A 64156-nucleotide genomic window follows, 5' to 3' on the forward strand; every position below is an offset into this window, starting at 1 on the left:
TAGGAAAATAAAAATATAATAATGTGGTGTGGTGGGACTAGATAAATAGTGTTAAGAACTAAAGATTCATGGTTGGAGCAAAATCTGCAAAAATTGCTTCAGAGTTGCTTAAACACATTTGGAAGTACATGTCCACGTGAATAGTGCTAAGAACTAATAACCTAGCAAGAGCATCTCCAATGCTGGTTCTTAGAGGTGAGTTCTTAAGTTAAGAACTAAGAACTATGTTCTTAAGCATTGGAGGTGGGTGACGTGGATTTCTTAGTTCTTAAAAATAAGAACTAGTTCTTATAAAAGCAACTTTTCTTTATGAGTTCTTAGCATAAAAAAAGATTTGTTCTCTCTCATCTAAATTGATTTATTACTTTATGAGTTTTGTTTTATTGTTTTATGAAAATAAAAAGTATAAATAATGTGGTGTGGTGGGACAAGATGAATAGCGGTAAGAATGAGAGCTAAGAACTCATGGTTGGAACAAAATCTGCAAAAATTGCTTGAGAGTTGCTTAAGCACATGTGATAATACAGGCTCGCTTGAATAGTGCTAAGAACTAAGAACCTAATATTGGAGATGCTCTAAGAACTCATAGTTGGAGCAAAATCTGCAAAAGTTGCTTAAGCACGTGTGGCAATACGGGCCATATGAATAGTACTAAGAACCTAGCATTGGAGATGCTCTTATATAGACAAAGAAGCTCAAATACAATAAGATGTATGGCATTGTGGTCTACATCATCTGAACTCTTAGTGGATGCTGAAACTCCGAAAGTCTCCAAGCTGCCCTATGGTGATCGAACAAATCTGCTACTGACTTTGACATGTTGACTATATCAGTGGGAGCTACCGCAATATCCTTCAAGATGATACCCGTGTGTAGCCACCGATGACTCCAGAATTCACCGTGCTCCCATCACCCAACCTCCAGCGAACATTCTGATTTAGCTCTTCCTACGTGTTCCTGATAACATGCCAAACATGAGACTCAGAGTGCTTCTTCTGTACAACAAGAATAGTAGTAGAGCCACGTAAGTATTTGTATCTCACCACTTGAGCCCAAAGGGAATTTGGATTCGAGACAAGCCCCCACCTTAGCTTCATAATAAGAGCACGGTTAAAATCATGCATTTGTCACAGCCCAAGCCCTCCTTCATGTTTTGGACAACAAACTTTAGCCCATACCATTGGGTGAGCTATACGGTTGCCCTCGGAAGAGCCCCAAATAAAGTCTCGCTGCATCCTCTCTAATTTATAACAAACCTCCTTGGGGAGAAGACTTGTTTGCATACAATAACTAGGGAGGGCCACTGCAACAGACTTAGCAAGAGTTACTTTCCCTGCAAAGTTCAAAACATTGGTACGCCAAGAGGATAATCGCTTTTGAGTCTTGTCCGATATGTATTGGTATGTACCGACATTAGCTCTCTGATGCATAAGAGGAACTCCCAAGTGCCGCCCAAGATCACTAGTCAATGAGAGGCCCGCTACTCCACAAAGATGATTAGCTACACTATGACCCACATTAGAGGAAACCATCATTCGAGTCTTAGCAATACTTACCTTCATCCCTGAAGCCGTGCAAAAGTAATCCAAACAAGCTACAATAGTCTCCATCTGGTCCACTAAAGCCTCACCAAACAGAAGCAAGTCATCAGCAAAGAAGATATGAGAAATCAGAGGCCCATCTAGATAGCTTGATAGGCTTCCAATCCCCACACCCAATAGCATCATTAATCCGGTGAGCCAACCTCTCCATGCATAACATAAAAAATAGGGAAAGAGTGGATCATCTTGCCTTAGGCCTCTTTGTGGCCGAAAAGACTCGGTTCGCTCCCTATTAAAGCACACTTGGAAACTATAAGAGGTGACACACTGCATGATCAAAGAACACAACTGATCTCCCAAGCCAATGAGATGAAGAGTCTTTAAGAGGAATGACCAACGCAGTCGATCATAGACTTTCTCAAGATCCACCTTGATGGCAAGCCAACCCTTCTCCCGCCTCATAGTTCGCATAGAGTGAAAGGCCTCCTGAACAATAATAATACTATCTGAGCTATTTCTACCCAGAACAAAACTTCAGTGGTTTGGAGCAACCAAATCACCCATTACACTCCTCAATATGTTTGTCATTACTCCTTCACCTCGCTATCACTACAGTCAGCATGCAAAAGCTCCAAGAAAGCCTCCGAAATAGGGTTGAAGAACGTATTACAAGCAAGAATACCTCCCACCCCATCCTCCAAATAGTTATCCCGATAAAAATTATAAGTCAAGCTCCTAAGAGCATCGTAATCAGTGATCAGGCTACCATCATCTCCCACCAACGCCTCAATGCGATTTCGTTTCCGACGAACCAAGGTGGCAGTATGGAAGAAGCTGGTGGTTCGGTCCCCAAATTGCAACCGCAAACATCTAGACTTCTGCATCCAAATAAGCTCTTCCTAGACTAGAATTGTGTTGTACTCCTTCCAAAGCCTCATCTGGAGGTGATCAAGCCCTCGATCAAACGTCATACTGAGTCGAAGATTAATATCCTCCAATCTCCTCATCAAACGCTGCTTCCTCTAAAGGATGTTCCCAAAGACCTCATGATTCCAGGCGGTAACATCATCTCTGAAACTACCCAATGAAACAAGTCAATCCTCTCCCTCCCTCAAGGATCGCTCAACAAGCAACGAGACAAGAATGGAAGCGCTGTATACTAGCCAAATTCAGTCCATTACCTCCAGCTTTATCCCCCGCTTCAAGATAAGCATTAAAGTCCCCCAAAACAATCCAAGGGTCATCAGAAGAAGGCCTAAGTAAAGGAAGATTATCCAACAATATAAACCTGAAAGTAGCTTTAGGGCTACCATAGACAAAGGTAACAAAAACCTCTTGTGAATCGCCAAGGACGCGCACCTTAGTATGCACAAATTGGCGATGAGATATCAAAATTTGAATATCCATGACCGTTGTATCCCAAAGGATCCAAATACCGCCAGAAAACCCCACAACCTCCTCCACATGGATGCCCTAGAACTCCAAATGTCTAATAATAGACGTAGCTCTAGCCCCACTAACACGAGGCTCCAGAATAACAAGACAATAAACAGAATGTCTGTGAACAAGGTCTCTAATCATTAGATGCACGCCTTTCGCCGCCGCCCCTCTAATATTCCAGCTAACTATATTCATCATAAACAATAGAAGAGAAGGTGGGCAAGGAACACACAACATTAAGTTGTTCTAGTGGAGGCACAGGGAGACAAACTATTATCTCTCTCCTTATGACAAACATCATTCGACTCATTAAGAGGAGCTCCTTTGGACATATTCGCCAGTCTCTAGTTACCATCATTCCCTAAAATTCCATGTACAACCACTGGGTGATAAAGGTAAGGGTGGGCACTTTTCGAGTTAGTGTCAGGCGCCTTGTCACGTGCTAGCCTTTTTGCCATATTCATGTTACGTGGACCACCCTTGATGTTAAGTGGGGTGCGGGTTTGATTACGATTATTGGTGGCCTCACGCTCAGATTGAATAGCAATACCTTGATTTAATACCTTGATTCACAATACTCTTTCCTCTGTGCACCCTATTCAATGCTTTGTCTGTCATTTGAATTTCTGGTCCACTATCATTAGCTAACTTTGAGGGAATATTCCCTACTGTTGCAGCATTAATAATCATCTCTCCTCCATTAATTACTCCCTCCAAGGCAGGGGATTACACGCCCACCCATATTCAATGTTGTGTCTGTCATTTGAATTTTTTTCCACTATCATTGACTGACTTTGAGGGAATATTCCTTCCTACTGCAGTATCAATAACCACCTCACCCCCATTAATTCCTCCATCCAATGTCAGAATTACACGCACACGCATAACTGCTTGGTCAACCCCCATAATTTGAACCGGATTCGCAACTTGATTGATATCATCCGGGGTCGTTTCAGATTCTGCATTAAATAATGCATTAAAGCCAGGTTGGCAGCTAAGGTTTGTCTCCTTCCATCCTGGGTACTCACTGCCGCCATAACTGCCCTCTTCTCTTGACGATGCCTCATCCTCGCGATCATCCACTCGCCAAAAGGCTGATCGCTCGTCACTGGTTCTTCTGGCTAGGCTCATCTCCCTGCGAGGCACCCCCTACCACTACCAGATTTGCTAGCAATGGACAACCCTCTACCTTGTGACTAAATCAACTACAATGGAAACAAATTTGGTTCAAGCCTTCATACTCCACCCCATAAGTTTGATCATTAAACAAGAACTTGGCCACTAAAGCCTTCCTCAGGTCCACTTCAACACATATGCGGGAAAACTGGCCTCTCTCAATTCCTTTTGGTGATAGGATATCCTCCTGTGCTCTTCTCAAAGTAAGATTATCAATTTTTACCATTCTACTAAGAAATCTCCCAATCCTCCAGAGGAAGTTCTTGCCATAGTACTAAATAGGAAAGTCAGGAATGCGCACCCACACAACTACCTTCCCTAACTCACCTTCTGCAGGCTTGAATTCTAGTTTCCACTGTTGGACAACAAGATAGTGACCCAGAATTATCCAAGGGCCACCATCAAACACATGGTTGTAGTTAGCAGCATTACCAAACTGTATCACAAAGTAGTCATGGTTCAGGTCGATGACCTCCATTTCCCCTATTGGATTCCATAGCCGAGCAAGCCTCCGTTTCAAGAAACCCAGTCCCACTTTCCCCCCTACAAGCTTAACGATGACAACCTTCCTCCACTGATCTCTAGCTTCCTTAATCTCCTGCTTCGTTACTTTGATGGCTAAACACAAAGGGTCCTCCTCCCTCACTACCGGTTCCTCATCATTGTCGCTCTCCATAGGGTCTTCCTCCTCCTCCATCTCAGAGCCCGAGTTGTCAATAAAGTCGTCATCTTCCTCATCATCATACCTACCATTAATGCCAGAAACAATGTCCTTATACGATAAAGGCTTCCTCTTAGGGGCCGCAGAACCTGAGGTTCCTTTCGCTTTAAACGTACTCCGGCGGAGGAGGTCGCTTTCCTCAGGCGAAGTGGCAACAACACCAGTAGCAAACATAAAAACCCTAGCAGAGCTCATGTTGTAGAAGAACTTGGATATACAAACTGTTATAGTACAATTGACCCTTCTCCTGCAAGCGCATTAAAATGGGAGCCCAAATTTTTGCTCGCATTCAAAAGCCGTTTGGAAATAAAAAGAAAAAAATTTGTGAAGGGAAAAAAAACTAATATTTAACATAGAAATGCATAAATTATTAACAACTATAAAGTGAATTGAAGTGTTCAATCAACAATTAAAAGAGAATAAAGTTTCTTTTTTGGATAAGCCAATGAAAATATTAAAAGGCACAAGGGGTGCCACCCATGGCAACAAAGCAAGAGAAAAAGTGAAAAACTACACAACCTAGAAAAAAGAAACATGTACAGATAGTAAGACAAAACAGAGGACACGAGAAGCAAATAGAAAACAGGGCACAAAGATCTCAATCTAAGCAATGACATAAGAGCAGCCCTTTCCAGCTGCGGTCTCTTCAAGCTCCCTCTCCAGCCCCCACGATGCCAACAATGACATAACCTTCAAGAGTCAAGGAACAACAGAATCAAACAACCCCTCTCCCCAACAAAGGTAATTAGCAAATTGCTTTTAAGCAGAGAATTGGTTGCACAAGCCACTCGTATGCAGAGCAATTGAACCCCTTGACTTTACCCGTGAGCCAGAGACGAGAGCGAACTTGGGCACTCTCCAGTATGGAACCCTCCCTACCGCCAATACCTCCATGAAAAATAGCACGGTTCCGATGCAACCAGATTGACCAGGCTACAACAAACCAAATCACCCTGAAAAAGTCATTTTGCTTTGTTGTAAGTGAGGGTAAGTAGTGTTGCTGTAGATGGGAATTAACCCCTAATGGCTGAACTGTGGTTATACTCAACTACTGATACCATTGTTTCCAGGTTTCTGCAGCAACTGGGCACTGAATAATTTTCGTTTGGAAATAAAAAGTAAAAAAATTGGTGAATGGGAAAAATAAAAAAAAACTAATATTTAACATATGAATGCATAAATTATTAACAACTATAAGGTGAATTGAAGTGTTTATATCAACAATTAAAGGAGAATAAATAATTGATAAATGAAGTAAATTGACCCTCAAAGTATGAGAATAAAATCTGTCTTATGAATAGTAGAATTTTGGTATACTCCTTTATATTGTTTCAAGATTAATTTAATTCTTTTTTTCTTTTTACAAATATAAGTATGTATTGTTGATAAAAAATATTTTAATCTATATATTAAAATATTATCTCAAAACCCTTAAAAATTTCTCCCAAACTTCATCACTGACCACATAAAATCAAGCGGTTACCTTTCTTTTCATCTATATACTTTATAAAAGAAAATCGTTATCCACAAAATTACAACACATTACACTCTAAGAATGACTTTCCTCACACCCATCTCTCTGGCTGACAAGTGTCACAGCCAGAGAGACTCTCGCACATTAATTGACAACATCAATCTCTCTCTAATTTGTCACCTATTAAATTAACACCTATTAAATGACGATACACAAAAAAACAGATTAATACACAAAAAACATTCAGACTTAGAATTAGCCAATCCAATCATAGCGTTACTATTCTTTTGGCAATCAGATATCTAAATTTTAAATACCTTGACTTTTTACGTCCATGATTGAACGTTTTTCTGCTTGACTTTCTCCAATCATAATTCCTCTTTTTTCAATCATAAATGCTTGATTTTTTCAAAACATAACTCCACGCGTTTTCTGCTTGACTTTTTTCAAACCATAAATCCACGTTTTTTCAATCATAATCCCACAATTCCATGCGTGCATTATCAATGCTTGACTTTTTAATTTTATAAGAAATTAACATTGGAGGCCATCTGCTAAAGAATCTTTTTAATTTTTTACGAATAATTGATGGATTGGCCCGTGACTTTGCAAAATATATGATGGAAATTATTTTCAAAAAGACTCGACTTTTCCAATATAACACGCTGATTTCCTATGAATAATTTGACCGCTCCTTTTATTACTGAAATACCATAGGGAATAAAATCAGAGTGTGAACCCTAATTTCAGACTATATATATATCCCCTTATGAAACATTTCTCATCCATCATTCCCACCATTTTCCATCATTCCTTGCATATTTCAAAGTAACCTTTTTACTGATGGCTTCAAGAATCGACGATCTGTCCAAGGTGGATGCCTCTAAAGAAACATGGACAATTGTTGCCAAAGTCAGTCATCTATGGCTTAGTCCGAGCTTATATGGCTCTAAGCTACCCTTTTCAATGGACATGATACTTATGGATGACAAGGTATACCATTTTTTTTTTTGATTTAAAATTTTTAATTAATTTTTCCAATGCATTCATAAATTGCTTAATTTCTTTATTTTTAAAATGACAGCCCTGCAAGATTCATGCTACTGTTAGGAAGACTTTGATATATGCATTATATTCTGAAATATTTATCACAAAAATTGTGTATTTATTTTCACCCTTATTATGATAGAGTTATTTGAATTAATCATATGTATGCCTAATTCCTAGATTTCTAGAGTCAAATAATTCTGCAGCACAAGTTATTAGTCCGCTTCAAGAATCTTCAAAAAAAATATCCCTTGAAGAAGATTTTCTGAAAAAGAGTGATGGGAAAACCATCGAGCAACTCAAAGATCTTGCTGAAGTATATTGTTCACTTCATAATTCCATAATATTAATTATGTCTGTCCTAATAACATATGTTACAGTTATTGTTTAATGCATTTTTTTTCAGAAAACATTTTGTGTTGTACTTGGTACTGTTAAGTATATTGCAGATGGTATGGTCTGGCATTTTCCTGCGTGCAAGTGTAGCAAGAAGGTGTATCCTGCCGATGACATGTATTTTTGTGAGCCATGTAATTGTCACGTTGTTTCTCCAATTCACAAGTTTAGAATTCAACTAAGGGTTATGGATTCAAAAGACACAGTTACCTTTGTGTTATTTGATCAGGAGGCGTCTGCACTGCTGAACAAGTCATGTTCAGATTTGCTTGAAACTTATGTATGAATTCAAGTTAAATGGCATAGCATTCAACTGCAATTGCATATATAGATAAAACCAACAAAAATAATATATCTGTTCAATATTTCAGGGTTCTGATCCTCTCACGATTTCCACGGAAATATTGAATTTGATTGACAAAACATATTTGTTCAAGATTGATGTTGCAAACACTTATCACTTGGATTTTAAATTATTTTACTTAGACACAAAATACACTTTTTTCACTCTAAATCATTTGTGAATTCATTCATAATAATTAATTGGGATTCTTTTATTTTTTTAAGAAATAAATATAATTTATAGAATCATCTCATAGATTAAGGATTCAATATTCAATTTAAGTTAATGCATTTCATTTTTAAAAAATTGTGATTTGAGTTGACAAAGTAAAATGAGTGCTAAATAATAGCAACTGGGGCCAAATTTTCAGTCAGATTTTAAAACGTTTTATCATGTTTTGATCACATAGTAAAAAACTTACACGGGGAAAAACAATTTACGTGAAAAATAATTCATGTAAAAACTAATAATTTTTGCTAACTCTACATTCTCATCCAATCCTTAATTTTTACCACTTTTGCTAACTCTCGGGAACAATTTTTCATCTAATTTAAGTATATTTTTCATAATTTTAAAAATATTTAGGATTAAATATATATGAAGTTTATGTCAAATTTTGCAAGTTGTGTGATACTGATTGTGATTTTATTTGGTGAAAGACTTATTTTTTTTCTTATCTTAATTCATTAATACATACCTAAATAATGAGATCAATATTCGTCGTGCAACGCACGTGGTAAAAACGCTAGTTTCTAATTGAAATAAAAATAAATTTTTGATGTGACGGAAATCAATTAAATTAAACTCATATATGTCCCCGTAGGATAGCTCAAGTGGTAGGAGCTGAAAAAAATATGAGTTTCTGGCAGAGTTGCTCACGATGATGGAGCTGGGTTTGATTCATAGCTGGGACCTTGGCTATAGAGAGATGATATGCGCTTCAGATTGTGCGAATGTAGTGGAAGTCCTCCACCTTCGAGATGATGTGGCATCCCTTTGGGCTAGAGACACAATTGCTCGTGTTAGAGCTATTTTGTAGCGTCGCTCTTGTTCATGTCCCAATTTTCTTTAACTAATAGGATAACACGTATAATCACCGCACGTGACCGACCGACACTTACACATAGACCAACTACTACTACCCCATCTCTTCTCTTCTCTGCGTTGTGTCGTTGTTTCCATTTCGGCAATGTCCGATTTCACAACCCTAAGCTCCGATCTCATAGCCTCAATCCTTTCACTTCTCCCAATCCCCACTCTCATCAGAGCCTCCACCGTCTGCAAACAATGGCACTCTCTCATCTCTTCCTCTTCCTTCTTCACCCTTCACTCCCTCCAACACCAACACCAACCTTGGTTCTTCATCCATGGCATCCACAACATCTCCTCCAAAAACAACCAATCCTTCGCCTTCGACCCTTCCTCTAACTCATGGCTCCTCCTCCCAACTCCAACCACCCCGCAACAGCAACACCAACCCAACACCTCCTTCATCGGCACCACCTCGTTTTTCTTCATCACCGCGCCGAATTTCCTCTACACCCCGATCCTCCGCCCCCACTGGCACGCCGCGCCGCCGCTTCACTACCCCAGAATCAACCCTCTTCTCGGTGTTTTCCATGATGATAAATCTCGATCTCTTCAAAACCCTAAGTTCATTGTTGTCGGTGGTGTTAGGTTTATTGGGAACCTGGTTGATATTGAGGACCGTTTGGATGTTGAGATTTATGATCCGCTTTTGGGTTATTGGGAACTGGGTCCTCCTCTTCCTCAAGATTTCAGATCTGGGAACTCGTCTTCTTCGTTATCCTCTGCTTTGTTCAAGGGAAGATTCTATGTTTTTGGGATTTACTCTTGCTTTGTTTCCTCATTCGATCTGCACCGTCGTGTTTGGAGTGAGGTTAGGATTCTGAGGCCACCTGGGGTTGTGTTCTCGTTCTTGATTGCGTCTAGGGAGACGCTGGTTCTGGCTGGGGTTTGCAATTCCAATTCGCCTCGTGGGTCTTCGTTTAAACTGTGGAGGGTTGATGAGAGGACTATGGAGTTCAGTGAGATTGGAGTGATGCCTCATGATTTGCTTTTGAGCTTGTTTGATGGTGATGAGGATGATAGGTTTGCTAGCTTGAAGTGTGTTGGGTTGGGTGATCTTGTGTATGTTTTCAATGAAGATTACCACAAGATGTACCCAGCTTGTGTCTGTGAGATTCATGCTGAGTCTGGGAAGTGTGAATGGAGGAGAGTGCCTCAATTGCCATCACTCATGAACAGGTTTCATAAGGTCATTAGCTTTTCTTCAACTGTTCCACTGCATAGTATTCTGGGTCAACGTGAACTTCAGTAACCCCACTGCCCATCATCATATCATATCCAACTAGGTACTCACTGTTTCTTTACTTCACCTTATTGGCTTCATGATTCTGGGAAATTCCTGTGACCTTTGGGTTTGATTTTGTGTTCTGTTATGTTCTGTTTCGCAAATGATTGTGTTTACCTGTTGATGATGAAATAATTTATAATCCCAATTATCTTATGCGGACTTTGTTTGATTGGCTTAATTAACTCAAAGTATTACACCAAATGCACGCTAACAGTTTGAGCTTTCAGCCCTTATTAAATTTAAGTGTTAGTCTAATGATTGCTTGATGTAAATGATTTTTTGAACAGTAGATATGTAGTTAATTGTTCCCTTATAAAATGAGTTGCACTTGATAGGGTAACAGTTATAAGCTTACTTACTGGCCAGATTTGTTGCAAGACTATGTAATACTTCCTCTTTGTTAGTTAACTTTACCAGTTCATATAAGTGATCCTTAGGTCTAAATTTCCTTGTCTGGTTTCTACTATAGTGCAAGGTTTTTAAAAGTAGTACTCTGTTTGGAAAGAGTATGGATTTTACTTTTCTGTTTTATGATAAATTATTTGGTTGATTATTTTGACTTGATTCATAATGGAGAAAACGTTTTCGTCTTCTGTGATGCTAGGAAGATATTTCATATTTATGTATTTCTGCGGCATTTAGTGTTCACCTCTATTGGGAATGGTGCAAGTCAAAGTTGGGAAAGAAAACATGTTTTAAGATCTTCTTTACTGTTTACTTGCTTGCTGTTTTCTACTATTTTACCACAATGTGGTGAGTTACCATTCTTAAGATGGAAAATTAGTTCTCTGAATTGCTTGAGACATTAGAGTAACTCACTGTCTGCATAATCCTTTATATGAAGACAAAAAGCAAATTAGTGATATTACAAATTAAACTACAATTCAAACCCCTATTTAACTTGATCTCTATTTTCTGACAAACTCTATTTTCCTCAACAAACTTAACTCTATCTTAACAAACTCTAACAAACTCTTTTGTCCATAACAAACAAAACTCTGTCTTAACAAACTCTATAATTAACAAACTCTATTTAATAAAATTATCTGACATCTAATATTTTGCATGGATAAAATGAGTAGTAAAGTTATCTGAGAGTACCATTTTGCTCCCAGCTGCACTAAGCTGCTTATTTGTCCCTTCACAGTCAACTTGATAAATAGTAAATTTTAGATTTTACATGATAATTTTTTTAAGCCTTTGATGATTTAATGAATGAATAGCGCCCAACCCCATGGTCTTGATATATTTTGATTCTTTAATTCCAAGATATAGGTCAGTTGAAGCCTGAAGGTTCAGATTGTCTGATTAGTTCTGGTGGTAAACTTACGCCGTTAAATTAACTAAATAATTATTATGAATGGAAATTCAGATCCACTATGTGCTAACGGCAAAGATCAAGTGTACAGATTTGTGGATGATTAGGGAAACAATTAAGCTATACATGCAAACCAACACAAATTTTAAATCATAAAGTATCCTTTTTTTTTTGGTACATATAAAGCATCCTTTAGAATGAACTTCCAATTAAATGAACATCTAAAAAAATAATATATGGGAAAAGTTTCCAGGAATTGCTCTGGTTGAGAGTGAGGTTTCTCTGTTTGTTAGTGAGTTGAGACAATTATCATTGCGTTGATATTGATATCAGTAGCTTTTGAGCCATTAACCTTTCAAGATCAAGTGGATCCACTGACCCCAGTTAAGATAAAACAGTTATAATATATAATGTCCTCTATTGATAGGAATCGAAATACAATATACATTTTCTAGTTTTTGAGATTGTTAGTTTCCGACTTGGTGGGAGTCTCTGACCAAATGATCTGGAGTTTAGAATTTAAGCACAAAGGTAGCTCAGCATGTATACTGTCCACGCAAGAGCCAATTGGACTGGTGACGATGCTTGCGGTGAGCTCTTGCCTGAGAGGGTACTAAGCTTTTTTTATGACATCTATGCATGGCACTTTTCTCAGCTTATGTGGAAACGTCTGTAACAGTAGCTCATTGTAACAACTGAGTCACACTTCATGATTTATTTTTTTTGTATTTTGAATTTTTGAATATTAAGTATGTTCGTAGCTTTTAATGTGCTTGAAGTTTATTTTAATTGAATTTTTCTTGAGTGGTTGAGGTTGAGATTTTAGCAACTTTTGTTTACAAGTTGATTACCATTATTGAGGTTTTCCATTATCTCTATTTTCTACTTTTAATTTTATCACTTATAATGACTTTCTGAATCTACCTCCAATTTCGGTCAACAATATGATGCTGTTGTTGATTTTTATCCAAGTAACGCCATGATTTTACAATTCAACAGAAAACAAAGGCAATTCTCATTTCTAAAGAAGAAAGGTTCAGTTAGAAGAACCATTTGCTCAAGACTGTAGCTTACAGATGCTGCTGCTCAGCTGCACCAAGGGCTTGTACATATTCACTTCAAATAAGAGCAGAAGCTTTTGTTAAGTATGTAACAGATAATCATAAATGTGTGTATATGATTGTTTAGGTGTCATATATAGCATGGATCAATCAATCCTTTGCCTTCTCTTCCTATATTTTCCTAGTGATATTACTGTATGATATTTGTCATTTCAAATGCAAATTAAAGTAATCAAACTATGTGAATCATTTAGTTTTATGACGCATTTCTGAGTACTGATATCGTGAAAGTTGTTCTCATATGGGTTGCAGTGCCCATTTTACAACAATGGGGATGTTTGGCAAATTGGTTGAGGATTGATTCCATTGTCTAAAATCAATTTACTTCTATTTATTTTCAGCCCATTTTAACATTCAAGCATTTAACTTTCAGTTTTTATGTACATCATTCTTTTAATTTACATGTAGTTTACAACCTTCGAGCATTTACTTTTAATCTACTTCTTGAGTAATGTAACAACTGATAATGATATGATGATATATGTAGTCTTTAACTTGAAGTTACTATGATTCCTACATGAGTAGTTATATGTTTTAAAGTCGTTAAGCCTTATCGGTAACGAGGTGATTATAAAAGGCGATAATTAGGTATATTATGAATTATGTTGAGGAATGTGATTGATGTAGATGAATTTCATTCATCTTTTTTTTTTGGGTCAAATTCATTCATCTTATGTAATGAGAGTAAATATCTATGAGCCACTTAATTGTGTAAGACTTTGAAATGCATGGTTATGTTGAACAAGTGTAAATAAGAGCTGTCTATTTCTAGAAAGTTTGCTTGGGTATCAATGAACATAATTTAGATGATTAAGAATGTCACATCAATGCCTTGAGCTCAACTTTTTTTAGGGAATATATATGAAAATTGCATTAGAAAATATTCGGTAAAATCTAAAAGAGTACATGATTGGATGCAAGGAGGTACCTTATTGAACAAAGACTCATTAGCATTTGAAAGAAAAAACTTATCCAAGTAATGAGCTACGTTATTAGCTTCCTTATAAATATGATTAAAGGTCATTGCAGCAAAGAAATGGACCATTTTTTTAACTTCCACTATGACTAGCCCCGGAAAATTGTTTATCATCTCTAAGCTTTCAAGTACTTGAACCACTCTTTCACAATCGGTCTCCAACGTCACTTGTCTTGCCCCAATTTCGACACCCAACATCAACCCTTCAAGAACACCCAAATACACCTTGGCTCGTTTCAAGCTTCAGACCACGAGCAACCACTACGTTGCTATCATTGTCTCTTATGACAGCCCCCACACTCACAAGTTGTGTTAGTAGTGGAAAAACCCTACAAAAATGTTTTAGATGCACACATACTTAACAATTTGTATAAATATAAATGTATCAAAGTACTTAACAATCTTAAATTAGTTTACAAATATATATTTAAAAATTTATATGCATAAGCTCAATATGTAGTGAAGCATGACAAGATATCGTACCTAACAAGTTGTATGTTCCAACACCCGCTAGTCATTTTAAGATGAGGTAAATATAAGTCTTCTATAAATTCTCTCTTTGAGTCCAACAACTTTCCCTACCTTGGACTGAGACATCATCCCTCACCCTAAAAATTTGTATAAAAAGAAGAAATTATATGCATACATGTAAATGTAAATGAAAATTCACAGTTTTATAAGCTATTAAAGAAAATTAAAATAACATAAATTATTTACTTAATAATATGATGGGGATATATTATAACCATGCCATATTATAGAAAAAAGATGTGTGGTTGTGGTATAGAAACAAAACAAGAAAAACTAAAAAATGGAAAAGACAATCTAAGGCGTATAAAAGAAGAGATTGTAGAGGCATGCAAATGCAAACCCAAAAACGGACCCTGAGGTTTTACAAACAAAAACACTTTATACCCTTCTCTTCTAGGGTTTTAAGTTTAGGGTTTCATTTCACTCTCACTCTCTCTCTCTCTCTGTCTCTCTGTATTCCCAAATTGCAGCCATGGATAGGTACCAGAAGGTCGAGAAACCCAAGCCGGAGTCCCCAATCAACGAGAACGAGATCCGAATCACCACCCAAGGCGCCATTCGCAACTACATCACCTACGCCACTTCTCTTCTTCAGGTCTCTCTTCCTTTCCCCTTTCTCTTCCTTCAATCAATCTGCATTCTCATCGATTCCTTGCATGCCGAGTTCTTCTATGTGTTTTCGCTTGTTGTTGATGATTGATTCGATCATTGGTTTATCGTTTTTGTGCCGATTGTGGTTGCGTTCTCTGTTACGAGCTGACATTGACTTGTTGCCTTTTGTTCGTTCTTTTCTGTTTACTGGTTTGGTTGTTGACTTTTAGTTCAGGGGGTTTGTTTATTTCAGTCATCTGTGATTGATAACACTCTGAATTTGCGTTTGTTCTCTTTGCCTATTGTAAAAATTTGGTTAAATAACAAAAATCTTAGCTCTACAGTTTACTGCTAATTATCATTTTGGCCGTTGCTATTAAGAACTTGGTGACAGGTACCATTTATTTAATGAGTGAAAGGGAGAAGTAATAAGTTGATAATGTATTTTCTGTTTTGTATATGGACTGTTAAGCTTATCTCCTTGGTTTCTGGATTAATCAAGTTGTTATATGTCTGTTACTGTGTGGTGGTATCTTTTATTTTTCCTTCCGGAAATGCAGTGTCTATTGAACATTTTGTTTGGTTAGTTTTGAGGTATCAATTTTGTTGGATCCTGTCCTTTATTCTGATAATCAAATGGTGTGGGCTGTAATTCCAAAACAGGGATGATACATGACGTCTACTACAATCATGTATTAGTAACAGAAAAGTTTTAAATTGACTTGTTGTCACTGTAAAAGCTATGCTGTGAATGTCTACTTGGACTTTGTAGATTGCCTTTAATTCTTGCTTACTATTGTAGCAATTGAAAAAGTATCATTAAGAGTTCTCCTTTGGAGCAAGGTGCTTATGGCATAGAGTAGCGCTTTTCTCTGTTAATCTTCTTCTTCATTTGTGGCAGGAGAAAACAATAGGAAAACTATAACAAGAAATCACTCATACACCAATCATGGGGTTGGGTAAATAAGTAAATATATACTTCATTCACCTAAATATGGAGCCCAGTTTGTGTTGTGGTTATATGATCTAGAGGGCTGCTTTTGAAATCTGGCTGACATTAGGAAAGCAGATACAGAATTGGAAAAATCTCAAACAAGGAAGGATATTGGTGTAATTACAAATTATGAAGCCATCTGATAGACGTGGCAGAGATTGAAAGAAATAATTGTCTTTAGAAATGTATTAACCGAGAAAAACTGAAAGCCTATAAAGTTTGAGCTTGACTCATTACACATACATATTGTTGAACTATTTGTAATCCTATAAAGTTTGAGCTTGGCTCATTTTACAATTGAGCTTGTAGTGAAGTTTGATTTTGTATGTTCAGTGAAATAGAGAAGCTTGATCAAGCATTTAATGAGTTGAACATGAATAGTTCACGAAAAGCTCAACTTATTTATGTCCACATGTTTGTCTATGTATGTTTTATCTTACCAATAATCTACTCATCTGCAAGAAACTAGTCATGGTATATGCGGGTTTATGCTGTCTCATTGTTGTATTTTGTAATTCATCCAGGAAAAGAATGCAAGAGAGATTGTCTTGAAGGCCATGGGGCAAGCAATCAGCAAGACAGTTGCCATTGCAGAGATTTTGAAGGTCATATTTCTCTACAGGATATTACTCTCATGCCCCTTGTATTTCTATAAAAATTTATGCAAATGCAAATGACAGTCCACATATGTTTCGGATAAAAGAATCGAACATTTAAAATAGCTCTGAAATAAATGGAAATATTGATAAAAATCAGTAAGCTCACAGGTCCATAATCTAGAATAAATACAAGATACTTCAAAATTCTTATTGATTTTTTTGTAATTGTTATCTCCCTAAACAGAAAAGGATTCCCCAGCTGCACCAAGATACTGCCATCAGTTCAGTTAGCATAACAGACGTGTGGGAGCCGATTGAAGAGGGTCTTGTACCGTAAGTTTTCACAAAATTTTAGCCTCTGCATTGATGTGTCTTTATGTATTTGAGTGGCTAATTAGTTCAAAATTAACATTCAATGCAGTGTGGAAATGACCCGACATGTGTCTATGATCTCAATCACCTTGTCAGCTAGTGAATTAAACAAGAGCTCTCCTGGGTGAGTTCTTTAAGAACTTATAGGATTTTATGTCCAATCCTTTTATTCAATTGAAATATTGCCTGTTAAAAGGGTCTGCTGGGAATAATTTTCCAAGATATATTTTGAATTATTTCCTGGATAGTTTGACTTGGTGTATTTATGATATTGCCTATATGACTTGTTTTGTAGGTATCAAGCTCCGTATGATGTGGAACAACCAAAGCAACTCTCCACTTATCAGCAGCAACCTATAAAACCAGCACGGGGCCCTTATAATGCTATAAATGAAGGTAATCCTGCTTATATGTCTACTATGATTTGATATTTAATCATTAAAATGTTATACTCTGATTTCTAACTTTTAGCATATCTAATATCATTTAGACTCATATGGTCGAGGCCGTGGTCGTGGTCGGGGGAGAGGGAGAGGAAGGAATTGGGGAAGGGGTGGTTACGGCTATCAGGGTGGTTATGGAAATTATCAAGGTGGATATGGGTATCATCAGGGTGGATATGGAAATTATCAAGGTATGAATTCTTAAAACTGAGTTATGGTACTTCGGTTATTTATCTTACTGCTCAGGTACTTTTCTTTTTAGTTTGTCTTTATAATGACACTTGGTTCCTGACAGATAATGGTGGATATTCAAATCGGGGCCGAGGTGGTGGGCGAGGCAGAGGTTGGGGATATCGTGGTATGCTCTCTTGATTGCATATTTTCTCCATTTTTCTTTGATGATGATGATGAATTTATTAGACTTTCTGTCTGTTGTTCCAAGGACTGATTTCCTTTAGGTTATGCTTGTCTTTTCTTTTTTTGCTATCTTAAACTTTTAATGAAGAAAATGACAGTAGGAAGTTTAGTTTTTGTTTTTCTCATTCTATGTCTGGTTTTTTTTTCTGCTGCTTCGTTATATTTTTCCTCCTGAAGTATGCAAGTTGTGGATGCTACTTGGTTTTGCTCTTTTCCTTTGTTCACACCTGCATTCCATTGAGTATGAAAAACAATTGTATATAGTTTCAGAAAAAGAAAAAGGATCATAAGTTGATCTTTCAAGTGTTGCGTTCTGCTACAGGTACTGGTTATGAAGGTGGCAGAGGTGGAAGAGGATCAGGTTATGAAGGTGGCAGAGGTGGAGGAGGTGGTGGTTATGAAGGAGGCAGAGGTGGAGGAGGTGGTGGTTATGAAGGAGGCAGAGGTGGAGGAGGAGGTGGTTATGAAGGAGCCAGAGGAGGCGGTTATGAAGGAGCCAGGGGTGGAGGTTATGAAGGAGCCAGAGGAGGCGGTTATGAAGGAGCCAGAGGAGGCGGTTATGAAGGAGCCAGGGGTGGTGGTTATGAAGGTGGAAGAGGTGGTGGTTATGAAGGTGGAAGAGGTGGTGGGTATGAAGGTGGAAGAGGCGGTGGTTATGAAGGAGGAAGAGGCGGTGGTTATGAAGGTGGAAGAGGCGGTGGTTATGGAGGAGGAAGAGGCGGTGGTTATGAAGGAGGAAGAGGCGGTGGTTATGAAGGAGGAAGAGGTGGTGGTTATGAAGGAGGAAGAGGTGGTGGTTATGAAAGAGGCAGAGGTGGAGGCAGGGGATATGGCCGTGCTAGGGGGGGACGAATGGGAGGACGTGCTAGGGGTGGTGGTGGCGACTAGGCATCAATAGATGTTTTTTGTCGTTCTTCCCAAATGCTTACAGTGCGGTTAATGTGATTAGAATACTGTGTTGATAGTGTGACGTGGCCCATGATCCAGCATTATTATGCAGTATTTTGTTTTTTTTCCAGAAATTGATATGGGCAAGGTTTTGTTCATCTTTAGATTTAGCTGGAAATCATCTTGGTTTTATGATTGCAGTAATTCATTTAAACTTTGATGGTTGTCAACACCATATTTTGATCTGTATCTGGTTTCCAATATGGTTTTCGTTTTGATCAAAGTAGCTTTTCTGTTAACTTGCTCGATTTAAATAAATTTGTGTATCAGTGTATGTATGTATATATGTACTTGGACACCTTCATGTGTGCCGGAAACTGTACTTTGTGAAATCGTAAGGATTAAGGTTCAAAATGCGGATCTTAGTTATTGATACAACCTATGAATGTACTGATGAGAAATAATGAACATTTTAAAAGTACTGATGAAAATATACTGTTTATTTTACCAATTACCAAAGGCTTTAGTAAAAGACTACATTGAAGAGATAAACTGGCTATACACGAGGTATACGTAAAAGACACCAGGCACTGTATTGACTATCAGTGCAACGGTTTAACTGATTCTATCAATAACATTTCCTTCCCAATATGCATTTCTTGCAAATTTCTTTATTGTATTTGAATTAAATATTTCAATATATGCATATGCACATTCGACGACAAAAAACAATGTGCATATTTTTTTTTTACAGATTCAGCTAATGTTTTAAAAATTTTTAAACTATAATCCTAAATTAAATTCTAAATCAGTATCTATCATTCTAAAACTTCCACATGAATTTTAATTGGCGAAAATGACAAATTGGGAAACCACTTGGGCCCAAAATGACGGAATACTTGGCACTGTTGTAACCCACATTTCGATGACGCATCTAACTGAATCTTTACAAGATTCATGTCCAGGTTCGCTTGAAATAAACACCTTAAGAACATTGTGACCTACGTCACTAAAACGGATACTCTTTTATTCACACCTAATTCATTTTTTAGGTGATGAGGTGTGAATAGCCGGAGGAAGAGAGAAATAGAAAGAAAGAAAGAAAAGAGAAAGTAAAAATGTGATAAATAATTTAATTGATAAAGAAGAGAAAAATAAATAGAAAATGAAAGTGGAAAATAGGTGCAATGTGTATGAATCATTATTCTCACTATATAGGTGATTTCGTTTATAAAAAATTGATTCAAGTCTAGAATTTGCTTCTGAAATTTGTTTACGTTTTTTATTTGCCTATTCTACCTCTTCTCATTGATCATTGTTTCCCTCTCTTTTTATAACTGCAATCAGTTGTTGAATGAAAGAGAAAGTATGATATTTTATAATAGAAAGGAAAAAGACAGGAAGCTAAGCAATGTCGCTTAAATAAGCAACGTTCCTTAACTTTGAGGAATAAGCAACGCCAGCTCAGCCACCTCCAATGGTTCCAAGAAATAAGCAACGTTGCTTATTTTCTCCAACCAGGTTAAGCAACCTGCGTTGGAGTTGCTCTAAAGTGCCAATTCATGTCATGCTGCCAATATTTGTTTTTTTCTTTTTCTTTAGTCTTTTTACTATCGAATGCAATGCAAGCCCAAAAAAAAAAATCAATGAACTACTATGATACGAATGTTCATGCAGAATGTTGCCGGTTGATTGGCTTCCTTCTAGAGACAATGGATCGCGCACTTTTTGTTGCTTTTTATTGCCTATAAAACATTTAGTAGTACATGATTTTTTTTACAATACACTGCTTTCTTGAAGACCACATTTCTCACCTCCACTTTTGGTAAAGATCTTGCCATAGTTTCCAAGTGAGGATCTTAACTACTATGAATGTGTATGAGGTTTGGTGTCGGTGGTGCTTCCCTTTGTTTCTTGTTCTGGACCTAGATATGACTAAGATCAGAGATCCTAAAAGGAAACCCTACCAGACCATAAAAATAAGAAATAAGTCAGAGAATATGATCCTTAGTAAAATGACCTCTCTTTATTTTAGTGGGGGTGGTCTAAAACCCTAACCTACTTGGACTATTAGACCTATTAAATACTCAGTCCAATAGTCTTCACATGAGAATAATCCTAAATCCAATGTCTATTGGGCGTGTCTTAACCTATGCAAGGGTCGGGCCGCCCAATGCTAATTGCATGTGTATAGCCTCAAATCATAACACGCATCCACAACTCGCCTTGTCCAGCCTTCTTTGGGTCGTCCAAAGCCCTAGGTCTGGGAAGGTCCTATAGGACCAGGCCTCACCCAACCTAGAAGTCATTGCGCTGAACTATCAACTGATCTTCTACTTCATCATCTGAACGATCAACTAATCTCATGAAGGCACATAAGGCTGAATCATTATCCTCATCTTTTTCATCGGATTCTCCTTCAGAATCATCTCAGAAACCTACAATTTGTTTCTTTTTGTAGATAGGCTTCCCTTTTAGTAGGAGATATTCATATTTGAAATTTCAGAGTTAGATGAGGACTTCTTGGAACCAGAATCCTTTTTGTAATCTCCTTTGAAATCATTTATGGAGTTCTTCCTTTAAGCCACCCCATTGTTTTAAACTTCCTGGTAACGAATGCAATTTCTTCATCTTCATATGAGTCGTCTTCTGATTCCATAGCTCCCTTAGCTAGTTCTCCGACTTTAGGAGCTTTGGTACTATTGGCTTCAGTTTTGAAAGCCACAGTTTTGTCATTCTTTATTGCTTCGTCTTATTCCAGCATAATTTCATGAACTATCTTTTGTTTTTTCAATGGTTGTATCATTTCTTAGGTTAAGCAACTTAGAATTTTGTTGATTTGATCACTATTGTCATAGATTCTCCCAAGATTTTTGAACCCATTAATGGTAGTTTGAAATCTTATAAACATCTCATCAATACTTTCATACTTGTTCATTTTGAACACTTCGTATTGAGAAACAAACATGCTAATTACACACACTCTCCCTCTATCTTGAAAAATCTAGCTTCTAATCTCATCGAATGCTATTTAATTATGTAAATCCTATAATTATAAGGGAGAATCAATCAAGTGCACAGATAAATAAATATTAAATATAAAAAAAAACAGGCCTTTCACCCCCTAAAAAGGCTTCTAGTTTTATTTTAGTTATGCACCAAAAGTTTTATTTTAGTTAATTTTAGAAAATATATCTTAAAATTTTCTTTAGATCTAAATGAATATTCCTCTACACTAAAATAAAATAAAATACACGTTCAAGCACTATTTTTATAAAACAATGACACGTGTAAAATGACAATTAGCCAGGTACATACATGATTAGTTGTTGTTGTGTGACACTGTAGCAAAGAGAGAATGTGGACGCACTCCCATCCAGATTCATAGTTATCCATGTACAGATTCCTTGTATAAATAATCTTCCAAAGTCCTTGGTTCTATTTATGAGCGCAGACCCACTTTACATTAATCTCTTCAATCCCAATCATATCATAAGGTACATGAGTTGTGTTGTGTTACAGAGAATTAGAGAGAGAGATGGAAGGAAGTGTCAACAAACAGAGCTCAAAAGGGAAGAAAGAAGACCTATATCATGTTATTCATAAGGTTCCTTATGGAGATAGTCCTTATGTCAAAGCCAAGCACGCTCAGGTATATATGTCTATGCCTGCGTTTTCAATTTCAGCACACTTTGAATTTGTTTGCTTTTTCAAGTTTGACTTAAACTGTGATTTGGTATCTGAAAGTGCTATTGAAATTGAATAGAATTTCACATCGACTAAAGATATAAAGATATGACAGTCAGAATTGTCTTTATAAAAGATAGAGTAGTCTTTACTGCTAAACTAATTTTTGGGTTAAGTTAAGCTCAAATCATATATATCCTTATATTATCAAAATTGTGCTAATTGCACCATCTTCTTATTCTTCATCTCTTTTTCTCTCTTAATTTTATGTTTGGTTCAAATGAATGGTTTGAGTTGAGTGATGCAGTTTACAAAAGAATTGTATATAATTCACTATACTTTAAGTCTAGTTCTCAAATCTCTGACAGTTGAATTATTTTCTTTATAATAATGAATAATCATTGATACTATTTTTTATTTTTATATTATTTTTGGAAATTAAATTAACAAATTAATAATGCATATATGAATTGATCAGTTGGTCGAGAAAGACCCAGAAGCAGCTATAGTGTTGTTTTGGAAGGCAATTAATGCTGGAGACAAAGTAGATAGTGCCTTGAAAGACATGGCTGTTGTGATGAAGCAATTAGATAGAACTGAAGAAGCTATTGAAGCCATCAAATCTTTTAGAGGCCTCTGCTCCAAACACTCCCAAGAGTCTCTTGATAATGTGCTTCTTGATCTTTATAAGGTAGGAGTATATTACAAGTGTCTTTTAAACAACTTCAAAAATCAAAAGGATGCTCCATCATGTACATATATATGATCTTATTTTGATTCTATTCATTACTTAATTATTATTGTATCATTGCTGTCAAAAGTTAGAAAGAGTGCCGAAATGGGTTGGCACACCTAGCCCTTAGAACCCAAATTTCAGCGATTATCTCTCAAGAGTGTGCAAATCCATATTCATGAAGATCTCATTGCAGCATGTCACTAGAGTGGCCTTGTGCCAGCCCCCACAAGGGTAATACTTTACCCGTTGGAGATCCTGAGTATGTCATTGATACTCTGTCTAGTATAGGTATAGAGGTGACTCCATTTGTATTAAAAAAAAAGTTAGAATGGGGAGTATTTTTTATTAGATTTAGTTAATTAAACAGTTATATGATCAATCTAATTTAGTATTCCGGAAAAATTCACAGAAATGTGGAAGAGTGGAAGAGCAAATTGAATTATTAAAACGAAAGCTAAGATTAATCTACCAAGGTGAGGCCTTTAATGGAAGGACCACAAAAACTGCTCGATCTCATGGCAAGAAGTTCCAAGTTTCCATCAAGCAAGAAACTGCACGATTATTGGTACTTAAACCTTTTACTTTGTTTACATCGTTCTCAACACCTTTTCTTTTCTATTCTTTTCAATCTTAATTTTATTGAAACTTCAACAATAATTAAAACATGCCGTGAAACATTCAATCAGAGTTCATTGTGCATGTTTGAATACAAAATGAAAAAATCACAATGGACAACTTTAAAAGTTAACAATCATTATTATTGTTTATTGTAACTGACTCATTTTAATTTTCCACTTATATCTAATCATGCACTTATATATGCATGTGAATTTCCTTCAAAATAAAAGAGATATCTAATAGAGTTTTTTATTGTTAATATTCCACCAACTTATGTTTAGATACCTGTTAACTTTAGTGCTAATGAGTAGGTAAAAGTTAACAGAACTCTTCTTATAAACTAGAATTAGGATGATGGCGTTAATTGTTAACATAGCAAACACACATTTTATTCACAATGGAATTCAGATTTTAGTTTTATTTTTTTCCTTTTTGAAAATTCATAATTTTAGTATATTGATTAATTAAAGATGTGCAGGGAAACTTGGGCTGGGCCTACATGCAAAAATCAAACTACATGATGGCTGAGGTGGTGCTGAAAAAGGCTCAAATGATAGACACAGACGCCAATAAGGCTTGCAACCTGGGCTTATGCCTTATGAGACAACATCGTTATGAGGAAGCTTATTTCATTCTTGAACAAGTATTGCAATGCAAGGTTCCAGGTTCAGATGAAATGAAGTCCAGAAATAGAGCTGAAGAATTGGTGGCAGAATTGAATGCTAACCTTCCCCAACCTGAGTTCTTGGATGCTTTGGGCCTTGATGATGACTTGGTCAAAGGGATTGATGATTTGTTAAATGCATGGGGCACCAATAGAGCAAGAAGGCTTCCCATCTTTGAGGAAATCTCTTCTTTTAGAGATCAACTAGCTTGTTAATAGCTTATGCTTTTCTTATAATTTGTATTAATCTTAGGTCTAGGCTTGTGCAAAAAATTTATTTTCTTCTCTAATTAATTGCTTATTCTTCCTCTGCCCTTTTTCTCCTTAAAATGGTGAGGAATAATATAGATTCAGGTTTTCTTGTATCTGGTCTGATAATCTAATAATGGAATGGCACTCAAGAAATGTCTTCATTTACCATCCAATTCGTCTCTAACATGCACATTTTGATTTCCCAAGGTTTTCACGACCAACATCCATGAAACTAATTCGTGTCTTACACTAATATTAACTCTTACGATACTGCTACAGTTTTTTTTGGCACATACATACCCACAGAAACGTGAGGCGTACATATTGAGAGTTGAGAAAAACTAATTTTAACCACATATATAACTATCAAGATTGACTTGTGTCTGAAGCAAATTACATCTACTTGATCTATATTACAATTTAAAAACAGTTATAAAATTGCATGCTTCTTAAAGTACAATGACATCGCTGCTATATTGTTTGTGGGAGGATCGCTGAATCAGATGCTTCAACGCGCTGGAGGTCTGCAACCGTCTTTGGTGGTGCGTCGTCCTGTTTCGCGACCTGAGGTGGCCCAGCAAGGGGAGTAATTAAAGGTACCTTCGATGCATCTGTTTCAGCTTCCAAATTTAGCAGATTATGGGTTAATGGCTCGCAACTGCAACCACATCTTTTGTTGAGGCTTTGTCCCTAGTTCTTGTTGAAGCTCTTTGTTTTAGGTGGGTACTCTCCACGGTTTGTGATCTTTGTTTTTGTCGGATTTGTTTATCTATGAACTAAACGAGATTTTTTTTGTGAAAATCTCATTTCCTGGAGTGCTAAAATGCAATAAACCGTTTCGTCTGGAGAGTCCGTGTATAAAAGAAGAGGAAGCCTTGGTCACTTCCCGTCACTTGACTAAAATCACTCAATTCTTATTCCACTCGTACGCAATCTATATCTTTCTATTTGATGTTCTATAATCATATATAGATTTCAATTAACTCTTACATGTTTGTCTGAAGAGGTAATGTATAAAAATATACATGTTGCCTGCAAAGGCAGTGTATAAAAGAATACTCAACAATGCATAGAAAGACATTGACTAAAGAATACTCAATATGCCTGAAGAGGCACGTACAATAATACTTGTAAGGAGAAGTCATTGATACTTGATAGTGGAAATCTTGGTCGTTGCCAAGGACTGAACATAGTCCCACCTATCGTCTTATCTCTTGTATCAATTCAGAGGTTTCCATTAAGAAGGATATTAGCCAACTTAATTATTTTCTTGGATTGGAGGTCGCATACACAGATGATAGAATTTTTTGGGGACAACGTACTCTACCTTGACTTCCACTTCTATCTCACGTTTCCTGGAGTGCTAAAATGCAACAAAATGTTTCACGTTCTAGTTAGTTGTGAATCCGAGTATCAGGTCCTTGTAAATAAAGTTGTGGAAGTTCAATGGGTTACTCACCTTCTTCATAAGCTAGTCTTCCATACTATTTAACTCATTCTTTATTGTGAAAACAAAAGCACCATTTTTTCTCAACAACAATCTTGTTGCTAATAAACGAGCAAAATACATCCACATTGATTATCACTTTGTCAAGAAACTTATTTTTGTTGGAAATTTGTCTACTAAATTTGTTCCTTCTCGACTACATGTCTTTGATGTATTCACCAAGAGTTTCTCACACCCTTTGCTTGAATTCTTTCCATCGAAACTTCACGTCGTCATAAATCCAACGTTTTTCTTGAGAGGGGTGTTAGTGTGATAAAAGGAAACGAGATCAAAGAATATTAACACGATTTCCACAATTAATGTGATAGCTTAATTATAGGGCGTTAGAGCTAATATAAGCAATTATTATTTTCTTGTATATCTTGAATATACATGTAAGGTACCACATCAAGCACCATTTAAATATTACATGTATATCTTGAATTTCACAAATGCAAGAAAGGAATATGGATAGATAACCAACCATTCAAGGCTTCTATAGTGGAGAAATGGTACTAATTCATGCCACCACACAAGTCTACATCTTTCTTGGTATCGGCATTGATTCTCACACAGGGGCTAAATTTGTGGGAATCTACAAAACTTCGCATCAAACTTACAATTTCTTACTCTACACACACATGCATTGTCTATATAAAGCTAAATCATCGAACAGCAATGATTCTCTGATGAAGTTACTCATCCAAATGATTGTTGACCATACCACTTTTGATAAGATATTAAGGTCACCTTTTTGTCGTTTAGCTTCTGTTGGTTGAGACTTGAGACCCTTGACTTTGTACCCAAAATGAATAGAACTATACCTTAAAACCCCACTAGTTAAGTAAAATAGTAAATCCATTGTGAAAACTGATGTATAATTCAGAAAATGCAAACCCAATATTAAGAAAGTGGAGACTAAACTTTTTGTACTACTAGAGGTACCTTTGTCGGCATGTTGGGCATGATAGACCCCACCTCTTAATGCTAGTGAGAGTTGGTTGGCTTTTTAAAACTAAAAGATACCCATAATCCTTTCGTGATAAGCACAAGCACTAGCTAGCAAGTAGCAACCCCTCCACTGAAACACCATTATCAAAGCCTCATAAATAGAGTTGGCCCTTCCTACCCATATTGGATTAAATTTCTTCTTCAGAGTTAATTCAGATCTCCATGTTCAACGAATCCTTCATTCAAATAAATTCTTTGGAGTTTAATTGGACTATACTATAGTAAGCACATATTTCCTCTTCAATTTCTTCAAATCACAGGTGATTGCAGGTGTACACGTGGCGGCAGGGAGAGAAGAGAAGAGAAATCAGAACATGAAGAAGAGTTCTAGGGTGGCAGATGAGAACATGCTTGATGCAGGGAGCAGAGGAAGAAGACAACATGGGTGGAGTGGATTTTCAGTTATTTATACAATTATCCAAGCTTCCATATCAATTCTTTCATGTGTCTCAATTCCACATGTTAATGGGGGTGATGGGGTTTGGGCCAGTGGTGAATTTACACCAATTTCTGAGGTGAATCATATTATGGTAAATGAAAGCATGAGATATGCAATTTTGATGTAGAAAATGTGAATAATGTTGTTGCTCTAGACCACATCTCTCCTCTACTCTCCTATATGATCTTTTTTTCTTTGTAATACTCTGGATCACGAATGAGGTAATTACTAATTAGTCGGTGTAGGCACATAAGTTATCTGCTTTTCTTCAAATTCACTGTTCTCTTTGTCCTATTAATTTTAGTTGATAGATATTTAGACAAGGAGAATTTCGCAAGGAGTTATATAGATTTCAAAGTAGATGTCTGGTAGGAAGGATTCTTTCAACCATGGTCACTAAATCAAATTAAGCAAAGGCCAAGAAAACACCAAAAAAATTGGGTGAGAAGATGCTCAATTTCTTCAGGCATGTCTTTCACCACTTCCGCAAACATGTTTTAATCTGAACCGCTCATAATTAAATTTAACAGTCGTGATTTATTCTCATGTTTTCATGTAAAATTATTTTTCTGATAAGATATATTTTACATATATATGTCCAATTTTTTTATTAATATTAATATAATGATGTGATAAAATGAGGTTGGATTTCCTCTATTAAGCTTCGTGTTGGATCACACTCACATTGTAGACTCAAGTGTCATTAATGTTAAACATATCCAACTAATTATACGGATATGGGTAAGTAAAGCAGATATTTGGAGTTGGTTTGTAGTATTGCTTAGTACAATGAATCATACTAAGTTGGGACTCATGGAGAAAGCGTCAAAGTTAACTCTCATAAGCGAAAAGAATATGAGAAAGTAGATCAAAAGTCTATTAGCAATTTCAATAATCAAGCACTTGAGTCTAAAGTGGGTACCTTTGGAATTCAACTTGATTCTCTTTAATAATATAATTACACTAACGATCAGTCAAGCAACAAGACTCTTAGCATTTACAGCTGGTCTGGATAGGATAGAGTTGCTTACTTTTTTTGTCAATGAAACAAGGATTGCCATTTCAAAGCCCACTAAAACGGGGAAATTGGTACAAGTTGGGCTCGAAGGCCATGAAGCGCAAACAGAAAATATGTCAAAATAATTTAACCAAAAAAAAAAAGAAAATATGTCAAAATAATACAACTTTAAAATCATTTGTCAAAAATGGGATATGGTTTGTATCAACTTGGACCGTGACGTCATGTGGTCGGGAAAGGGAAATGTGCCACACATGAGGCTTATTCAAACACACCTCACATGAGACTTGTCCGGTGGTCAAGGAGATGTGCACACTGTTAGGGGACTGGGTGATAGCTTATGGGAGGAGCCACGAAGCTTGCGCGCCTTCCTAAAGTTGTATGAATATGCCTCATTCGAGGCCTCTCCACACACGCCTCGTTTGAGGCTTCTCTCAAGCACGCCTCAGCCGGGGCTTCTTTCCTCCCATTGGTTGGCTGGAGCGGTGCCTCACCCCGACCCTCCAACCGTGCTGTCTCCCTTAACCCTCCCGACGTGTTTAAATCACCCCATTCCTAACCCACACACTTCACTCATATCTAAAATTTTCACTCATCTCAACTAGTTCCAAGTCGATTGAGAGTGTAAAGGGGAAGTTTTACATCACTCTTCAAAACAAGAAATCTATATGCAACACTATTCTCAGCATAACCAACAAACATATAATCAGAAGTTTGAAACTCATTTTTCTTTTCTTGGGGTTCGGAAACATTACGTTAGCTAGACACCCGCACACTTATAAATATTTCAAATTTGGTAGATAACCTTTCCAAAGCTCATAGGGTGTTTTCCAGTTTTCTTATGGGAAATCCTATTTTGAAGTAAACATATAGTTAAAATAGCTTTCACCCCTTAAAGTAGTTTTCCAATAGTACACATCACCCATATATCGTGCACGTAGGGGGAGGGGGGAATTGTTTGATTTACACCGCGTTGGCCAATGAAAATCTCATGAGAACGAGGCACAACTTCTTGTTGGGAACTAGGATAGTTGCCCGTTTCCGTGCGATGCACGGACGAGCGATTTTACAATTTAATACAATTAATTCTTTAATTTATTAAGATAAAAAAATTAATGGGTGTGATAGAAATAGGTGTTGGAGATGGAGGTCCAGGGTTCGAACCCTGATGATGAGCATTTGTAATTACTAACCACTAACATTTGCCTATAAAAAAAAATAAACAAATTAATTTATATACTAATAATTTGTAATTTTTTCAACTATATATAGTTTAAATGACCATTAAAAAAATTTGGGTTAAATAATCCATATCCTAGGTGGACCAATCACATTTAAGATAAGTGAAATATCATTTTTATATTTTATTTATTTATAATTTTATTGGTTCATTGAGATGCACGAAGATTCAATTTAACTATCTATTTTTTTTTATAAATTATTAACTTAAGCTTTTTTTTCCTTTAAAAAAAATTAAATAAATAATTTACAAAAAAGATGTGAAGACAGCAGTATTCTCTTTTATTTGTAAGAAGAAAATGATAACACGTTGATGAAGAGATATTATATTGAATTTTTAATGTTGCATAATGTTCAACGCCACTTTAATAAAGTAGCTGGTTATTTAGCAGTTGCAACCCACAATTGTGACTTCGGTCTTGATATATTGCTTTGACATTGGTCATCATATACAACAGTTTTCTCCTCATTCGTCCACGTCAAAAGCCTTCTTACACTCCTTCATAATCACATATTGGATATAACTTTTCCAAAAAAGTAGTAAAATAAATATAGATAAAAATAGTGAAATAAATATTGAAAAATAAGAAATTCAACATGTAATAGTATGTTCCAATAGATGGGTACCGGACTTCAATTCTATCAATTCACAGGGCTGGAACCCATCAGTTCTCTGAGAAAGTATGTATCTGAATCTTTAGTAGAGCTATATGAACTCCAAAACATAATTAATCAGAAGCATCTTCTTGATATCCTCCTCGGTCTCCCTCTCCAATCACTTCATAGTTCCCTTGATCATGTGCTTCAAGAAGTGCCCTTCCAGCATTGGAGGTCTCCATGGCAGCACCGAGACCTTAGCAAACCACCTATAAATTCATTACCGTGCTTCTCGTCCGATCCCCATATATTCACTTATTCATTCTACACACGAGATATAGGCATAAATTACTATGGAGGAAAACTAAACAAATTCAAAAGGTTTATAGTAGTGGAAACATGATGAGATAATATATAGTAAAGATTCGAAGATAAAATTACATGAGCAAGTGTCAATATCTTATACCTGAAGCAGCAAGAAATATCCTACAAATTCAAGCACCAAAATTGGTCATATAAAGAAAATTAACTCAACAATTATCTGTAATGAAACCAAAATAGAAACAAAAACAGAAAGGAACGCAAAAGGAGATGCAGTGAGCCAACAAATAATAATTCACAAACTAAACAAAAACCAAATTTAGAATTAATATGAGAAGCAACTAACATAGGCACATGAGCATAACAAAAAGAATACACATGACAGAAGAAGCAGGGTCATGGAAACCTCAATAACAACACTGACATATAGCTAGCTCATTAGGGGAAAATAGTAGTCAACAATAAGAAACAAATATGACTCTTTCCTTAATGGTAGAGAAAACTTCAATTTAGTTGGCTGAATGCTTGAAGCAGGTGTGCCTAAATTCAAACTTGACCACTCAAGTTGGAGTGCAAGACAGTTGTCATATTCAATATCTTGAGGAAAATCTTTGGAAAAAGTTCTACTTCTAGCAATGCCAACAACAATAAAATCCTTTGGGAAAGAAAAGGATGCGGTTATGGCTCCAGTTAAAATATCAAAAAGGACATAGAAGAAGTGAAAGTGTAAAACCTTTATCAAAAAACAATACTTCCAAGGTGTTAGTCAAAGTTAGCACATGATCAAGCACAACCATACATATCAGAGCCAAAAGAATAAAGGTAAAAGACATAAAAAAGGGGAAAAACCTTCATAATGATTAAGCAAGTAGGTGTAATTTTTTTTAAGGAAATCATGAAGCGCATGGTATATGCGGTGATGCCATGATCATTTACCCAACATGACCATAATCCCAATAAGCACCATCTAGAGCCATCTAGAGCCAAAAGTTAGCTTCCAATGAAAGAAACACTTAAGGACATAGAGATTTGGTATTTTACCACTTGAAGAAAAATCATTCTGAAATTGTGCTGGTGTCCACACAACTTTTAACCCGCACCTAATATAACTCCACCCACCACTTAAAGCGGTGTCATCATCAGAAGTTATCTTAGAAGAAGCTCATAAAGAATACATGATTAACACATAATGGTATGAACATTAAACAAATCAAGTAAATAAGTAACTAATTAACATCCATGAAGATTTGAAGCTCTTTTAAGATCATGAAAAGACTTGACAGTGTTCCACAACAACCAACACTAAGGGCCAGCTTTTATGATAAACAATTGGCAGAGTTTGTACTATCAATAAAAAAACATAAATCAATAACCATTGATACCTTAGTACGTGTTCGTTTTTAAAATTACTTACAAAAGATGAAAGCAAAATAAGGAATATAAGAAAATGAGAAAGGAACTGAGATTTCTTAGCTCCGACAGATCAATTTTCACCCATTGTTAGTATATATCAATAGAAAAACTTCATTTTGCTTACTAATATAACATTACGAGACTAACAGCCTAACATGTTAGGATGCAGAACCCATTCTCTATTGTGCTTATGCCATTTCTGTTTGCTCCTCATATAAATAAGAAAATAAAGATGACTTAGAAGGTACCTGCTGATCAATTTTCACCCATTGTTAGTATATATCAATAGAAAAAACTTCATTTTGCTTACTACTATAACATTATGAGACTAACAGCCTAACATGTTCGGATGCAGGACCCATGAAATGCGTGTCCACATGGTGTCTAATCATATAGATTTTGTCCCAACCTAAACACACATCAATTTGTCAATTCTTTGAATTGAAACAACATTAGTCCTTAATACTGCAACTAACTCAAATAGTCAGATTATAACTAAAACCACTTCAACTTCATCCTAATTTTAAAATTACAATGCATGCATGATCAAAGAGAAAATAGAAAGAATTAAATAGTAGAGATTTGCTATGGCCTTAAAAAGCATCCTAACTATGAAAGCAAGATTTGCTAGGAAATATGTAACACAAATAAAAGACAACAGGAATGGCGCTATGACCTTGATTTTTTTTAGTTACAACCTCTATGATCAAAAAAGGAAAATAGATTGAGAAAGGCAGTAAAGACGATTACATTTTTAACTATATGCATCAACTTCTTTAATGTTAGAATTAAATAGGTATCAGACTGTTGCTAGTTTAACCTACATTCAACCTTCCAGATAGGCATCAGACTGTTTCCAAGTATCTCTACCACAACACATGCTCCTAACACGATTAACACAGCACAAGCTCAACTAGAGGATCATTAATTGGACAGGGAAATCAATCTTGGCACTGTGTTTTTTCTGTGAAATACATGTACCTCTCACACATACTTGACTTAGAAAGACAGGGCAATGCATAGAAAACAAAAAATAAACAGGGAAACTGAATCGACTAAGAACTGGTGAGCACCCTACAGCTCCAATTTGATAAATAGATACCCTCTATCAAGCACCACAAAAAGTCTTATACACACACCAAACCTTTGTCTTATTGCAAGAAGAGTGCATATACATTGAAAATAACTGTTTAACCACTGTCTTCATACATAAAGATAATTATTATGACACTTGGCATATATAAGATTGATTGAGAACATGATAGGAGAGTGCAGAATATCAAAATTTGGCTTATATAGAAGAAGAGGAAGGTTCATGGAAGCCAAAACAGGACCACAGCCACAACTGGCATATGCACCACAAAAGAGTCATTTACACATCAAACCACTGACATAGACACACCAAACCAATCCCATTTCGAAAATCAATGATCTGAGGTCACATTGAATCTCCGAGAAAGAACCAAAATCCATTCAATCAAACAAAGAATAAATATGAAATTAAAACTAAGAAAGAAGAAGATAATTTAGATTTTCTTTGGGAAGTGAATCATTTAGATTCTGTGGATATTTGAAGCTATATGTCGCTGATAATCTTACATTCCATGTCACTACATTATAATTTAATTCCATAATTATCCAGTTAGCTAATATTAAAAGTGTTGGTGTCGAAGGTAAAATGTCTCATGCCTTCTTCAATTCAGGGAACAAAACTTTTTCATTCAAATACACACCAAAATTATGAAGGAATCAACAGGGAACTTGAAAAGAAAAGTAAATGTGGTCCATAACAGTTCCCTCCCTGCATTCACCTATACTAATCCAACCATTCGTAAAAGTTAATCAATATTATATTTACAAAAATAAGGGGTTCAATATAAATCAAGCAGACACGACCCAAGCACACATCACTTAACAAAATTGTGAAACCAAAATCAATTCCCCAACTTAGAATAAAACAAAAACTGAAAGAAAGTGGATCCTAGCTCATCATGGGTAAACTTCATAAATTTCAAATAGAAATCAGAACGAAGAAAAACTTTTAAAATAAAAATACCTCTAGGAAATATTCCATGCCAGAAATTTCAGTGAGCAATACAACCTCTGCATTGATTAAGACGAGATGCTAGCATCTGGTTTGGAGGAATCACCAGGACACATCTACTACAGCTGAAATAAACATTAAGAAGAAAGTTAAGGATTAAGCCATCTCCCACCCTTTTTTTCATTTTTCATTTTTGTTTTCCATCTTCTGTCAGTGTTACTTTTCTTCCACCCCTCTTCCATCCATAATCTCCTAAAAACTGACTTCAAACTATCTCTATATGTCTTAGTGGTTTGTCAATTGACCTACTTCAAAAATAGGGGCATCAAAGAAAAAGTGAAACATAGATATAATAAAAAAATGAACTTACTAAAGAAAGCTCTAATAATATTAGTCGCAAGTAGGAATGGAAGCCACTAATAGGTCAAAACATTTGGCGTTCATGTTAAATCTATCTATGGAGGATTTTTCTTCTTTTTCTTCTTGTTGTTTTGTTAGTTCGTGGTCACAAATTCAAAGAAGAAGATTTCATGTAACCAGAAAAAATAACCGAATAAGATTTCAAATATGAAAAGAGAATGATAAACCTGAAACCTAGAATTAGGATTTCAAAACTAAAGACAAAGCAATTCAAATACCTTCGCACTCATGGTCATCTAGCTTCCACCAGTCCTCTACATACAGACCTCAATCCCTCTTTCCCTAGGTTAAAGTGTTTTCTCTATAAGCATGGAAGAAGAGGAAAAGAATGAGATACATGAAGACAAATACAAAATTTGAAATGAAAGAACAATTGTGGGAATATTTATAGCAAAAAGCAGGTTTGCTCTGAGAAAGAACACCAAGAAAAAGAACACCTTCACTCTCCAAGTATCTTTTTTAGGATCGATCCCAATGCATATGGAACGAAGGGGATTCAATGATCCAGCCATTAAAACCACCAAGAGAACACAACAGAATATGAAAATGCACAAATAAGTTTGGATACTACAACCCCCAAAGAAAGGAACAACAAAGGATGAGGAAAATTAACAAAACAATGGTGGTATTTATAGATAGCTTGGGATGAAGATTTAATATAAAAATATACATAACCCATAACTCTACCAGTAGATAGTCATTCGAATAGGGATAGGTTAACTATTTGTACAATCAATCAGTCAATTTAGTAGAGCAATTTATAGAGAAGGGAGATTGAACGAAGAAGTTAGAGAGGAAGCTAGCTCTTTCTACAAATCAAACCAAATTCCATCTCATACAAGTCGCATCAATGAAAGAATTTAAACCTGCTTCTGCATCAAGTACTTCCGCCAGAGCCCAAGCATCTCCATCTTTCGTACAAGTCTCACCATACCCTCTGCCAAAAACCCGATTCAATTTTGGTTGATGATGAATGAATAGTTCTCATGAAAACGCAAGCTGCCTCCTTCTCTCTTGCTGAAACACCCACTTCCAGTTCGTACAACCGTCACCCATACCCTCTGCCACAAAGCCGCTGGAATGCAGTTGATTGAACCGTTCAGAAGCAAAAGGCAAAACCTAGATGATGGGTGAATAGTGGAGCTGGGCCGACAACAGCTGGAACGGATAAAAAAAATACATACAAGTACAAGTAATGGGCCGACAACAATAGCTGGAGAACAAAAAGAGAGAGAGAGTCCAACAAAAACAATTTTGCAAAACAAAAACTGATAAAAAAAAACATGAACCGTAGGATCAAAGAGAATGAATGGCCAAGATGCAATTTCTCTTATGAATAGTTGTTGAAAGATTTTTTACCACTCTACGTTTGAATCTCTCAAGACTCAATTGTAGTATAGTAAAGGGTTTTGTCGTATCCACTGGGAGGTGTAACACTATGTCGTTCAATAGTTGACAAACTTAAATGATGGATTCATAAGAGATTGATTGTTTATACATGAAACTAAATGAAAAGCAAATAAACTAACAGAGAAACAACATATATGAGGAATTGTTGGGATTAGACTTCATTGTTTGACCTTTTTGCATTCTAGTGATTCAAATACATAACATGTTCAAGCATATGATTCATCTACACCAATTCAACCCTACGTCATCGATGTCTCGCATGAGTGGATATCAATAACTCTCTAATCCTAAACATTGATGTCTCACATGATTAAGAAAGAAAGTTATCATGAAGTTTGGGTGTTTAGTGACTAACAAACCTAACTCTATGTCTAGCAATTAAGATTGTTAGGTGATTAACTCTAGTTCGGACTCAAACGTTGTAGCTTCCGCTCACAAGTCGAATCAAACAAAATACCATAGGTGATCAATCTAAGATATAGCATGAAGATCAAGAGAAAACCATTAAATCAACAACTAGAAACATGCTTTATATTGAAGAGAATCACATAGAGAGCATAAGTATCATACAACTACATCAAATCCCAACAAAAGAGAGATTAGCTATCCATTTTCATGGGAAAATGGATAGCTTTACAAATAAAGAAGAAGAATTAGAAGAACCGAAACCGTCGCGATGTCTCGCCGCCGAATCCGATACCCAAGCCTCTTCTCTAGCCTCCTAAGCCTCTCTCCTTGTCTCTCAAGTGTTTCCCTCTGTTAGGGTTCTATTCTCCTCAAGTTCTCTTCACCAGATTCTTAAGAGAAACTTTTTATATTGAAAAAACGCAGTACAGGGCGCTGGGCGGCCTGTTTTGGGCGCTGGGCGGCCAGATAACTTCAGGGGAAGGTTTCTGGCACCGCCTTGGGGGCTGGGCGGCCTCTACAGGCCGCCGGGCGCCCAGTACATCTTCAAAATCCATTTTTCTTGCCAAAACATGCCCTCTTCCTTGAATCTTCAATCCTACAATACAAGTTGAGATTAAAATCAAACTTAAGCACATCTTAGCCTAAAGTTCACCTATCAATAAGTTCTAATCAAAAGAAGTAGGATTTGATCAAGATTTATCATGAATTCATAAGGATAAATGCCTAAGTTACTCATCGAAATTAGGTAAAATTGGCACTTATCAATAGTGCTGTTCTAACAGCCCATTAAGTGTATGTAGATGTAGATGTAGATACAAGAGACAAACCGAGATATTACTTTATGAGAATTAAATACATGCCACTTGAACCAATACACATCACAGGTTCTAATTAACCTAGTTTATAACTTATTTGATCAAAATAGTTATGTGTGACGAACAACTTATTCGGCTCCTAAGTTTGCAACTTATTTGATCAAAATATAGTTTATAACGTACTTTTGTAGTTATATCAGTTCCTGAAAGAAATCAGAATACGAGCTAAATGACGATTAGAAAATGTAAAAAAGAATCACGGATCTCAAGTTCAGTACTAAAATGTTATAGCAAAATAAAGTTTCCTGTCGCATATTCTAATCGATTCTAATTCTGCTGCTTTTCATCTTCTCATATTAACTCACTTGGAAACAGAAGGATCATTGCTTGTCTCGGCCTTCCTTTTCTGCAGAAGTGAAATGGGGAGAAATTAAGATTTCAGTGCAATTAAGTTGGAATATTATTATTATTTTTATAAATAACATCTAATACTTCAAAACACATGAGAATGCAAAAACAGTCATTTGAAGTGTTCCCAAGGACAAAAAGCCTATCCAGAACTACCTAGTTTTGAATTAAATTTAGTTTGCATAAAATCCGGTTTAGAACTAACCATTGTTTGGTTTGGCGAATCACTTTTAAAATTTGCATAAAAAAATTCAATTTAAAAGTAGAAACATAGGGAAAGAGATAAAGAACAAAATTAGTTCAAATAAAAACTGACTTTTTTTTCCAACAATAACAAGTGATTCTATTAGTCTCATGGCAATATATGAGAGTTTTCTTCTCAGTTTTTTCTTTTACTTATTCACAGTCCCACTCTCAATCATCAAATGGTTCATGTTGACAGAGCAAAAACTACAAATAGTTTGGATAACTAACCATACATGAGTAAGTGTCACAATATGAATGAAAAGAGTAAATACCAATCAGTACTACATGAAGATTAGTGTTTTTTTCCAACTGCACATTATCCTATCCTTTGGAAAACAAAGATAGTTTAAAAAACACACATAATCGGTTGCCTCATGTACATGAGAAACATCCATTTCTAGAAAACTTTCTCCTCAACACGTTGTTCCTTTTCGGTGCAGTTCAACACCTTTTTAATATTTTTCCTTTCTTGTGCTAGACAGAGACATCTCTCAACAAAGGTTACTGCTTTTACACTTAGTGTATTAATACTACATGATTCATGTAGTACAAAGGATGGGAATAATGACATAACATTTGATAGATAGACACATAAAACATGAATAAAAACGACACAGGCTATTGACATCAAGATTGGGTGATGGGTATTACTAAGAACTCTCTTTAAACTATTATTCTATCAAAGTCTGTCAGGGAAAGATAACATATCTGAGATGTTGGCATTCTGAAGACACTATGCCTTACCTCTTGGGCTTTTACCACCAGTCATTGCACTTCGAATCAAGTTTGTCACAGATTCTCTCCCCACTATCATGAGCACCAATGCACCTCTCGGCTATCAAATCCATTTCTTCTGTTCTAATCTGAAAAGATAATCAAATAAAAAGGTCTCAAAGGAAAATTTTGGGATGAAATTCATCTTGACCAGCTATGGCTCTATATCAATTCATTGAATAACATGGAAAATGCAAACATAAAATCCAAAAAGAACAAAATATATACCTTGACTTCAAGACTCAAGTCTAAACATGCTCTCGTAGACAACTTAATAGATCAATTAACATGCTCTCTATCAGAAAATCCCTTTCCCCATAGTCATTTCAATATCAGCAGAGTTCTTCTTCATCGCCCATTCATGTGCTCAGGCTTTCCATTTTCAAGCCCAACAGACTCATGCCAGCATCCTCCCTCTCCGGTTGAAGAAACTTGCACAAAAACAGAGATAATAGAGCTTGAGCAAATGTAGATATACTGAAAATATTTCAAAATTCAAAATGAGAAACAAAATAAGCAGGTGAAATCAATGTCTCGCCCACACACCACAAATTTATCAAAAACAAGAGCAAAACAAATTTATTTCCAATGGCCAGACACCCCACAAGTTATCTCTGGGATTCACTCGTCCAGACATGTCTGATTGTCTGGGGAAGAATCACTCAACAGAACAGGTGAAAGTAGATCAAAGATAGACAATTAAAGAAGCTGGATGTAGTAATCACTGATGGGCAACAACACGACTACATGTTAATTTATAGGCAACTGAGAGAAGATGAAAACGCGATTCAAAAGGGCAGATATGGCAAGATTTCGAAAATACCAAATCCCACAGCCTGGAAAGTAAAATATGAATCTGGTTTTCTGAGCAAAGATACGAAATCAAGAAATCAAGCAACTGAAGTTGGGATATACCACATCGAAAGAGGAAACCTAGCAGAACAGTTGCTCATACACGGATGAACAGTATCCAGCGAAGAGATCTTCCACAATCTTCGCTTCTGCTCGACGTACTCACCCACACAGAGCATGCTTCCTCCTTCTCCTTCCACGATCTTCGGTTACCCTTCTGCATCCTCGCCTAACCCAGATTAGCTAGTCGGGAAAAAAAGGTAGGGAGTAGGGTGATAAAATATTGGGGTGAAACTGGGGAGAAGTGGGCCAATGATTAAAAAAACTAATTTCTCTCTTATGAATAGTGTTTTCCAAACTTCCCATTAAGTAGATGTAGATTCAAGTGAGTAAGAAGTCTTACATTTGATATTAAGGGAGAGATGAACACTTTATAAGTGAAATGACTCATACACCTAATGCCTTAAGGTTTTGGGTTATAAGATGAAGTGTCAAATTCACTTGTGATTTGCTCTTGTTAGTCCAATGTGATGATCCCTCGAAGTTTTTATCCTCTTGCGGCCCAATAGTAATATCAGAGTCTATCATAACTCAATTTGTTGTGGAGACCTCTCATATTTGGGCTACGTGTTGCTATTCATTCCACGCTCTTGATGTCAAGCTCTAGATTTGAGGGTGTGTGTTAGAAGTCTCACATTAGCTAACAAGTGTTTATAAAGGGCTAGGTCAACCCTTGACCCTTGAGCTAGCTTTTAGGCTGAGTTAGACCTCTCTAATTATAATACTTTTCACTAAGTTCTTTACCACCTCCATGCAAAATTTAATAATAAAACTTTAAAGACTCATCACATAATCACATAAGCAATGTTGGACTTTTGAAATCCACATAGTTTTTCTAACATTTTCTACCATTGTAATAAACTCAAAATGTATTGGAGATCAAATATTTGGGATAGTTTTTTTTTGTCACAAGAGTAAAATAAATATTTGAGATAGTTTACAATTTTATTTGGTTGGAGAGAGGGGAAGGGAAATGAAAGAAAACGATTCATTCCTCAATTTCTGTGTTTTCCAACAAAAAAGAGCTGCGGAATCCTTCGGTAGTTGTGAGAGTTAAGAAAGGAAAGACTTTGTCTGCTTACGCTGATTCTTTTAAAGATTTTCATTGTCTAGACTAAACTTGCAATTTAGCCTCAGGGCTCATTCTTTGGAGTGAGGTTGCCTATAGGCAATGGTAAGCTAGTGAATGTCCCAATCAAGGTTTTTCTAAAACGAAGACCTGAAACAGCATCTATCTCAGCTCGTCCGGAAAGAGGAGCGAGATCTTCCAACCAAACATAATTGATACTTAAGGAGAGAATGAGAGAAGTCTAATGTTTTCCAACAGTAGATTTTAATGTGACTACCATATGGTCATATCATCATGCAGTTGGGATAACATAATGACAAATATTTTTCAAGTTGTATTACTTTATTTTTTACATTATTTAGAAAAAACCGATAAAGAAGGAGGAGATAATATTATATTATAAAAAAAAATGCAAGTATAAAGAGGCTTTGGCCAAGTTAATAATTGAAGCAATGCATTGTTCTTCTCGAAGGTGAAATCACAAAACGACACGTGTCCCCTGGATGCATCACACGTCGCATTGTAGTCGTTGATTGATTCTAATGAACAAAGACGCAAATGCATCCAGGTTCACAGCGTTGTTCTCATCTACTATCTTCTTACACACAGTTAGACTTTCCTTTTCCATAGTCCAAACTCGAAAGCGTGTAGTTATAACACAAGAGAGAAAAAAGAGAAACAGAAGAAACAGAGAATGAAAGAACGAAGTGGTGGTGGTTGCAGCAACTACAATTACAATTGCTCAAAAGGGAAAAAAGATGACTCTTATCATGTACTTCATAAGGTTCCTTATGGAGATACTCCTTATGTCAGAGCTAAACATGCTCAGGTAGCTAGCTAGCTAGCTAACAACTTATTCATTTGTCTGTTTTTGTGATTCTATATATGCTTTTTTTTTTCCAGTCCAATTATTGATTTATCTTGTACTGCTTGTTTGATGAGAGGTTCAAGATGATCCAACTTTCATTGTTTGATTCAAGATGCATGAATCTAATGACAATCATGTTTAATTTCCTCTTTTATAAGCACCAGAGTCATCTTAGCAGTCAGGTTTTGTTTTGGGCAATGCTGTATGCTCTGTAAATATTCCTCCAAATCTTTAGATAAAAGATTTAGCGCATTTGTTATCTTCAAAATTTATAAATAAATATTTTGTTGGATACTTTGCAAAATGGGAAATTTCAGAATTACTATTTTTTTCTCTTTTACTTTTGTTGAAGGTTGACTTTTTGTGTGTGTTAAATTTATCTCGCAATTTCAACCGGGGTGGGGTAGACCCCGCGTGTGAATTGAACTCTCGACTTAGGATTTCAAACAACCACTTTTTACTAATCCAATGTCGTCTCAGTAACTTTCTAAGGGGTGTTGAAGGTTGACTTAATCTTTCTCTTTATTTTTTTTGGTTAACTCTTAATTTTTATTTTGAAACTCATGGTTCTTAAATTCTTCTATTTCTTGAGCTTGTGATGCTTCTCAAATGCATTCTGGATTTCGTTTTTTATAAATTTATTTCTATTGGCTTTTCAATTAATCTCAAGGAAAAAAAGATATTTAGTGTAACTGTAGTTTAGTTTGAAAAGAAACTCAGATTTTGTTGCTTTGTTAATTGTTACTTCTTGATTAAGGATCTTTAATTAGCTGTGTGATAGTAATTGTGACGTGAATTTCGCAGCTGGTTGAGAAGGACCCGGAGGGTGCTATTGCATTATTTTGGAGGGCAATAAACACAGGGGACAAAGTGGACAGTGCATTGAAGGATATGGCAGTGGTGATGAAGCAATTAGACAGATCTGAAGAAGCCATTGAAGCTATTTGTTCATTTAGAGGACTATGCTCCAAACAATCCCAAGAGTCCCTTGATAATGTGCTTATAGATCTTTACAAGGTAAAAACCATCTCAGCCTCTTTATAAGCCCTTCCATTTTAAACCGGTGGTTCTTTTATGTGATTAATATGTTTATTCTATGTGTTTGATTGAAATGTATATCTATTTATTCACTGTTTTGCTTTGGTCCTTTATATTATAAGTTGTAACTTTTTTTATTACAATAAGTTGTAACTTTTAAAACAATAATAAGAAAAAAAAGGTACATATTCTCTGGCGTCAACTTTTTTACACTATAAACCAATCAAATTTTAAAGATTGGCTAATTAAAACTAAATAAAAATAGATTTTATCACATTTCTTCTAATCTAATTGGAGACTTGTTATAGGGATATGGTTTAATTACACCCACTTTCTTTTACATTTTATTTCCACCAGTTTCCGCTTTCTAACTATCTCTCCATTTACTATTACGTCACTTATTATATTTCTCGTTTCTCATACTTCTCTTCTTATCACTATCTTGTGTGGATGAAATTGGTGTGTGGATAAAGTATTATTGCTTGTTATATGGTGTGTACGGCTTGTGTTTGGTTTGTTGAAATGTCCAGTTAAATAGCAGTCAATGTGAGAAAATGTTTTGTTGACACCAGAATAGTGATATAGAAAGAAAAATTGGGTGGAAAAAATGAGATGTTAGAGAAGCTCCGTGTGAATATTTCAAAGGTTGGTGAATGAGGGGACTTGTCATATAATGAGTACAGCTTGCAACTGATCATTAGTTGAAATTCCTTGTTAATTAACAGATCATGAGTGTCCTTTTTTTTTTTCTTTTTTCAATTTGGGTATTGTGAATGGTGTTCTTATACTTGAGACTATTGATTAACTGTGGATATTTTTCATTTCATGAATGATAGAAATGTGGAAAGATAGATGAGCAAATAGAATTGTTGAAGAGAAAGCTGAAGTTGATTTATGAAGGCGAGGCATTCAATGGGAAGCTCACAAAGACAGCACGGTCCCATGGCAAGAAGTTTCAAGTTTCTATTAAACAAGAAACCTCTAGATTACTGGTATTTCATCTTAACTTTACCTAACTTTTTAAATTTCAATCATCAATTAACAAGAAAGTAATCTTTTTTTCCTTTGCAAAAACGTAGTTTAAGGCTATAAGCATCGGGCCTTATAAAATCAACACGCATAACACACCTTTGTTATTACAAAATTGTTCATGTAATTTCGACTCAGAAATGGTGAAAATCAAATGTCTCTCTATGAGTGCAGCTTATAGGGATTGAATATTCGACCTAAAAGTTTAAACCGCCACTTTTAATCATAGGGGTTTGCTTGTTGTTGAGTTTTTATTTGTGCTTCAACTGTTCAACATTTTTCTATTAGTGGGGCAATTAAAATTATTTTCTCTACTGACATGTCTACATGTTATTTTGCAGGGAAACTTGGGCTGGGCCTACATGCAAAAAATGAACTATGTGATGGCTGAGGCGGTGTACCGGAAAGCCCAAATGATCGATCCAGATTGTAACAAGGCTTGTAACTTGGGCCTGTGTCTCATTAAACAAGCCCGGTATGAAGAGGCGCAAACAATTATTGAAGATGTATTAAGAGGAAATTATCCTGGCTCAGATGATAGCAAGTCAAAGAAACGAGCCCAAGATCTCCTAACAGAGTTAAGATCTATGCTTCCTCCACCACATTTCTCAGATCTTTTAGGCCTGGATGATGAGTTCATCAAAGGCCTGGAACAGTTGATTAATGAATGGGGCCCAATTAGATCAAGGAGACTTCCAATTTTTGAGGAGATTTCTTCATTTAGAGACCAGTTGGCATGTTAATTATATGCTTTGTACAAAGGAACTGGCATTTCTTTCTTTTTCCTCTTTTATATAAGGGTGGAAGTTGTTTTTTCAGAAGAGGTGTATAACATAAGGTGAGGAGTGATATAGACTATAGAGTGAAGATATTGATGTAAACTAATAGAGGCTGGCAATATGCTTCTTTAGAGGTCAATTTCAATATTAAAAAAAGTTGGACATTCACTTTACTTTAGGTTGAGGAAGTGATGAGAAAAAAATCCCTCTTATGCTCTTCTTAACATGTTATTTTTTTAATGGTTGAAATTTATATTGAATGGAAAAAACAAAAATCAGAACAGGAACTATTAAATTAGAAATGAGGTCGATATGATTTAATGAAACAATGTCTTAGAAAATTTGTGTTAGAGTACTGACATTTGTATTTTAGGTTTCACTCCCAAAAATGAAATGCTAACCATATTAATAAACTGGATCCTCAAAGTGGGGGTGACAAAATGATTGACAACTTAATACTCCATTTGGATAATAATAAGTACAAATGAGAATTTCAAATATGACCTTAAAACTAAGAAATTGAAAATTCCCTGCTCTCTGTGTTGCTTAATACTCCTGAGCTAAGGATCATTGAGAACAAAATTAACCAGAGAAATAAAAGAACACTGACAAATTAAATTGAACATGTCTAATCAATGCTACATAATTTCGAGAAGACTATAAGAAAAACATGATAAGTAGTGAAACTAAATGGAAGCCTACGGTTATAATCACATCAGTAAGAATGAAAAATTGAATTGATGCAGCTTGAACAAGATTAAACAGATGGATTGAAGAATGTAGTTGGAACTTGGAAGAGACCAAGATTAAACAAGTGATCTTGTTCTTTTCCCGGCCTTTTGTTTTCTGTCCTCACATGTCCACTTATCCTTCAAAGATTTCCAAGTGACCTCAAAATTCTCACTGAGCCTCCTTGCAATTCTGTGAATCTCATTCCTGGGATGAGGGTAATATAGCATTGCATGGGAGAACACAAGCCTGATATCATCAGCAAACTGTTCAGGCTCTGAGTAGAACCCTTTTGACAATCTGGTTTCAATGTCCACCAACCCAATTTGCTTCTTGTTGTTGTTGTTGTTCAATACATCAGAATCAGAGTTATCATCAACAAGAAGAGGGTGTTTGAAAGCCCACCCATCTCTTCCAATGATGAACCGCTTCAAGATCACCCAACATTGCATCTTTCTATAACGATCCATCATCTTCTTCTTCTTGTTATTAGTATTTTCTTTCTTGCTTTCCTCAGACTCTGTTCTTGAAATTCTTGAATCAGCGATCAACTTGGTTTCTCTGATTTTGCTCTGTTTCTCTTCATTCTTGCAATAATGGTACTCCTTCTTCTTAGACTCATCACTCTCTTCAGACACAGTCCTCCGTTTTTTCTCTGTTTCTTGTCTGTTTTTTGGCACTTCCTTCTTCTTCTTCTTCAAGTGATCATTCTCTTCTTCAGAGTCAGACACAGCTAAACTTGAATCCACCTTCCTCCTCTTCTTGCCATCATTAGAATCCATTGCCTCTGAGAATGGTGCTTCACGCTTTCCAGAACAAGGCAAATAAAGCTTTATGATCAGTGATTTTCGCCCTTCAGTCTCTGCCATTGCCATTGTAGAGAAAGAGCGAGAGAGAAAGAGAGAGTGAGAGAGAATGAATGAAACGCTAAACGAGAGAATTTATCTTTTGTTGTGATTTTTAATAATAATTGTTATCAATTAAAATCTAAATCCAATCAAAATAACAAGAGAATCAAAATCAAAATGAATATATGTTAACTGAAAACATAATTAATGCATCTCACATTGAAGCACTTTTCCTCTTATTAGAAACCAAATCTGAAAAATATCATTACAATAAGGATAGATTAGTATAATGTGTAATTTATTAATATAAATAAATTTGAATGAGAGCTAATATAAAATATGAGAAATTTCGTATACAAAGAAGTAAATTATTAATAATTGCGAGTTCAAAAAAAAATTATTAATAATTGAACACACAATTAAAATTGATAAAAACCTAAATATAATGTGTAATTTATTAATATTAATAAATGTTAATATATTGGAACCACATGTCATATCTAAATTATAACTATTTTGTTATAATGAACTTTATTTTTATTTCGTAACTAATATTAACACTATGGTGAAGGAAGCTCATATGTGAGTCTGATTGTGCGGCCGTGTTGAAGCTGATCAATGACCCTAGTATTTTTTAAGTGATGTCGTTAGCTGAAGAAGTCGCGTCTTGGCTAGCTCGTGATTGAGAAGTGCAACTAAGCAAATTCCCGGTGAAAGCAACGAAGCAGCAGACTGCATGACTAGGATTGCCTCGAGAAGCAGTGCGCAGGGAGTTGTGCCTTAGTCTGTTTGTGTAGTTTTCCGATGAAGCAAAAAAAATATTAACACTACATTCCAATAAAGAATTAAAATATTTTTAAAATAAATCTAAATATCTAACATTATTTTAATTAAGTATACTATTGCTATTTTCAATGAAATAAAAAATTAAATTAATAATTCTATAAATAATAAAATTTAAATCATACTAATAATATATGACGTCATTGCCCATGGCGCGATCGCGGCTCAGATATTAGCCAGAAAGGAATTTTTAGCTCTTGCAAAGGAATGTTCAAGGTTGTTTTGGGGGTTCTTTAGCGGTTGTTAGTTAGGTTTCGTGGGCTTTATTGGACTTTGCTAGGCTTTGTTGATCGTCTAACTGTATTTTGGTGGGCTGTGTGAGGCTTTGAGGGGTTGTTTTCTAAGGGCTTTTTGGGTGAGCTCTCGCGCTTTTTGTGTGTGGGCTTTTTAGGCTTCTTTTGGTTCTGGCGTTTTTCCCCTTTGAGGAGGGTGTATATCGCGTATATCCTCACATTTATATTAATATTATTTTTGCTGTAATTTCTACAGGTTGAATATATAATTTAAATGTGTAATACTATACTATTTTTTTTTATTGTTAATACTATACTATTTGACTATTGTAAGAACTTAATACCCTAGCAAACCTATTTTTTGTTATTTTGGTAGTAAGCAAACCCTTTTTAATTTGTGATATTAGCTATTAAATCTATTTTTATATCTTCTTTAATAAATAACACTAATATCGGACAATTATATGCGATGTGATATATATAATGGAAATCTATTATTAAATGGAAATTATATATAAAACTTGTTTCCATTATCAATATATTGTTATGGATATTTGTACCGAAAAGAATATATTTTGTTGATTTGTTTTTGATATGAAAAGATTTGTCAAAATTCGACCGTTGAGGGGGGAGAAGGGTCGCGGGCTTTTTAACTGTCCCATCTCATCACATTCATTCATTCTTTCTAAACACAGAGCGAGAAAGAGAAAGAGAAAGAGTGTGTGTCTCAGTGTCTGCAGAAGTAGAAGAAGATTATCCATTCAAGAAAGTGTTCGGAATGGCTTCAAGACCCCAACTGGCCAGAGGTATGTATTATTGTCTGTCTTCTTGAATCATCATCATCATCGTACATGTATATTGTGTCTGTCACTGACACTGTCTTTTTTTCTCTGCATTGAATCTATATCCCATCATGTAAATACAGAAAAAAGAAACCATATCCATCCCAAGTTCCTAGCTTAGAACAAAATTTGAAAGGAAAAGGGTGTTTTGCCCCCAATCTTAGAAACAAAGAAAGTTTAGTCACAAAAAAAGTTTCAATCTTTTGAAGAGGGTGTTTTTTTCCTTCTTAAGATTTAGCTTAGCCTATAGTGCATGTGAATCCGTTTTGAGATTCAAAGCATTAATTTTTATTTGTGTTTTTTTTTTTGGTAATTAATGGGGGCTTCTTTTGCAATGTCATGTGTAGGTAATGCAATTGTTGCAGCAGAGGGAAGGAAACGCAGAGCACTTAGTGATATAGGAAACATAAGAGGAGTTGAGATCAAGACCACAAAGTACTCTCTCTTTTCTCTGTTTCTGTTTCTTTCTCATTCTCAGTATTCCCTATTATTAATGATTGAATGATTCTTTTAGGAGTTTCTTTAATAAAACACTTCCTAATGCACAAGCTGCAGCAGCTGTTCAAAATAACAAGGTAAACTGCTCTCTATATTGGTTGTTTTATTTTCCTTTACTTGATTGTTAGATTTAATTTCATTGTAGCAGGTTGTGATAGTTTTCAGATTTTTTTTTTCTTTAGTTTAGAAACATGATTGTGCTAATGTGGATGGAAGAAAGGTAGATTAAGACAAAAATAAGAGTAATAATAGAAGAACCTCTATGCATACACGTGTCTGAAGAATATTGTTATCTTTTTCTTTTGTGTTTACAAGTTTTTGTGATGTTCTATCTCAGGCTAAGAAACCCAAGGAACATATTGTTGAGGACATTGATGCCGGTGACACTAACAACGAGCTTGCTGCTGTGGAATATGTTGAAGACATGTACAAGTTCTATAAGAGGGTTGAGGTACCAATTAATCTATCATGATTCCCTTGAATAATGTTGTTTCATTCATTTTTCATCAATCAAGTGTTGTTGCGTCTGATGTATGTGTTGGTATTCTATTTCAGAATGAGAGGCGTCCCTATGCCTCATACATGGAGTCACAGCCTGAGATAAATGAGAAAATGAGGGCTACCCTTGTTGATTGGCTGGTACTTGTTCACACCAAGTATGAGTTTTCACTTGAAACCCTCTACCTCACCATCAACATAATTGATCGGTTCCTTGCACTCCAGATTGTGCCAAGGAATGAACTGCAATTGGTTGGCATCACTGCCATGCTCATGGCATCGAAGTATGAAGAAATTTTGGCCCCTATGGTGAGTGAGTGTTGTGTATATGAAATTGCTGCCTTGATTTCAACAAGTTCACTACAAATTGGACACAAATAACACTTCTTGTCTTTTGTATAGGTTAATGACCTTGTCTTGCTCTCAGACGGAGCTTATTGTCATCAACAGATACTTGAGATGGAGAAAATCATACTGAGAAAGCTGGAATGGAACTTGAGTGTGCCTACACCATTTATTTTCCTAGTTCGTTTCATCAAGGCTTCCTCAGTTCCGGATCAAGATGAGGCGGTGCAAAACATGGCCTGTTTTCTTTGTGAGTTGGGGATGATGCATTATGCTACCATGAAGTATTGCCCATCAATGATTGCTTCCTCAGCAGTGTTTGCAGCTAGGCGCACTCTCAACAAGAGCCGTGCTTGGAATCACACACTTAAGCTGCACACTGGTTACTCACAACAACAGCTTATGGATTGTGCTACACTCTTGGTGAGCTTTCATTGCATGGGTGGGAATGGGAAGCTCAAGGTTGTGTACAATAAGTACTGCGAACCTCAAAGAGGAGCTGTTGCGCGGCTTCCACCAGCTAAAAATCTACTGACTTTAGAGGAGAGGATAGAGAGGATACACATTGATGAGAACATAGAAAAGAAAAAAAGGAAGATGTTGTAAATGCTGCATATTTTATTGTTTTTCCTTTTCAATTTTTTACAAGTCCAGTGCCTCTAGAGAAGAGGATAGAGTTTTCATGACAAACAACTCCTTAGTAGAGATTAACAAAATTCGATTCATAAGCTTTCTCATTTTTTTCCTTCTTTAAGTCCCATTGAAATCTTATTGTTCTACCAAGTTAAAGAAAAGGAAACATTTAAAGTGTGTTTCTATGCCACAATGTTATGCAAAGCAAAGCACATGATTTTGGATGATCGTAAAACATAATTTTTCGGGATGGCATTACACTTCCATATCTCATTACTCGAAAAAGACAGGAAACATGGATGTTTAACTTGGTAACCGATACTATTTTTTATTTTCAAAGTGCGTGCAAAAAATGGAAATATTATATTCTCAAGTCATATATAGAGAAAGAAACGATCAGGAAAAAAAAAACAGGTAATAGGAATCTCGACTAGGCAATGATTAGTTTCTCAATATGTAGCATACTAAGGGAAACAAGTTAAGGAACACTACAGCATTACATACTATACAAGCAGTCCCATACAATATTAATCACCGTAGTAGCAAGAATGTAAAATCCAAAAACTAAGCAGCACTAGGTCGAAAGTAGACGCAATGGCAATCCGCTAGCGACATTCTTATCCAGTGAGGAGACAAATGTATCCCAGTTAAACCCACCACACAAGAAGACTCATTTCTTACTACAATTTAAGCTACCACAAATGGAGATAATGAGAATGAGAATCAAGAGAACTATGATACCCGCAACAATTAACTTGATCTTCATATTTTGGAACCACATCTTTCTCCTAATCTTGGTTCCCTGTTGCCTGAAATCTTGTGCCTGTAATATCAAATGAATTTAGGAGTCACAAAAATCTTTTCACTAAAAATAATAAAATATCTCATTTTTAGCTAATAATAAAATAAATATGGGACAAAAAACTTCTAGCGGCTTAATGATTATATACATGTACTGTGTTGTTTGTTGCATCAATCTAACTCACTCCAAGACTATCTATCATGTTTGAAGTTTACTCACAATATAGATGGGGTATTATCAATTTAGCATTCTAGTGTTTGTTTGTAGATGTGTTAACGGCAATTACTTCTAAACTTTTGACAACTAAAAGCACTAAAAAAGTCGAAAAAACGAAGATTTTGGAAGCATGCGACAATTTATTTCTATGCTTGGGTAATTTTTTTAAGATTGCTAAAAGTTTCATACCTGAGAGCGAAGGTTATCTGTTTTATCCACCAAAAGCTCAATTTTCTCCCCACGGTCAAGAACCTGCCAAATGGGATATAAAATTACTGCAACCTATGAGTCAAATTCATAAGGTTAAACAACTTCAAATATGATCTCCTCCAACTATGCCCACATGAAAAATGGGTTAATGGCAAAGTTAAGCTTCAAGAAACATTTTCAACCCACTTGCAGCCCAAAAAAGAAAAAACATATTTGCATAGTTTCCTAAAAACAGGGGAGAGAAGATAATTAGTACTTTACCTTCTCAATATTTTCCATCATAACTCCTTTGACTTCAGAAACCTGAGCTTTCACTTTAGAAAGCTTGCTAATCTCCTCTGGGTGATCAATACAGTACTGCATCTGCTCCTTCAACTTAGGTCTAATGATGGAACAGCAAACATTTCAGAACAATGGACTCATTATAGCAAATTAACAACAAAAACTTTTATCATAAACAAATACCCAAACTCTCTTTTCAGGCTCTGAGCAGCAGCATTTGCTGCTTTTCCTCCAGCATATTTCTTGGTGAACTCCTCCTTAATACGTTCAAGGAATGCAATTGGAATCTGTCGTCCAGCAGACTCAATCGCAACGACACAGTAAGCTAACATTCAACAGGCTTTAAGTTATTTCCAACTAATGATGATTGTAACTTCAGTAGAGAAAGGAAAACAAAACAATAAAATATTAAAACACAATAAAGTTATTAACAATAAAGCCAGTATTGACCATTTTTAATTACACACAGTACATTTTCTCAATAACCAAATGATTTCAATTCCAACCCTTGCAAAATTTATAAGTTTCCCTTAATCTACCTTTTCAATGCTAATAGCTATTAAGGAAAAATTTCCCTCAATCTCCCTTTTACTAACATATTATGTGTATGTGTATACCAAAAAACCAAATGTTACTGTATGATGATAAGCCAATAACAAAAGAAAGGATTAAAGGAAGAACTTCATCAGATACAACGCAACAAACTGCGAGATATGGATATTGGGCCTCTGCTGGCCTCCCCAGCGTGCCACTAGCGCCCTGTGCTCGATAGTTTGGACCTGCTTTCTCTCCATTTTACCATTTTATGTACAAAAAACAAAGAAATATTGGTTCCTTTTATGCCATTTTTAGTCACATTCCAACAATCAAACCATTATAAGAATCGATCTCGAGCGTAAACGAAATCAAATCAAGCACACTGAACACCAAAGGGAAAAGGCAATTTCTTATATTTTCCTTTTTTTTTTTTGTGAATTTTTGTGCATGCAGATCAAAGAGTAACAACAAAATGAAAATCCAAATCGAAGATACAAGAAAATCAGAAAATGCACGCAGATCAGCGAAACGAGAAGAATAGAGAGAGATGATTACTGAATCCATTATCCACAAGGTAGTTGAATGTGTGGCCGTCGCAGTTGTACGTGAACTTATTGTTGGAGGAAGGGAGTTTCTGAAGGCACTGCGCCGCCACGCCGGTGAAGTTTCCGGTGAACTCGGTGTACTCAGCGAGGATCACGGTGCCGCGAGCGACGAAGCTGTAGATCAACGATTGCTGTCCCATTGCCGGAACCACAACCGCAACAACCACCAACAATCGCCGATGCAGAGAAGAAGAAGAAGAAAATGGCGTTGTCGGTTATAGAGAGAGAAAGAAGCGACTGTTGTAGTTCTAGAGAGAGAAATAGGAAGTGGCTTTGTTCTTGTGTTTGCAGTAACAACAGAGAAAAGAAGGAAGTACAGAGAAGAGAACAGTGTTGGTTTCTGTTGGCTTAGATGCGAAGCAAGCGTGAAAGGGAAGGAACGGGTAGGGTAATGCCACATGTGTCGTACTCCTCTTCGTGCTTTTCATTTTTTAAAACACAATTCCACGTAATTTTTTTTTTATCTTTCAGTTCGAGCCGACAACATCCATACATCATGACGATGAAACTAACTCTCCAAATAGGTGTCCTAATTAAAATATTTCTGTTTACACGGATTTTTGGTAAACAAATATCCTCTTAGTTCGACTAAAGGAAGTTTAGATTTCAGGGTCCTTTTGAGAAAACGCTTTGCCAAAGTGTTGTGTGTGAATGAATGTGTTTTCGACAACAACGAGCAACTCAGGTGAAACTAGATTTCATTGAACACGAGTCAATTACAAAACAGTCAAATAAACTAAAATAACATGAAAACTACATGAACTGCAGATTTCGACAAACGAACTGCACAAAAGAACTGGAAATCAACAAGCTGAAATGCAGGGAAACTAAAGTGTCGGTTCTGCAACATACTCCTCCATCATCACGTTTTGCTCCTTGAGTCTCATTGATGCGGACATTAGAGCTTTCTGGTGAATTTTTCAGAGTTTGAGTTGGGAACCCTGTTTCTGAATCGGATTCTCCTATTTATAGAATTTCATGCTCTGCGTGTCCTTGACGGTTTTCTCCTCAGTGGATGGGTTAGTGGGTCTGGTTTCTCCCACGATCTGATGCTTGCTCCGGAAGTTCTGCGCATGGTGGTGGAGATCGTGTGCTTCAACTGCTCCAACCGTTTCCTGGCCACGTTTTCGACCATCGTGGGGAGAATTTGACTTGGTCAATGTGGCACATGTTACATGTGCCTGTGTTTAGCAGTAATTGTTGTTGTCGAGTTTTGCTGCCCCATTAACTTAGTGCATTTCCCTTTTCCTTCCTTTTAGTCAGAATTCGACTACTCTGAGTATTTTGGGCTGAATGCGTTTTTTCTTTCTTGGGCCAAAATATTGGGCCAACAGATGCCCCCCAAAAATGTTGATTCTCGACTACCAGTCCTTGGAGAGATCAAGCATTTTTGCCCATGTATTTCAACGGAACTTGACGGCTGTTTGCGACTTTTCCCTTTCTGATTTCAAGTCCCATCAGAGATCCCATCGTTTGACTTTTGCTCCAATCAGAAGCCTTGACGTCTGACTTCGTCTGTCGTGTGCCGTCCCTACTTTAGAGTAATCATGGCCCTTTTCTAGCCTTTTCATTAGGGTTTGCGGTTATATAATAAAATAACCGTTGGATTTCAAAATTTTTTATGCATCATCCTGTAATGCGGCTTCACGTCCGACTATTCACTTGCCTATAAATACGCCATTGTTGGCCCTCTGCGAGCTTTACCGTTCTTTCAAACATTCAAGTTCTCACCTTTAAGCTTTCAAACACTCAACCTTTTGCCTGATTTTGCTTGTGATCACCTTCAATCGTTTGGTTTCTGTTTTCCCGGTGTATTCTCTGAACATTTCTATGGCTTCTGGCTCTGGTTCTGTCAATGTCCTCCCTTTGGCTGCTGCATGCGAGATGAATGAAGCCAAACGCACTCCCATTCCAGATCCGCCGTATGACGTGGAGAAACGGGCTATCTGGAAATCCCAGGTATTTATTCCTATTTCTGTGAATGGCAATTTACGTGCCATTTTGGGCCCTTTGAAGAAGGCGAAGAAGGGCAGGCCTAACAGTCTCCCCGAGGGCTACGAGCATTTTCACCCCAGCATTCGTGGGGATGAGCTCATTCTTGCATTTCAACCTTCTTACCGCTTCCCTTTTCTGAAAGATCCCAAAAGGGCTTTCAGGTCTGCGCCTCCTAACCCATCTGCTGGTGAAGGAGCCTATCTGAGATGGCTCAACAGGGTGGAGGCCAGTAAGTCTGGGCATTGGAAAGTGACTGGCATTTTCGACCTCATTCAGTTGTCGAGGTCGCCGATTACTTACAACCCTGCCATGCTTCTGAGTTCTCTTTTCTTTTGGGAGCGGTCCACCAATAGCTTTCATGTCCCCTTTGGGATGCTTTCTCCCACTCTTCTCGATGTTGCTGCCATCACTGGCCTTTGGGTGGTGGGTGACGATTATCATTCTTCTGCTGCTCCCACTAATCCTATCGCCATTCCGACAGATAACATTGCTTTCAGTAAGTTTATTAAAGATCACTATGTCGAGAATGGTGAAGTCTCAGATGCTGAGCATGTCGCGTTTCTACTGTATTGGCTTTCTGCTCATGTGTTCTGTACCAAATCTTTGAGGATTCCGGCTAAACTCCTTCCTTTAGCCAATCTGTTACACGAGGGTCGAATTATCGCCATGGCTAGGCTCGTGCTCGGTAATCTCTACCAAATGATCAATGAAGCAATCGCCGACATTCGAGATCCTAAGGTGGCGTCTTTGAATGCAGCTGGTCCTTTCTGGCTTCTTCAGCTTTGGATGAATGCGGTTTTTGAACCATCTCTTCCAGCCAAGAACCCTCCTCCTGTGGTGTCCAACACAAGGATCGACGCTTTCAGGCTTGAAGCTCTCACCCCTCCTTATGATGCCTCCACGTTCGAGTTTGACTTTAAGAAGTATTTCACCATGTTTTTCGAGCTGAAACGTTTCCGCTCGAGCTTTGCACCGTATCACAAACCCTCTTACGGCCCTCGGTGGCTAAGGAATTCATACCCTAATCTTCCCGGTTCGGAGAACCTTTCTCAACACCAAGTCGAGCTTTGGCAAACTATATTGTCTCCCAGGGTGTTAACCATCAACTTTGCCAGTAATGACTTTACTCTTTGCGGTTACAATCCTCAGCTCGTGTCTCGACAGTTTGGGCTGAGTCAAGATTTGCCCAATACCTTGTTCGACAAATCCCTTATCCTCTACCCTGGTACCATCACCAAACGTAGTGTTTTCGACACTACCATCGGCTACTACAATGAGGAGGAGCCACTTGGTCTTAGTCCTTTCAGTTTTGCTCCATCCTTTTATGTCACCCAGGCGTTCAAGGCGTGGTGGTATGCTTATTGGCATGATATTTCGACGCCAATTGAGGATTGCTTCCAGCGCATAACAAACATTTTTCTTTTGCAGAGGCCGGCCCCGAAGAAAACCAAAGGTATGCATATGTCTGAGATCAACGCTTTTCAACAATTCTTCGGTGTAGTATACTTTCCGGGTCCTCGACTTCAGGAAACAGTTGCCAAAGCAGCCCAAGTTCTAAGGCGAATGTGGGAAGCTAAAGCCAAGAAAACCCGATTGAGCCTTCCTTCTGATGAGGATGGTCTTTCTTTTATTATTAGAAAAACCGGCTTTAGGTTCCCACCACTGCCTACTTGTAAGTATGCTTTGGCTTTCCCGGTGGTGCTTCCTAAGTGGGTTGATCATGTTGTAAGATCAAGTTTTGATCTAGTAGTACAACTCTATGTTTTGATGATTACAAGTTAACCTTTTGATATGAACAATTGTGGTACTCTAACGTGTTTTTCTGAGTGTGCTATTTACAGGCTCTGACCTCAACTCAATCTCACACAAATCAGAAGCACTGTGTATAAAGGGTAACCCAAGCAACGCTTTCGCATTCACCATGTTCAGTATGAACAGTGGAAAAGCTTCAGAAGTTCTGAAGCTATACAAACTCTGATGTGGACTCAGTCGCTAGAAGCTCTGAAGATCCAGAAGTTCTGATAACCAAGAAACACTGAAGGTTCAGATGTTCTGATGGTGTAGAAGACTCTGAAGATCCAGAAGCTGAATAGTGGAAACTCTGAAGTCCAGAAGCAAGAAACTCTGAAGGCCATGTTCTTCCCTCTGAGTTCAGAATCAGAAGATACAATGGTCAGAGGATCTGTGCTTTCCCTCTGACTCTGATCAACCGGCTTCACAAGTTCCAATATGAAGTATTCCCCTGATCAGAAGTCTCCTAGGTTAAAAGGTCAAGTCGCTATCCAAGTACAAAAGCAAGTGTACCTTCCTGACGACCTACCTAACGTTCTCAGCCACAGCAGAAGCTGGATTTTCCAGAACTGCCCTCCAACGGTAGCATTTCCCATGCAACGCTCAACCCTAATCCTTGGAGTATATATAGAGGCTGAAGATTGAAAGAAGCGGCTAGAAGCATTCACACGCGCAAGACATATTCAAAATATTCTAAGCTTTCTTTCATCTGAAATTCATTGTGTTTACTATTAGCTTTTTAGAAGCAAATCTCTTGTAAACATTTCTTTGATAAACAGTTTGTTTAGTTCCTTTAGGAGATCAAGGTTGATCGGATCCTAGAGAAGACTAAGAGAGTGAATCTTAGTGTGAGCTAAGTCAGTGTAATTGTTAGTCACTTGTAGGTTTCAAGTGCAGTTGTAACTCTTACCTGATTAGTGGATTGCCTTCATTCTAAGAAGGAAGAAATCACCTTAACGGGTGGACTGGAGTAGCTTGAGTGATTTATCAAGTGAACCAGGATAAAATCCTTGTGTGCTTTTCTATCTCTTATCTTTAGCACTTAAGTTCTCGAAAGATTTGTCAAAATCTTTAAGGTGGAAGTTTTGTTCTGAAAACGTTATTCAAACCCCCCCTTTCTACCGTTTTTCATACCTTCAATTGGTATCAGAGCGCAAGTTCTGATTACCACACCTAACAGTGTTCAGTGATCCGGGCCGGTGTGAAAAACAATGGCTGCCACCACCAGTGAAACTCAAAGAGATGGTTACAACGCAAAGCCTCCTATGTTCGATGGTCAAAGGTTCGAATATTGGAAAGATAGACTGGAAAGTTTCTTTCTGGGTTTCGATGCAGATCTCTGGGACTTGGCTTAAAGATTCATGCCAGCTTTTTGGTTTTCGACCCACATGCTTCTTGATCAAGCTTATTAGGACTTTATTGGCTGCTTCTACTTGGCCATTAGCCTGAGCGTAGTAAGGGGTCGAGGTTAAAAGCTTGATGCCCCAAGATTCTGCGAAGGCTGCCACTTTGCGTCCCACAAACACCGTGCCTTGGTCCGTTGTAATGGACTCTGGCAATCCAAATCGATATACAATGTGGTTTTGTATAAACTCGATCACCGTTTCCTGTGTTACGTTTTGTAGTGGGATGGCTTCGACCCATTTAGTGAAATAGTCGACTGCCACAATGATATACTTGTGCTGCTTTGATGAAGCTGGGTGAATTTCGCCAATTAAGTCTATTGCCCATCCCCTAAAAGGCCATGGCTTGATAATAGAGTGCAATTCACTAGCTGGGACATGCTGGATTCCTGAGTGTTTTTGGCAATCTTGACAACCTTTTGAGTACTCAATGCAATTTTTCATGATAGTTGGTCAATACAAACCTTGTCTAAATAGAATCCATTTCATTTTGGCCCCTGCTTGGTGAGCACCACACAGGCCATCGTGAGCAGCTGATACTGCTATAAATGCGTCGTCTTCGCTTAAGCATTTCAACAATATGCCGTCGACGTTCTTTTTGAACAACTCGTTACCTAAAATGGTGTAACTTAGAGCCCTATACTTGACTTTTCTATCAGTTGACCCTACTGGGTTCTGCAGGTACTCGACAATTGGCTTTCTCCAATCGTTAGGGGTTAGATTATCAATGACCATAATGTCGAGATCTGAAGGACTCAGTTTTTCTTTGATCTTAATTAACTCTGTCAACTTTAGCCTATCTATCATATACCCAGAAGCAATCTGCGCCAATTCATTGGCTTCTTGGTTCTCCACTCTAGGAACGTGACCTATTCCAACTTCGTTGAATTTAGCCAACAAATTGTTTGCTTTTACATAATATTTGGCAAAATGCTTACTAACGCACTTGTACTCTTTGGTGAGTTGCTTTACCACCAACTCAGAATCCCCTTTCACGACGACGTTCTTTGCCCCCAGAGCTAGCAGGATCTCGAGGCCTGATATCAACGCCTCATACTCGACTTCGTTGTTCGAGCAATTACTCTTGATCCTAAATTTGAATTTAGCGGGGATGCCCTGCGGGGACATGATAAACATCCCGATTCCAGTTCCATTCTCATGGCTGGAACCGTCGAAATATAACTTCCAAGGCTGTATGCCCACATAGGTTATGATCTCTCTAGGCATGGTGTGATCTGCCAAGAAATCGGCAACCGCCTGCCCTTTAATCGCTTTTAATGGGACGTAAGTTAATGAATATTCGGTTAGGGCCAAAGCCCGTTTACCAATTCGACTATGCAAGATTGGTTTGGATAACATGTGCTTTATTATATCATAATGAGAAAAAACCATTACATCTATTGGCTTTATGTAATATTTCAACTTTACACAAGAGAAGTACAGGCATAAACACAACTTCTCGATCATAGTGTATCGAGTTTCTGCGCCATTTAACACCCTACTCAAGTAAAATATGGCCCTTTCGTTGCCTTCTTCATCTTCTTGAGCCAGCATACTCCCGATGGTTTCATCTGTGGCGGAAATATACAGCTTCATTGGCCTCCCTTTGATGGGTGGCACCATTACAGGTGGATTGGACAAGTACCTCTTGAGCTCATCGAATGCCTTTTGGTGCTCTGCCTCCCAGCGGAACACACCCTCCTTTTTTAGTCGGAGAAGCGGAGAAAATGACTTGGTCTTTTCACTAAGGTTGGTAATGAATCTCCTTAGGAAGTTAATCTTTCCCAATAACGATTGTAGTTGCTTCTTGCTGGTTGGTGGACTTGTGTCGAGAATGGCTTTAGCTTTATTTTTGTTGATCTCGATGCCCTTTTTGTGCACCACGAAACCCAAAAAATCACCTGCAATAACACCAAAAGCACATTTAAGGGGATTCATCTTCAAGCCATATTTTCTCATCCTCTCAAAGGATTTCCTTAGATGCAATAAATGGTCATCCCTTGATGGGGATTTCACCACAATATCATCAATGTAAACCTGCATGAAAGTTTCGATAAAATCATGAAAAATGGTATTCATTACCCTTTGGTAGGTCGCGCCAGCGTTTTTCAACCCAAATGGCATGACCACCCACTCGTATGTCCCCAAGGCACCAGGACATCGAAAAGCTGTTTTCGACACATCCTCTTCTGCTATGAAGATTTGGTTGTAGCCTGAGTAACCATCCAACAAGCTTAAGTATTCGTGACCCGCAGCTGAATCCACCATCATCTCAACAATAGGCATGTGATACTCGTCTTTTGGGGTGGCAGCGTTAAGATCTCGAAAGTCAATACAAACTCTCATTTTCCCGTTCTTCTTGATCACTGGAACCACGTTGGCTAACCAGTCCACATATCGAGCCGTCCTGATAAATTTACACTTGAGGAGTCTTTCGATTTCTTCCTTGATTTTCACCAACACATCTGGATGGAACCTCCTGGGTAATTGCTTGACTGGTTTCTTGTCTTCTTTGATGGGTAACTTCAATTCCACCAATTCTCGACTAAGGCCAGGCATTTCATCGTAGTCCCAAGCGAAACAGTTTTTGAATTCTTTGAGTAATTTCACCATTCTATCTTTTAATTCTGGGTCAATAAGAGCACTGATGTACGTTGGCCTCTTTTCTAAGCCATCACCCAGGTCCACTTCTTCTAAAGGGTCTTGCGCTTCCATTTTCTTGGAAACATCGACCACTGGCTTCTCGAAGCCTAATGGGCCGTCATCGTAGATGCAATCTAGCCTCAAATTGCAAAGGTCCTCGAATTCGCATTCATCGGCACTCTGCTCGTTTTCTTCTATGCACGTGTTATCCTTATTTGTTGTTGCCTCCTCTCGAGATGTAATTTCGACAGGCAGAATTGAGGCATTGACTTCGTCAGTAGCCATTTCTTTGGCTATTCTTGCGGCCTCTAGGGCCGTCCTTATTCTGTTTTCGGCTGCGTAAGCCGAGATTCGAGCCAGGCTCGAATTAATCATCTCTAACATCATTTTGCCACTCAGTAATGGCATCCTTTTCTTCATCACTGTGCCATCCACTCATGGCATCAGGTTTGTATGCTTCATTAAGGTTTAATCCCCTGATGGGATCCAACGTCACCGAGTACTCTGAGTAAGGGTTGAAATATTGACTAGCCACTGTGTCTAGAGGAGCGATTGTGGCTAAACTTTTCTCGAAATTCTTTTTGCCAACGTAATTTGTCTCCGCTAAGTAGTAGCTCTGATCTGCTTGCACGTTCTCGACAACCCCATCTGATTTCCAAATGGAGATACGTTGGTGCAGGGTTGAGGGCACTGCCCCCACGCCGTGGATCCATTCTCTCCCCAATAGCAGGTTGTAGTTGGCTTTTGAGGGTACCACGATGAATAATGTGGAACGGGCCACCGTTCCTACGGTTATGTTCAACATAATTGCTCCTAAAGAAGAGCCTGTCTTCCCTTCATAATCGGAAAGGACCATGTCGTGAGGAATTAGGTCTGCCTCAGTTTTGCCTAACTTCTTGAGCATAAACTTAGGCATTAAATTAATTGTGGCCCCTCCGTCGACAAGAACTTTATTGACCCCTTTTTCGTCGACCTTGGCCCAGACGAATAACGGCTTCAAGTGGCTTTTCATCTGCTCCGTTGGCCTCTGGAAAATAGCCCTTTCGTCTTCGACGGATCCTTTTTGCATTACGTAGTAGCACAAGGGGTTGTCATCTGGCTCTTCTTCATCGTAGTAGTCTTCTTCACTTTCGGTGACCTCTGAGATTCTGTCGAATTCAGCGGGTAAGATAGACACTATGTAGATGATGTTAAGATCTTCCCCATCACTGTCGTCGAAATCCTCGAGCATGTCTTCATCCTCATCTTCGACAACCTCCTTCCCTTTCTCCTTGGCTGGATTTGGTGGCACGGTTGTTCCTTGTTTGATGGCGTGATCCAGTTGATTAATAATCGACGCCACACTGGGTTTATTACGAGGGTTGTCTTCTGGCTTTATGTCCCATAATGAACGGAACTTGCCACCCCTTTCCCTTTCCGCTTTCCTTTTCCTCAGGAAACGTCTGAACTGAGTTCTGGTCATTTGTTTAGGAGCATAATAATTCCCAGAGCCATAGGAATAGTTCCGCGACACGCGGGAATTGTTGATGTAAGAAGACCCCTGGCCTAAGTCGATTTTCTGCCACTTGGGGTATGGTTTTGGCCTTGGAGGTGCTGGCTTGAACCATTGATTTTTTGGTAACCCAGCATCAGGGACATAAGTCTTGTCCTTGCCTCTTAACTTTTGGCCTTTATGGCCATCGAGTTCTTGATCTCTCTCAACCCACTCCTCGTGGGGATACTTCAGTCTCCTGGATACAGGAGCTTTCTTTTGGTAATGCCTTTTCATTTCTGAATCTTGGTAGGCCTTGGCTGCAGATTTGTCGAAAACGGCGCTGCATCTAGGGCACAGCATGACTTCTTTCTCGCCATCTTTGCTCCGGGATAGAAACTCGACAAGAGTTTCTCCAGCCTTGGGGTAAACCTCTTCTAAGCTCACCTCTTTCGCGACCTCTGGCTCTTCGACAGCTACGTTTTCTTCTTTTGCCTCTCCAAGCGTCAAGCCCAGAATTAGCTTTTCGGAAATGTCGACCATGCCAATGTAGAAAGGCTCTACATAGTTGGCCTCAGCTATCTGCAGTGGATCAGAGTCGATCTTCATTTGACTCTTGACTTTTTCATCATACTTGAGTCTCCCTGAGTCCAATGCCCCTTGCACAAGGTCCCTGAAACGAACACACTGTGAGGTCCAATGGCCAAAAAAGTTGTGATATTTGCAATATTTCTTTCCTTTCCTTTGTTCAGGAGAAGGAAGTTTTTGGTCTTTAGGGACCACAAGCAAACCATCAGACACAAGTATATCATAAATTGCATCACATTTGGTCATATCAAAAGTATAAGTTTTCACAGCAGGAATTGTGTTCTTGGGGTGTTCGTCCCCAAGCTTGTTTTCACGTGGTTTCAATGCTTTACAAACATAAGGATCGTCTGGCTGAAGTTCAGCCAGATTGACATCGTTTAATTCGATGTCTGCAGGGACTTCGCGATAGACACACGGACTTTGACACACTGGATCAGCGTCTAGGTATGCTACTTTTTCCTTCTTTGGCCACTTAGTAGTCTTGGCCCTCTCCTCAGACTTCTCGGCCTTTAGTAATTCGATGTGCCTCACTCTGTCTGCGAGTAGAGACATATCTCGAATATACTGAGTGTCGATTTTCTTTCTAATAGAATACTCTAGACCACCAGCGGCTAAGACAACTAGCTCGTGTTCGGGGACATGAGTAAAGCATCGAGATTTAAGCATCCTAAACCTGTTCAGATAATCATCAATAGACTCTGCTGGCTTTCTTTTAACACTCGCCAGATCCTTCAAACTCACTTTGCACTCTCCCTTAAAGAACTGTTCATGGAAAATTCTTTCCAACTGGGCCCATGTGTGGACTGACCTAGGAGCGAGGGTGGTGAACCAGGTAAATGCATTCTTAGTTAAAGAACTCGGGAAGTACTTCATTTTTAAATTTTCATTGATGGCTAAGTCCCCTGCTTCGATTTGGTACCTAGCTATGTGTTCTACAGTGGACTCTCCTGAATCCCCGAGAACTTAGTGAATTTGGGGACCTTCCAGCCTCGAGGAAGTTCGGACTCGAGAACCTCCTCTGTAAAGGCCGACACAAAATGGGGTCTATTTGCGAAACCTACGTTGAAACCATGTTGGTTCAACAATTGTTCCACTACGGCAGCAACATTTTGTTGCCCCCCAGCATTCTGGTGTCGAATTCTCTCTAGCACACCATCAGCGTGTTCTTCCCTGTTTACCATATACACATTTTGCAATGGTGGCTGCACTGCCTCGTACAAAGGGTTTGCCCTCATCTCTTGGTGTTGCGGCGCCTGATAGCGCACAGGGGCAGGGACGTGGTTAGGCAACGGGATTTGGTTAATCCCTGGTGCCGATTGGATTTCGACTGGTGCCCCCAGGGCTGTCGCCAAACGATCCATCTGTCGTGCCAAATGCTGATTATTGGCATTATTATTTTGGAGCACAGGGTTGATTAGCTCACCTATCTGTCGAGATAGCATGTTAACCATTTCATGGTTACTATCATCTACTTGCTGCCTAATGGCTTGAAGTGAACCAGTATTCATACCTGTAGATAAATAAATTTGTGAACTAGATCCAGGAATAGGAGGGCTAACTTGGCTCCCTAAATTTAGCATTGTTCCATTTGCCCCGAAGGGGGGTATGCTAAAAGGAGGGACATTCTCGGGGAATGTCGAATATGTGCCATGTATGCCTTGCATTATAGACACGGGCA

At 37.4% G+C, this 64156-nt stretch overlaps 8 protein-coding genes across 9 annotated transcripts; 6 read left to right on the forward strand and 2 right to left on the reverse strand.

Moving 5' to 3' along the window:
* Positions 1-9231: 9231 nt before the first annotated feature.
* LOC130729323 (F-box/kelch-repeat protein At3g24760-like) lies at positions 9232-10513 on the forward strand. The gene has a single exon (XM_057581040.1). It carries the CDS (start codon positions 9328-9330, stop codon positions 10477-10479), a length of 1152 nt encoding a protein of 383 aa, XP_057437023.1. The 5' UTR covers positions 9232-9327; the 3' UTR covers positions 10480-10513.
* A 4271-nt stretch (positions 10514-14784) lies between these two features.
* Positions 14785-19064, forward strand: LOC130729324 (glycine-rich cell wall structural protein). The gene is made up of 8 exons (XM_057581041.1): positions 14785-15056; positions 16571-16651; positions 16890-16978; positions 17067-17141; positions 17313-17413; positions 17508-17651; positions 17756-17818; positions 18200-19064. Exons 1-8 carry the CDS (start codon positions 14934-14936, stop codon positions 18763-18765), a joined length of 1242 nt encoding a protein of 413 aa, XP_057437024.1. The 5' UTR covers positions 14785-14933; the 3' UTR covers positions 18766-19064.
* Positions 19065-22220: 3156 nt separating this feature from the next.
* LOC130729325 (protein SULFUR DEFICIENCY-INDUCED 1-like) lies at positions 22221-24890 on the forward strand. 2 transcript variants are annotated; one of them, XM_057581042.1, is made up of 4 exons: positions 22221-22417; positions 22931-23143; positions 23598-23753; positions 24285-24890. In XM_057581042.1, the coding sequence occupies exons 1-4, from the start codon at positions 22304-22306 to the stop codon at positions 24684-24686; spliced, it is 885 nt and encodes a 294-aa protein (XP_057437025.1). In that variant the 5' UTR covers positions 22221-22303; the 3' UTR covers positions 24687-24890. The 2 variants fall into 2 exon arrangements, with proteins under 2 accessions (XP_057437025.1, XP_057437026.1); XM_057581043.1 differs by lacking the exon at positions 23598-23753.
* A 2366-nt stretch (positions 24891-27256) lies between these two features.
* On the forward strand, positions 27257-27931 carry LOC130729327 (uncharacterized). Its single transcript, XM_057581045.1, has one exon. It carries the CDS (start codon positions 27534-27536, stop codon positions 27783-27785), a length of 252 nt encoding a protein of 83 aa, XP_057437028.1. The 5' UTR covers positions 27257-27533; the 3' UTR covers positions 27786-27931.
* Positions 27932-41347: 13416 nt separating this feature from the next.
* LOC130729328 (protein SULFUR DEFICIENCY-INDUCED 1-like) lies at positions 41348-44639 on the forward strand. The gene is made up of 4 exons (XM_057581046.1): positions 41348-41581; positions 42425-42637; positions 43495-43650; positions 44029-44639. The coding sequence occupies exons 1-4, from the start codon at positions 41447-41449 to the stop codon at positions 44428-44430; spliced, it is 906 nt and encodes a 301-aa protein (XP_057437029.1). The 5' UTR covers positions 41348-41446; the 3' UTR covers positions 44431-44639.
* A 633-nt stretch (positions 44640-45272) lies between these two features.
* LOC130719622 (transcription factor GTE12-like) lies at positions 45273-46070 on the reverse strand. The gene has a single exon (XM_057570242.1). The coding sequence runs from the start codon at positions 46068-46070 to the stop codon at positions 45273-45275; it is 798 nt and encodes a 265-aa protein (XP_057426225.1).
* Positions 46071-48982: 2912 nt separating this feature from the next.
* On the forward strand, positions 48983-49950 carry LOC130732453 (G2/mitotic-specific cyclin S13-7-like). Its single transcript, XM_057584498.1, has 2 exons — positions 48983-49266; positions 49360-49950. The coding sequence occupies exons 1-2, from the start codon at positions 49042-49044 to the stop codon at positions 49906-49908; spliced, it is 774 nt and encodes a 257-aa protein (XP_057440481.1). The 5' UTR covers positions 48983-49041; the 3' UTR covers positions 49909-49950.
* Positions 49951-50366: 416 nt separating this feature from the next.
* Positions 50367-52942, reverse strand: LOC130729329 (vesicle-associated membrane protein 722). Its single transcript, XM_057581047.1, has 5 exons — positions 52538-52942; positions 51629-51770; positions 51425-51545; positions 51143-51205; positions 50367-50758 (listed from the first exon to the last, which is right to left on the reverse strand). The coding sequence occupies exons 1-5, from the start codon at positions 52725-52727 to the stop codon at positions 50606-50608; spliced, it is 669 nt and encodes a 222-aa protein (XP_057437030.1). The 5' UTR covers positions 52728-52942; the 3' UTR covers positions 50367-50605.
* Positions 52943-64156: the final 11214 nt, after the last annotated feature.

The sequence above is a fragment of the Lotus japonicus genome, chromosome 1 (genome assembly GCF_012489685.1).
Source record: "Lotus japonicus ecotype B-129 chromosome 1, LjGifu_v1.2".
Taxonomy (NCBI): domain Eukaryota; kingdom Viridiplantae; phylum Streptophyta; class Magnoliopsida; order Fabales; family Fabaceae; genus Lotus; species Lotus japonicus.

What these genes read in the sequence shown, in the direction of transcription:
- LOC130729323 (XM_057581040.1), top strand. Translation starts at nt 9,328, where the DNA reads ATGTCCGATTTCACAACCCTAAGCTCCGATCTCATAGCCTCAATCCTT.
- LOC130729324 (XM_057581041.1), top strand. Translation starts at nt 14,934, where the DNA reads ATGGATAGGTACCAGAAGGTCGAGAAACCCAAGCCGGAGTCCCCAATC. An exon ending in ATTGAAGAGGGTCTTGTACC is followed by an intron (nt 16,979 to 17,066) that starts GTAAGTTTTCAC and finishes CATTCAATGCAG; the next exon opens with TGTGGAAATGACCCGACATG. An exon ending in CAGAGGTTGGGGATATCGTG is followed by an intron (nt 17,819 to 18,199) that starts GTATGCTCTCTT and finishes GTTCTGCTACAG; the next exon opens with GTACTGGTTATGAAGGTGGC.
- LOC130729325 (XM_057581042.1), top strand. Translation starts at nt 22,304, where the DNA reads ATGGAAGGAAGTGTCAACAAACAGAGCTCAAAAGGGAAGAAAGAAGAC. An exon ending in TCAAAGCCAAGCACGCTCAG is followed by an intron (nt 22,418 to 22,930) that starts GTATATATGTCT and finishes TGAATTGATCAG; the next exon opens with TTGGTCGAGAAAGACCCAGA. An exon ending in AAGAAACTGCACGATTATTG is followed by an intron (nt 23,754 to 24,284) that starts GTACTTAAACCT and finishes AAAGATGTGCAG; the next exon opens with GGAAACTTGGGCTGGGCCTA.
- LOC130729327 (XM_057581045.1), top strand. Translation starts at nt 27,534, where the DNA reads ATGAAGAAGAGTTCTAGGGTGGCAGATGAGAACATGCTTGATGCAGGG.
- LOC130729328 (XM_057581046.1), top strand. Translation starts at nt 41,447, where the DNA reads ATGAAAGAACGAAGTGGTGGTGGTTGCAGCAACTACAATTACAATTGC. An exon ending in TCAGAGCTAAACATGCTCAG is followed by an intron (nt 41,582 to 42,424) that starts GTAGCTAGCTAG and finishes TGAATTTCGCAG; the next exon opens with CTGGTTGAGAAGGACCCGGA. An exon ending in AAGAAACCTCTAGATTACTG is followed by an intron (nt 43,651 to 44,028) that starts GTATTTCATCTT and finishes GTTATTTTGCAG; the next exon opens with GGAAACTTGGGCTGGGCCTA.
- LOC130719622 (XM_057570242.1), bottom strand. Translation starts at nt 46,070, where the DNA reads ATGGCAATGGCAGAGACTGAAGGGCGAAAATCACTGATCATAAAGCTT.
- LOC130732453 (XM_057584498.1), top strand. Translation starts at nt 49,042, where the DNA reads ATGGAGTCACAGCCTGAGATAAATGAGAAAATGAGGGCTACCCTTGTT. An exon ending in AAGAAATTTTGGCCCCTATG is followed by an intron (nt 49,267 to 49,359) that starts GTGAGTGAGTGT and finishes TCTTTTGTATAG; the next exon opens with GTTAATGACCTTGTCTTGCT.
- LOC130729329 (XM_057581047.1), bottom strand. Translation starts at nt 52,727, where the DNA reads ATGGGACAGCAATCGTTGATCTACAGCTTCGTCGCTCGCGGCACCGTG. An exon ending in AGCCTGAAAAGAGAGTTTGG is followed by an intron (nt 51,546 to 51,628) that starts GTATTTGTTTAT and finishes TTCCATCATTAG; the next exon opens with ACCTAAGTTGAAGGAGCAGA. An exon ending in CAGATAACCTTCGCTCTCAG is followed by an intron (nt 50,759 to 51,142) that starts GTATGAAACTTT and finishes TTGATATTACAG; the next exon opens with GCACAAGATTTCAGGCAACA.